At 35.9% G+C, this 72,089-nt stretch overlaps 1 protein-coding gene and 1 long non-coding RNA gene across 5 annotated transcripts; both read right to left on the reverse strand.

Annotated features, from left to right (window-relative positions):
• Positions 1–40,020: 40,020 nt before the first annotated feature.
• Positions 40,021–44,107, reverse strand: LOC149563516 (uncharacterized). The gene is made up of 5 exons (XR_016363559.1): positions 40,910–44,107; positions 40,754–40,819; positions 40,579–40,665; positions 40,414–40,478; positions 40,021–40,327 (listed from the first exon to the last, which is right to left on the reverse strand). It is a non-coding gene; the product is annotated as an uncharacterized LOC149563516 (long non-coding RNA).
• Positions 44,108–50,143: 6,036 nt separating this feature from the next.
• On the reverse strand, positions 50,144–58,383 carry PDE191 (Mitochondrial transcription termination factor family protein). 4 transcript variants are annotated; one of them, XR_016364082.1, is made up of 4 exons: positions 56,956–58,383; positions 50,693–50,783; positions 50,403–50,461; positions 50,144–50,259 (listed from the first exon to the last, which is right to left on the reverse strand). XR_016364082.1 is itself a non-coding variant. In XM_089826742.1 (2 exons), the coding sequence occupies exon 1, from the start codon at positions 57,974–57,976 to the stop codon at positions 56,972–56,974; it is 1,005 nt and encodes a 334-aa protein (XP_089682868.1). In that variant the 5' UTR covers positions 57,977–58,383; the 3' UTR covers positions 50,570–50,783; positions 56,956–56,971. The 4 variants fall into 4 exon arrangements, 1 of the variants encoding a protein (XP_089682868.1); XR_016364080.1 differs by having other exon boundaries at positions 50,144–50,461; XR_016364081.1 differs by having other exon boundaries at positions 50,144–50,461; positions 50,661–50,783.
• Positions 58,384–72,089: the final 13,706 nt, after the last annotated feature.

Here is a 72,089-nt window from a genome sequence, read left to right on the forward strand (position 1 = left end):
TTAGGTAAAAGTTATAAAATTACATATTGAATTTACAGATTTATATATAGTAACAAGTTACACTAGATCAAACAAGTGGTCAAAGTCAATGGATGAATCCATCTCTACCATTTCTAGTGCTTGTGGGGAACGATAGGTGCCAATTGGGTCCAAAACCTATATATCCCATTTGTCCACCCATTCAATCGACTCACGCTCATCCCAATTTTCCTCTACACATGATGGACAAAAGCATGCCATTTTTCATGTGTGGATACTTCATGAACCTACATCAAAGCTTCTAAAAGAGTGCAACTCATTTGATCTTGTCAGTATGCAACAATCCTCATATGGTGCAATGTTAGTATTATCTATTAACCAAAAAAATCTACGAACTGTAGACTTACCTTCCTTACCTGGACCCATTGTAGTGTTACACTACTGGACAATGGATTTTGCATTTATCAATGTTGCTCCATCTTTGTACTTTATTTTTTCACGAGCTAAGGCTCTTTTGATGCATGCACCTTCACCATTGTGCCCTCCCTTTTCATGACCAATCTTTGTGAAATTCCACATTTATTGAATTTTAGACAACATGTGCATCCTGCTCAATAAATAAAACATCCGTGCATTCTTGAATTGAGATGTGCAATTGTCTAACCAAATAATGTGTTGATGATATGGTATGCCCTTGTTAGCCAAATCTCCATAAAGTAGTTGAAAACAACTATGTACAAAATTTGTAGAATGTGATCAATCATCACTGATGTAAAAATGGTATTCCCTCAATATCTTCTTGTCATCCTCTATACATGTAGGTAAATGCATGAACATTATGTGAACAAATATGGAAACCTACTAAGAAGTACAATACTTTGCTTGCACCTCATTTTGTGGTTGTAGTGTGTAGTTCTTTGCAAAGTTTACAACCAAAACAATGTTATTCAGTGAAAATATATCCTTGCACAACATGAATTGAAAATCCAACCATTGAACTCTACGTGTATGGCTTGCATACTCGTAAATAATCTTTTCACGAAAAATCTTCATGAACTCATACACCTGAATCTTTTCAATGACTAAATCACATCTTTTACCCTATTTCCCATCTTTTAAAGCATATATCACTATTTTATATTTTCTGTAATCTACTATTTGATTGTCAATTGCATGTGTACTATCCATATGTTCATAAGTTGATAAAAGCTACAAAGAACCACAAAATAAGCATGTACCATCTAAGCATGACATCTTGTAAAATTGTTGACCGTCCCCTATTTTACATTAAATATTAGATATGAATTCCCTTAAAGATCTAGGTGGCTCATTCATTTCACAATCCTACCAAAACAAACTTAGATTGTAAAAACACACATATATGCCTAAAAAAATTTAAAAGGTTAGAAAATTCAATATGCATCTTACAAAAACAAGTTGTGTGTGTGTGATTCATCTTCACATAAAATCGTTTACTCATCTCAAAAAACTTTGACTTATCTGAATTTGAGGATACATACCAATAAATTTTGCAAAAACTTGTGTTTGAGTTGAGTTCAAAAAAGTTTCACATGTGGATCGTGATTTCGTCTACCAATCCTCCTTTTACAACATCTCTTTGATTAGGGGAAACACATGTGTTATTTGTCCAAAAATCTTCAATTAACAATTTCAAAGCTTCACTAATTTTTTTATCCTCTCATGGTAGTCTACGGCTAAATGTCCATAACTCATTTTTTGTTGGATCTTCTACTCTCTCACACCTTACCATGGCTCTCCTTAGAGTACCTCTACCAATTTTCAATATTTTTCTTTTCTTTCTCATGAGTCAAGATTTCTTTATTTGGATACTCACTATTGTTAATGTAAGTATGTGTCTTGTGATATTACTATCTTTGGTGCATTATTTAGAACACACTTTTTCATATGCACTCATTAAATTTTTTACAATGGTTTTTTCATTTGAATCATCCATCATTCTTAGCTTATGATGTGCCTTGGCAATAAGATGCAAAATATGGAATATCACCTACTTGATATGTTAATATTTTTCCTTCAACATGACATGATGGAGTGTGTACATTGTCAAATGTAGAAATTAGTGTCTCTTCAACATGAGACAATGATATAATTCTAACATTAGAAGATTCTGTAGCTTCACAATTCAATTGTCTTCTTGATTATGAGAGTCTCATTCATTCTATGTCTTTCCAGTTCTTCTTCTTGTTTTTTTCTATTGGTGGTTTGGTGTTCTTCTTCAAAAAACAATTTTTCATTATTGCATTGCAATTTTCTTTGTTCATGAGTAGTTCCATTTTATCTCTTTTAATTGCCAAATCTCTCTCCCTCTCTTCCATTGTTTGAGTTTTTTTGTTTCTTCATTGACATGATGATAATTTTTATATGTCAAATTATCCAAAGATCTAAATTATTTACAATTTGTAAATAACAAATCATTCAAATACATATACAAGTTACAATTATTTCAAATTATACATAATATATATTAAACAATTCATAAAATTATAATGAATTATTCATACATTAAAATTTCTAACCATTTCCAAATAACAATTCATTTAAACATACAAATTTTAATGAATTCACTATATATTAAACAACTTATCAAATTATAATGACATTTGTCTCTATAGTAACAAAGAATATTTAAAAAGAATTGCACTAACCTTTTCTATACAAAGAATGTTAAAAAATCCTTCACATAGTGTATCCAATGATTGGATTTTGTGTTTACTAGCTTCCAATACCATGAAACCCGTGTTATTTGTCAAAATAATAGACTATAAAATAGACAAAAAAGAGAATATGGGTCAGTAGGTGTTGACAATTGGCTATATCTAGATAGGTAAATGTTGTCACTACTGGCAACACATGATATACATGCTTGTAGTAAACCTCAAAAATAAAGATACTTAGCTTTTGGGTACTTAGAAAATTGTCTAAGTATGAAACTAGTTTACAACAGTGTATTATTTTATATGCAACTAGTTTATATGATGTTATTCTTGCGAGAGAAGATAAATGTGAATTGTATACATGTTGATGATGATGTGTATACCCTTAGACATCAGTACATATAGTATTTAAGATTTATAGAATAAAAGAAAAAGGTAAAGGAATTATTTTGTTTACAAAATACTTACTTGACCAATTAGGGACGACATCCTAGATGTTTACTCTAATTTGGAAAGTTTATTTTGGTCTTAGCTGACCTAGCAACAATTTTTGAAAAGACAGGGTTTTTATGCAAAGACATCTTGCGAAATTATGTGCAAGTGATTTTGTGAAGAAATTTGTGAAGATATATGTGAAAGTTGTGAATGCGGAATTTTGTATCATATGTAGAAGTGAATTTCTAATAACCTAATTTTGCGATCTAAGATCGAGCTGAGGTCATAGATTAGATAAAAGAAGGTACAACATCTGTACTTCTATATTCGAGGAACTTAGAGGATAAATTACTTGTTTGGGTAGTGAGCACTTTTTGTAATTGAAAGTACATGTTTGGCTAGTGAGCTCTTCTTGCATCCATTGTACCACAACTCCTAATAGGGTTGGAATCTCCTAATAGGGATTCAAATTCTCTTAATAGGGACTCTTATGTGCAAAATATGTTTATAGACTCCTAATAGGGTCCATCCTCTAATGGGGTAAGTGCACCAAATTGTGGTGCCAAAAGGGGGGTATAAGTGGACAACTTTTTTTGAAATCAACAATTCTTAAATTTTGACAAGAATTTGAGGATAGTTACACTCAAAATTTTAAGATATGACAAAAAAAAAAGTAGTAGCCCTTTGAATCTAGTTTCTAAACTACTGATTTTTTTTAAAATAGTTTAGTTTTAGGTCCTCAAAAAAGAGGGCCATAGAAAGTGGTACTATTTATTCAGAAAAAACATAACACAGTATAAAGTGTGGCCCCCTAAACTTTTAACTTTATTTTTAAATTTTTTTTAATCGCTCTAGTCAAAAGCTACCTAACATTGTGTAGTTTATTCCAAATTTTTTGGGTAATTTTATAATGTGTATTTTTTCTTATGAATTTTAATTGGACACCTCCCAAAAATGTGAAATATCTAGTTCATCCCAGATTTTTTGGGTAATTTTATAATGTTTATTTTTTCTTATGAATTTTTTAATTGGACACATCTCAAAAATGTGAAATATTTGTGTGCTCCTCTAAAAATGATTGAAACTAATCTTAAATCAAAACTTCTTTTTTGTCAAAGTGTGTAGAATGGAGTCTAGTTTTTAAAAAACTAAGTTGAAAATTTTGATGAACGAGCTAAAATCTATGACCCAGTTAGTACATGTTGATTTTTGACAGAAAATGGACATACATTCAAAAGAAATTATAGTTGAAAGGCTTGAAATAGTTCAAATAAAAAATAAATTATATGGTTATATAGCTAACACAAAGACCTACAATGTCATGTAATCTGATTTTATCGATGCTCAACCATTAGGAAATTTGAAGGAGAGCACACAAGAAAAATCAATCATTTTTTTGTATGTTTGCAGCAAAACACGTATCAGACCAGTTTATAGACTCCAAACCTTTGGGTTGGATCCCCAAGGCAAAACCAAGCCTTAGGCTTGGTAGAATGCAAAGCTTTAAATAGCACGTGTATGCTATTTTAAGCTTTTAAAAATTTGGGTCTTAATAGCTTGTGTACGTGCTTTAGTATGCACTCTTGAAGTCTAAACTTCAATAGAGAGGGAAGGAGAGAGGAAAAAAGGGTAGAGAATGAGAGATATTAGAAGATGGGTAGAGAGTAGGAGGTGGGATAGGGAGAGAGGGAGGGAGAAATAGAGAGAGAGAAAGAGAAGGGGATTGAAGAAGGTTGGATAGGGAGAGAGTAGGGGATGAGAGAGAGAGAGAGAGAGAGAGAGAGAGAGTAGAGGGTGGCAGAGAGAGAGAGTAGGGAATGGAAGAGAGAGTGAAAGTAGGGGATGAGGGAGAGAGAGAGAGTAGAGAGGGACAGAGAGAGAGAGAGAGAGTAGGGGGTGGGAGAGAGAGATAGAGAGAGAGACTAGGGGATGGGAGAGAGAGAGAGTGAGAGAGAGAGAGTAGAAAGTGGGAGAGGGAGAGTGAGAGAGGGGATGGGAGAGAGAGGGGGGATGTGTGTGAGAGAGAGAGAGTAGGCAGTGGGAGAGGAGTGGGAGAGCGAGAGAGAGGGGATGAGAGAGAGAGAGAGAGTGAGAGAGAGTAGGGGGTGGGAGAGAGAGAGAGTAGGGGGTGGGAGAATGAGAGAGAGAGAGAGAGAGAGAGAGAGTAGGGGGTGGGAGAATGAGAGAGAGAGAGAGTAGGGGGTGGGAGAATGAGAGAGAGAGAGTAGAAAATGGGAGAGGGAGTGGGAGAGCAAGAGTGAGAGAGAGGAGAGGGGGGATGAGAGTGTGTGTGAGAGAGAGAGTAGGGGATGGGAGAGGAGAGAGAGGAGGATGGATGTGTGTGTGTGTGTGAAAGAGAGAGAGAGAGTAGGGGATAGGAGAGGAGCGAGAGAAAGAGAGAGTAGGGGATGGGAGAGAGAGTGTGAGAGAGAGTAGGTAGTGAGAGAGGGAGTGGGAGAGGGAGAGAGGGAGAGAAGGGGGGATGGGAGTGTGTAAGAGAGAGAGTAGGGGATGTGAGAGAGAGAGAGAGTAAGAATAGGGGATGGGAGAGAGAGAGTAGGGGTGGGAGAGAGATAGAGAGAGAGAGTAGGGGATGTGAGAGAGAAAGTAGGCAGTGGGAGAGGGAGAGCGAGAGAGAGAGAGGGGTTGGGAGAGAGAGTGAGAGTAGGGGGTGGGAGAGAGAGAGTAGGGGATGGGGGAGAGAAAGTGAGAGAGAGTAGGCAGTGGGAGAGGGAGTGGGAGAGCAAGAGTGAGAGAGAGAGGAGAGGGGGATGGGAGTGTGTGTGTGAGAGAGAGTAGGGGATGGGAGAGGGTAGAGAGAAAGAACGAGAGACTAGGACATGGGAGAGAGAGAGTGAGAGAGAGATAGAGTAGGCAGTGGGAGAGAAAGAGAGTAGGGGATGGGAGAGAGAGTATGTGAGTGAGAGAGAGTAGGAAATGGGAGAGGGAGAGAGAGATAGAGAGAGGGGGGAGAGAAAGAGTAGATGGATGGAGTGTGTGTGTGAGAGAGAGAGTAGGGGGTGGGAGAGAGAGTAGGGGATGAGAGAGAGAGAGTAGGGGGTGGGAGAATGAGAGAGAATGGGGGATGGGAGATAGAGAGAGTGAGAGAGAGTAGAGAGGGATAGAGAGAGAGAGAGTAGGTGGTGGGAGAAGGAGATAGAGAGAGAGGGGGGATGGGAGTGTGTGTGAGATAGAGAGAGTAGGGGATGGGAGAGAGAGAGAGTGTGTGTGAAAGAGTAGGTAGTGGGAGAGGGAGAGAGGGAGAGAGAGGAGGGATGGGTGTGTATGTAAGAGAGAGAGTGAGAGAGATAGAGTAGGGGTGGGAGACTGAGAGAGAGAGAGTAGGGGATGAGAGAGAGAGAGAGAGAGTAGGCGGTGGGAGAGGGAGTGGGAGAGGGAGATTGAGAGATGGAGGGGGGATGGGAGTGTGAGAGAGGGAGAGATATAGTAGGGGATGGGAGAGGAGAGAGAGAGGGGGGATGGGAGAGTGTGTGTGTGTGTGTGAGAAAGAGAGAGAGTATCCTAAGAGAGAGTAGGGGACAGGAGAGAGAGAGAGAGTGAGAGAGTAGGCAGTGGGAGAGGGAGATAGGGAGAGAGGGGGGGATGAGAGTATGTGTAAGAGAGAGAGTAGGGGATGGGGGAGAGAGAGAGTAAGGGGTGGCAGAGAGAGAGAGTAGGGGATGGGAAAGAGAGAGAGTGAGAGTAGGAGATGGGAGATAGAGTAGAGAGAGAGAGAGAGAGAGAGAGAGAGAGAGAGAGAGAGAGAGTAGGGGGTGGGAGAGAGAGATAGAGAGAGTAGGGGATGGTAGAGAGAGAGTAGGTAGTGGGAGAGGGAGAGAGAGAGGGGATGGGAGAGAAAGAGAGAGAGAGAGTAGGGGTGGGAGAGAGAGTAGGGGATGGGGGAGACATAGTGAGAGAGAGTAGGCAGTGGGAGAGGGAATGGGAGAGCGAGAGCAAGAGAGAGAGGAGAGGGGGATGATAATGTGTGTGAGAGAGAGAGATAGAGTAGGGGATGGGGGAGAGAGAGAGTAGGTAGTGGGGGAGAGTAGGTAGTGGGGGAGAAAGAGAGTAGGGGGATAGGAGAGAGAGTACAAGTGAGAAAGAGAGAGAGTAGGCGGTGGGAGAGGGAGAGTGAGATAGAGAGAGAGTAGAGAGGGAGGGAGAGTGAGAGAGAGAAAGTAGGAGGTGGGAGAGAGAGATAGAAAGAGAGTAGGGGATGGGGGAGAGAGTGAGAGAGAGTAGGTAGTGGGAGAGGGAGTGGGAGAGCGAGAGTGAGAGAGAGAGGAGAGGGGGGATGGGAGTGTGTGTGTGTGTGTATGAGAGAGAGAGAGTAGGGGATGGGAGAGGGAGTGGGAGAGCGAGAGAGAGAGTGGGGGATGGGAGAGAGAGAGAGTGAGAGAGAGTAGGTAGTGGGAGAGAGAGAAAAAGTAGGGGATGGGAGCGAGAGTGTGTGAGTGAAAGAGAGAGAGTAGGCAGTGCGAGAGGGAGAGAAAGATAGAGACAAATAGGGAGAGAGAGAGCAAGGGGGTGGGAGTGTGTGTGTGTGTGAGAGAGAGAGAGTAGGGCATAGGGCAGAGAGAGAGTGTAAGAGAGAGTAGGGGTGAGAGAATGAGAGTGAGAGTAGGGGATGGAAGATAGAGAGAGAGAGTAGAGAGGAAGAGAGAGAGAGAGTAGGGGGTGGGAGAGCGAGTGGGAGAGCGAGAGTGAGAGAGAGAGGAGAAGGGGGATGGCAGTGTGTGAGAGAGAGAGAGAGAGTAGGGGATGGGAGAGGAGAGAGAGTAGGGGATGGGGGGGAGAGAGAGAGAGAGAGGAGGTAGTGGGGGAGAGAGAGATAGTAGAGGATAGGAGAGAGAGTGTGTGTGATTAAGAGAGAGAGAGAGTAGGTGGTGGGAGAGGGAGTGAGAGATAGAGAGAGGGAGAGAGATTGGGGGGATGGGAGTGTGAGAGAGAGAGTAGGGGTGGGAGAGAGAGAGAGAGAGAGAGAGAGAGAGAGAGAGAGAGTAGGGGATGGGAGGGAGAGTGAGAGAGAGAGGAGGCAGTGGGAGAGGGAGTGGGAGAGGGAGAACGAGAGAGAGAGTAGGGGATGGGAGAGAGAGAGTAGGTGGTGGGAGAGGGAGTGGGAGAGGGAGATAGAGAGAAAGAAGCTCGAGAGAGAGAGAGAGAGAGTAGGGGATAGGAGAGGAGAGAGAGAGAGTAGGGGATGCGAGAGGAGAGAAAGAGTGAGAGAGTAGCCTGGGAGAGAGAGGGTAGGCAGTGGGAGAGGGAGTGGGAGAGAGAGAGAGAGAGAGAGAGAGAGAGAGAGAGAGAGAGAGAGAGAGAGAGAAGGGGGAATGGGAGTGTGTGTGTGAGAGAGAGACTAGGGGATGGGAGAAGAGAGACAGGGGGGATGGGAGTGTGTGTGTGAAAGAGAGGGAGTAGGGGATGGGAGAGGAGAGAGAGAGAGTATATATCCTGAGAGAGAGTAGGGGATGGGAGAGAGAGTGTGTGAGAGAGAGTAGGGGATGGGAGAGGGAGTGGGAGAGGGAGAGGGGGAGAGAGAGAGGGGGATGGGAGTGTGGGTAAGAGAGAGATTAGGGGATGGGAGAGAAAGTGTGAGAGTAGGGGATGGGGGATGGTGGGATAGGGGAAGATTATTTTTCACATAGTGCGTACGCACTATAGTGTGAATGCACTTTATAGTGTGTACATGCTATAGTGTGTATGCACTATATGAAAACACCAAAACATAGTCATAACAAAAGTTTGGGTCCCTATTGATCCATATTCTATTTTTTGTCTATTGTGTATTCTGTTGATCCAACATAAAATAGGGGTTTCATGCTGTTGGAAGTTAGCAAATACTATATTCAATCATTGGATACACTATTTGAATACTTCTTGAACATTCTTTCATTCTATTTGAAGCTAGCAAACACAAAATTCAATCATTAGATACAGTATTTGAAGGCTTTTTGAATATTCTTTCTATAGAATAGGTTAGTGCAGTACTTTTTAAAAATTCTTTGTTATTATGTAGAGACAAATTTGATTATAATTTGACAAGTTGTTTAATATATAGTGAATTCATTAAAATTTGTATGTTTGAATGAATTGTTATTTGGAAATGGTTAGAAATTTGACAAGTTGTTTTATATATATTGTGTATTCATTGAAATAATTATAATTTGAACATTTATTTGAATGATTTGTAATTTACAAATTGTAAGTAATTCAGATGTTTTAATAATTTGACATATAGAAATCGTCATCATGCCAAGGAAGAAACCAAAAACTCAAACAACAAAAGAGAGGGAGAGAGATTTGGCAATTAAAAGAGATAAAATGAAACTACTACATGAACAAAGAAAATTGCAAAGCAATAATAAAGAATTGTCTCTTGAAGAGGAACAAGAACCACTGATACAAAGAAACAAAGAGGAAGAATTGGAAAGCCAAAGAGAATGAATACAACTATTACACTTAAGAAGACAATTGAATTGTGAAGCTACACCATCTCCAATGTTGGAGTCATATCATCATCTCATGTTAAAGAGAGGCTAATATGTACATCTAACAATGTACACACTCCATCATGTTATGTTGAAGGCACAACATCAACATATCAAGTAGATGATATTCCATCTTTTGTATCTTATTGCCAAGGCACATCACCTTTGATTCAAGGTACGCAAAACACTCAACCTTATGTTGATGTTTAAAATGTTGAGGAAATGGAAGAGATTATGACACCTTTTAGAACTTGTTTTAGAAGACCAAAATATTTGATTGATATTGATACTAACATTTTGAAATCAATGCCTTACAAGATTAGCAAGCATACTTGTCAAAGAAAAGTTAATTGTATGTGAAGATTATTCTTTAAAGAATTAAATATTACAGGTCAATGCCAATTATTTGTTGAAACAATGAGGAAATTGAAATTTAAGCCTATCATGAAGATTCTTAGGCTAAGAATAATGGATGATTCAAATGAAAAAAGCATTGTAAAGAATTTAATGAGTGCTTATGACAAAGTGGGTTCTGAATCACACACCAAAGATAATAATATTACAAGATGAGTACTTACATCGACAATAGTAAGTACCCAAATGAAGAAAGCTTGACTCATGAGAAAGACAAGAAAAAAATTAAAAATCGGTAAAGGTACTCTAAGGAGAGTCATGCTAAGCCATGAGAGATTGGAAGATCCAACAAAAAATGAGTCATGGACATTTAGCGGTAGATTACCACAAAAGTATAAAGAAATCAATGAAGCTTTGAAATCATTGATCGAAGATTTTTGAAAAAATAATACGCGTGTTTCTCCTAATAAAAGAGATGTTGTAAGAAGGAGGATTGGTAACCAAAATCGTGACCCACATGGAAAACATTTTTTTGGACTCAACTCAAACACAATTTTTTGCAAACTTTATTGGTATGTATCCTCAAATTTGAATAAGTCAAATTTTTTTTTGAGATGGGTAAACTTTTTTATGTAAAGACAAATCACACATGTACAACTTGTTGTTGTAGGATACATATTGAATTTTCTAACCATTTTGATGTTTTTGAGCATATATGTGTGTTTTTACATTTTAAGTTTGTTTTGTAGGATTGTGACATGAATGAGCAACCTAGATCTTCAAGAGAATTCATATCCAAAATTTTATGTGAAATAGGGGATGACAAACAATTTTACAAGACATCAAGCTTGGATTGTACTTGCTTATTTTGTGGTTCTTTGCAACTTTTATCAAATTGTGAACACATGGATAGTACACATGCAATTGAAAATGAAATAGTAGATTACAAAAAATATAAGATAGTGACATGTGCTCTAAAAAATGGGAAATAGGATAAAAGATGTGATTTAATCATTGAAAAAATTCTAGTGTATGAGTTCATGAAGATTTTTTGTGAAAAGATTATTTATGAGTATGTAAGGCATACACATAGAGCTCGATGGCTGGATTTGCAATTCAAGTTGTGCAAGGATACATTTTCACTGGATACCATTGTTTTGGTTGTAGACTTAATAGAGAATTACACACTACAACCACAAAATGAGGTGCAAGCAAAGTATTATACTTTTCAACAAGTTTCCATATTTGTTCACATAACATTCATGCATTCACCTACAAGTACAGAGGATGACAAGAAGATTTTGAGGGAGTACCATTTTTACATCAGTGATGATTGATCATATTCTATGGAGTTTGTATATGGTTGTTTTCAACTATTTTATGGAGATTTGGCTAATAGGGGCATACCATATCGTCAGCACATTATTTGGTCAAATAATTGTGCATCTCAATTCAAAAATGCACAAATGTTCTATTGTTTGAGCAAGATGCATAGGTTGTCTAGAATTCAATATATGTGAAAATTCATAGAGGCTAGTCATGGAAAGGGAGAGCACGATGGTGCAGGCGCATGCATCAAAAGAGCCTTAGCTCATGAAGAACTAAAGTACAAAGATGGAGCAATATTGACAAATGAAAAATTCATCATCCAATGGTGTAACTCTACAATGGGTCCACGTAAGGAAGGTGATTCTATGGTTCATAGATTTTTTTGGTTGATAGATAATAATAACATTGCACCATATGAAGATTGTTGCACACTAACAGGATCAAGTGAATTGCACTCTTTTAGAAGCTCTAATGTAGGTTCATAGAGTATCCACATACAAAAAATGACATGCTATTGTCCATTATGTGTAGAGGAAAATTGAGATGAGTGTGAGTCGACTGAATGGGTGGACAAATGAGATATATGAGTTTTGGACCCAATTGACACCTATCGTCTCCCATAAGCACTAAAAATGGTAGAGATGGATTTGTCCATTGACTTTGACTGCTTGTTTGATCTAGTGCAACCTGGTAATATATATATCTTTATAATTTCAATATGTAACTTTATAACTTTTACCTAAGTATTTTCTGAAGTAATGACTGCATTTTGTACATTTATCACTATAGGCCATTTTTTTTTACTATTGCACTAGAAGACAATGATGGAGGGACAAATTATTATTTGTGTCATTGTGTCCAAGCCAAACAAAAATTGGATCACTCAGTTATAGATGGTGAAGGTTTAGAGTACCATATCGATGTGGTGGTTGTAACCAACATATGGCTTAGACGATATTTTATGAAGAACCCTAACTTGTGGTTATTTGAGGATTGGCAAACAGAGAGGAAGATTCTTCATTATTTGAACCTTGTTGTTGCATCAAATTTCCACTTGATTGAATATGGTGGAAAACCACATAATAAGACTCTTTGGAAAGTTTGTGAGCCAAACCACGAAGCAATACTTGAGACATTAAAATGTAGAGCAGATCCAGTTGGTTCATTATATTGAATAGATAGAGAGTGAGAGAGTGGTGCAGGGGTACCTTGAATCATAGGGCCCTCACCTTTTCATTTTTGTTGTGTTATGCTCTAAGTGAGCCTTGTAAATAGAATAAGAATCATTGGACCTAGGTGTGGTAGTTAGGGTATTGGATGTCATTTAATGTCTTTAGAAGAGTCACTATTTTAGCCTAAAAATCAAGGCATACCTTGCCATAGGGAAATGAGTAACCTAAGGAATGAGTCACTAGTACATTTGAGACCATTTTTCGACTATTATTGGTCAAAATTTTGACCCAATTTTTGACCAAACTTCGACCAACCCATTGGTCTGAATTTTTCCGATCGAAATTTTGACCAACCTTGTGGTTGGTCGAAAAACCTCCATAGCCATGGTGCAGGTTCTGCCAGGAATTGGTCAAAATTTTGACCAATGAAGGTAGAAAATTTCGACCAATAAAGGTAGAAATTTCGACCAATGATGGAAAAAAATTTCGACCAATAAAGGTAGAAATTTTGACCAATGATGAAAAAATTTTGACCAATAAAGGTAGAAATTTCAACCAATGAAGGTCAAAACTTTCGACCAATGAAGGTAGAAATTTCTACCAACAGGTAGATATAAATTTTTTTTTAGGCATTCTATAAAACAGTCACATGCCTTGCGTATGATATGACATTTTGCATGCATCCTGCACTCTCTCATCCGGCTGATGATGGATTACGGAGAGTGATCTGAAACCATGATGCTAAAAAACACACACAATCAAATCCAAAACGAACTTGCATTACAAATGGATTGTGGAAATCTGATATTGTTAATTTTGCATGCATGTCTACCAGGACAAATATATGTTTAAGTTGTGATTGTCCTAGTAGACATGCATGCAATTTTACCAATATCAAATTTCCACAATCCATTTGTAGTGCAAGTTCATTTTGGATTTGATTGTGTGTTTTTTAGCATCATGGTTTCAGATCACTCTACGTAATCCATCATAAGTTGGATGAGAGAGAGTGCAGGATGCATGCAAAATGTCATATCATACGCAAGGCATGTGAATTGTTTTATAGAATGCCTAAAAAACACCGACAGTAACTAATATGAAAAATATATAATTAGTTATATGATTGAGACAAATCATGTACCAGTGAGTTGGTCAAAATTTTGACCAAAAAAATTTTGACCAATGGGTTGGTCAAATTTGGTCGAAAATTTGATCAATGAAGGTCGAAAAATGAACCCAAATGCACTAGTGCAAGTATGCTCGCCAAGTTGACTCTTTGAGTTCGGTCATCAAGTCACCCCACCAAAGTGCCTCATCAAGGTCAATCTTTAGGTCTGCTCATCGAGCTTGCTCACCAAGTTAGCTCACCATGTCACGTCTCTAAGTGACCTCACTAAGTCAGCTCACCAACTTGCCCCACCAAGTTGCCACTTTAAGCCCACTCACCATGTTAGATTGCCAGGCCGACTCCCCAAGTCAGCTCACCAAGCTGACAATTGAAGTATGCTCACCAAGTCACCCCCACCCAGTCACCTCAACGAGTTGACTCATTAAGTCATCTCAAAAAGTCGACTCACCCAGTGGTTTTACCACCTTACCACATAGAGTTGCTTCTGTAAGCTCGCTCACCATGTAAATTCACTTGGTCGGCACGCCAAGTTGACACTTTAAGTTTTCTCATCGAGTCACCCAACCAAAGTGCCTCATCAAGGTTAGTCTTTAAGTACACTTAGTAGGTCGGCTCACCAAGTCGCTTCGCTAAGTCACCTCACCAAGTGGCCTCGATAAGTCAGCTCACCAACTTGCACCACCAAGTCACCACTTTAAGTTGACTTGCCATATCAGCTTGCCAGGCCGACTCCCATAGTCAACTTGCCAAGCTAACAATTCAAGTACGCTCACCAAGTCAACTCTTTAAATTCGCTCACCAAGTCTGCCCCCTAGGTCAACTCTCCAGGTCAGTGCACCAAGTCACCCCCACCAAGTCACCTCAACGAGTTGACTCTTTAAGTCAGCTCACCAAGTCTACTGTTCAAGTACGCATGCCAGGTCGGCTCGCCAAGCCCACCAAGTCATGTCACCAAGTTGATTGTTTGAGTACACTCACAAAGTTGACTCTTTAAGGTTGGCTCGCCAAGCTAGCCCACCAAGTCGGCTCGCCCACGTGTCCCACAAAGTCCCCAAGTCTACTCACCAAGCTGACAATTCAAGTGCTCTCACCAAGTCGACTCTTTAAGTTTTCTCACCAAGCCCATCCCCTAGGTCAACTCTCCAGGTCAGCTCGCCAAGTCACTCCCACCCAGTCACCTCAATGAGTTGACTCTTTCAGTCAGCTCACCAAGGCATATCGATTGCATAGTATCAACTACAAATCTAAAAGGGAAAACAAAAATAAGATATCAATCTGTGTGTGTGCGCGCGCACACGCAAGCATGCATGCGTGTGCCATGTAAGTATGTTTAAGCACATCAATGGAGATTAATTTTTGTGTGCACATAATTTGTAACATATCCTTAAATACTCCTTTCTATGAGCATTTCTATCTTGATATATGTCGGTATGATTTAAAAATTGAAAGACTCTAGGCACTTTGCAATTCATGTTACCTTAAAAACTCATGAGTATCTTCTTGTTTTCCATATGCAAGGTGATTGCCAATGTTTTTAATTCTAGAAAGTATTCTAATTGGTGAAAAGGCACCATCTCCTCCTCTCACCCTCGAGACAAGAAACTCAAGCTCACACATGAAGCACCAATCTTTCTTCTGACTTGAGCAGACCCAGTAAATAGTATAGGTTATTGTTTTTGCAAGCCACAACTAATATTGCAATGCCTGTGTCTAAGGATAAATCTACTGAGAAATGATAACATACATTTTTGAGAATGCGATCCATGGAGTAGATAGGCTGCAAGAGGTTTTGTGTATATCAAGCATTGAAGCAGCACGTTAGCAAAGCAACTGCCAATAGACTAGTGGAAAGGCAAAGATCATGAATAACAATCTAGCCAGAAACTAATTCTTTACGTTTAAAAATTACAAGACCATCTTTTTACAGGCAAGAAAAAAAGAGCTTCAGAGAGAGAAAAAAAGGTATTAAATTGAAGCTAAAAATAAACAAATAGAATATAATGATGCATGATTAATGAGAATATACATGATGAAGTATCACCCCAGATTGTATTTCCAATTCATCATTTGAATGAGAATATTCAAATTTTAGATCATAAACATGAGGGAAGTAAAACTTTGCTCATGGAACAAAAGCTACTTTGGATCTAATAATGTCAAATTCAATTTCAAGAATACTTGTATAAATATTTGAAGTTTTGACCTCAATTGTGTAGTAGGACTAACCATTTCAATGGTCCTGATTAAGATGGGGAACATGCTTTATTTTGGGAAATCAAAAAACATAAGAATGTACAGGATTGAACATCAACCAACTTGTATTAGACAAAGTGTCATACAAATCATTAGCAATCTATGCATTTCCAAATAGCTAGAATTCAGACACAATCTGTCCTCAAATTATTGCATTGCAGTTGTGTTCAAATGCATTTAATTGGGGAAGTTCTCAATTACAAGTATTCAGATTGGTTCCTTTTAAGTAATGATGTGCATGGCAAATGATTAGGATCAATTGTTAAATAATCAAATGCATAATGCACAGATGATATGAATTGTGCACTACAAAAGCAACATGAATTAAGAAGCCCAACTTTGAATGGCTCCTCTTTTGCTTTAGTACTAAAACTTTTATAAAGTTTTGCCATCATAAAGGTGATTGATAAGGAATTTTTTCAGCTAGAAAAAGTAAGCTTCTTATTTCCATGCCAAAAAATAGCTAAGTATTTAGATAGCATCCAAGAGAATTACTTTGCTCATAACAGACAACATTTTAGAGAACACAAAAGGAGACCAAACATAAATACGTAACTGATCCTTTGCAGCTGTGGTCTTTAACAATTACAACAATAGTTGTGTTCAGCTGGCAACAGTAGACTTCTTGTTGCAGCTGTGTGTCACATAATGTTTCAACTAAATGTTTCAACTAGTATACAGCCAGCCCCACTGAGCTGAAGCAAATGAGTGTCACGAATACATTCTTGATAAGAAAATATAATTATCATAGTACATAGAATGAGGTAATTTACAAAATCATTATAATAATGAATAATAGAATGAAATGCTACTATCTTAATCTAGACTCCAATTTTTATCTAGCAAATGAATAGGAAAGGAGTTTGAATGAGAAGCCACAGTGATTTATTTTCATTTGATTAACTTTGAGAGTTTCGGGTTTTAGGTCGCTTGGTGATATTTGCAAGGTCCAATAATGACAAAAGGGGCTGAGGAATTGGTACATGTAATGATCTGTACATTTTTCTAACATTTTCATGAAGTGACCTGGGATGCTTGCAATGGCTATCAAAACTCAAGAAGCTCTCGTCCATCATGTAAATTTACATGCAACTTATTTGTTCACTGTCACTTGCACCATACTTTTTAGGACTTGGATGGTCAGTATAGTCAAGTGGATGCTCACTTTCTTCTGAATGGCCACTTAATACATGTGGCTTCTTCACTTCCTCATTGATATGCAAAGCTATCCTTCCAGATGACTATGTAGTCCTCTGCATGATCTGTGGAGCTTCTAGATTCATCATCAAGCTTTCTAGCCCTTACTGAATCTATAAATTGAGATGTTTTCTTTCCACCACACATAAAATTCTTAATATCTTGTGGCAAATGAGAAGGTGACAGAGGTCCTGCATCATTTATTGAAGTCTTGCACTCTGAAGAGCTAAAAATATCCTCCTCATCACTAAAAGACATAGGTGGAGATGGTGAAGACTGTATCTTGTTATCCCAAAAAGAGGAATGGGTTTAAGTGGTGAAGAAAAGTGCACGTGTGTGTGAGAATGCTTCTCTTCTAAAGCTACTCTCAAATATGAGTTTCTCTCTCATTCCGAAATAAATTTCAATTGATTTGATACATGAAATGCAGTTACATCATTAACCCTATCTTGTTTGATTCCTGATATTGAACCAGCTTGACAGAATGTATTTTTAGTTCTGGACTGCAAACCTGAATCATTTTGAGACCATTTTCGAGTATTTTCAATTTTCTTACTAACATACTGCAGTTCAGTTGCTTTGCAGTTGGAAGTGGTTGAAATGACTTCTTTGGGATTCAGAACCATTAATGTTTCCTCAAGTTCCTCTTTAGATGAGTGCATAGAAAAACAAACATGCCAAACACCAAACTCGTCTCTTTCTACTCCTTTTAGTACTGATTTTGTTTGTCTTCTAGAAATAAATGGTACATGAATCAAATCAGAACCTATGCCTTCAAGCTTCTCTTCACATGCATACCACTGTGTAGAAGGACGAATAAAAAGTGGCTCTGGTTGACCACTTTTTTCAACCTTGGAAAACTTTTCTTTTGCTCTCAAATATAATTTGGTGAAGCCTTCATAGACGTACACATGAATATTCCAAGAAGGATAATATTGCCATAAAACAAGCATAATAGGAATTGGCTAGGCAACATCACATAAAAAGAAAAGACTGACAAAAATGATTCTGAGATAATGGGACATGAACATTGAAATAAGGGTTCTGCATTGTATTTTTGACGTGGCTTCTAGCTGGATGCAATATACCAATGTTGAAACAGTCATCTACATTGGACGTCTCCTTATAAATTTCCTAGTGAGACACATAATTAATAATATAACAGATATCCCTTTGAATAATCATTACCACATGATAATTCCACCAACAGGCATCATACAAATTGCTAACTAGTAAGATTACCACTACAAATGCACATCGAGACATTGATACACACAATAACCAAATAGTATGAATTAATATGATTACCCTTAGGAAATATTTGTTAAGAATCTAAGTAGCCATGATATTAGTAATATGGGACATTGTGATATCACGATCAGAATTTAACTATGTAATTTTTTTTAGTCAAACTCATTGACCTGTGCTTCATGAGTTAAATCATGATAGCAATATCACAATTTGACTTGCTGTGGAAAATATCTCCTACTTATCAATGTGGAACATGACTCATCATTCCATATTGACTAGATATAAAGCTTCTCAATCTCATTTTGGAGAGGATATGAGATTAGACCTCGGTCCCCTTTTATTCATTAGATCTGTGTATTTGAACAATTAGCCATTTGACTTTAACTGTTGAATATTTACACAAGGAAGAAGTACAGAAAAAGGTCATAGATTCCAAGATATGTTCAGACAAGAGGAGAAATCATGACAAAATTAAAAGAAAATAAATCAATAGAAATCAAAGTCAACTGTTGACAAAGACAGAGAAGAAGATAAGGCACAACACTTGTATAGGATTAGATTATAGACATTTGAATATATCTAGCAATTATATTCAGAAGAATATTCACTATTGGAGATCAAACAACCACCAACTAAAGGAGGTATTCTATCAGCCATAGCTAGAACAATACTATTCATAGCAGTGACGAAAATCAGGAACATTATTAAATATTGCATAAAGAGTGTTGAATCTCTGACATATTACCAAATTGATCTGCAAGATCCCTTCATGTTGATCAATATAGTTGGCATACACATAAGGGTATAAGAATCAATATAAAGGATAGAGATTTAGATGATTACATCAAATTCATACATCCTTCAAATACTTGTTGAGAGTAGACAAGAATTCCTAATATATTCAAAGCCACAGGGACGTTAGATTAGTTGGAAAAGAACCAGTTTCAATGTGGCAGTAATGATGGAGGTATTAGATCAGTCAGAAAAGAATTCCACAATGAGATTAGTAATAAAATAATGGTTCCTTGATTTGTTCTAAGAGTTTCTGATTAAGAGATTATTTTTGATACATCAACCAATCATTATTATAATAAGGTCATAGGAACGATTCCAAGTTAGTAGCATAAGTTAGAAGGTTAGAAAATGCATAGAAACCATAGTTTACAATTTGAATTTTAAACTTGGTATTTTGGAGGGAAACCTTCTAATTTGAATTTTATAAAGGGATAGGTAGTAAAACGAATTGAAGTCAGTTTAGGAGGTTGAAAACTAACTCTTGAATATATTAACATGTGCTGGTATAGCCTGTACCAAAAGATGTATGGACTGTTACAGGAAAGCAATAAAATCTTTTCATTTTTTGTCAAAACTTGTTGTTTTCTGAGTTTCTTTGGCATTGAAATGATTTAGGGATTGATAAGAAGATGTTTTGAAGGGTTCTTTGAAAGTTTTTTTTGCATGATCAATACACTTTGAGGTTCTAAAAAGGATAATACTTTCTGGTTTGCATTGGTTGTCACAGGCATACAACATTTTCTAACTATTTTGTGACTTTTCAAGGATGTTTGGGTCCATCCTATGAATGTTCTAGTCTGATTCTCATAGGATGGATGCCTCTTAACATGTATGATAGGCCACTAACCTTTTCATGACAAGAATGAAGTGAAATTGCAGGTGTACATCGTGGGAGTTGGCTGAAAAGTGCATTGAAGGGCTGTCATAGGTATAGCAGTAGAGAATCTGCCTTAATAAGGGTATGTTTTTATGTTTGCAGGAGGTAGGGCATGTCCCAAATATGGTGTTCCATCTTTGAATAGATTCTCAAAGTGATTGGAAGTGGGAGAACCGTAAAACCCTTGTTTATGCCATTTATTGAGAGGGTTTGTTGGAAAGCGTGCTTAGAAAGGTCAACTTGGAAAAAAGACTGAGGAATCCTTAGTTTGGCATCAAAATACCATACTGTAGAAAGTTTGAGGGACGGGGGATAAGTTTAAAGGGTACTTGCTTTGTAAAAGTGGCTTAAAAGGCCTAATTTTGAGACAAAACTGCCCTATTCCGTACAATCTTTCCAAAAGAATGATATCTAATTTTTTAATATGTTATAAAAATCTGAAAAGGGTATGTAAAAATCATATTTTTTTTCTTGGTGCTTTGTAAAGTTTGGGAGAAAAGTCAAGAAAACAGGGTCTGCTGATCCAAAGAAGAGAGTAGGCTAGTCGAGAGGGGTAACTTGGGTTTGTGCATGAACTTAGTTTTGGGATTGTAAAACCCATTTATACAGGTCATATTGAGTCTGTTGAAACACTTTGTGGGGTTCAAAGAGATAGTTGAAGGTCTATTCCATATTTGTGGTATTTGCCCTTTAAGGTGTCTTAGAACCTAACAGGAACCTTGGGAGTTTGAATCACCTTTTGCATGCCACTCTGCATCACTTTGGTATGATCTTTCAAAGATATCTTTGATTTAAAAGGAATCAAATTGTACAAATGGATTGATGATGCAACAAAGAATCTAGTTTCTCATCATTAACTGGTAGGAGACAAGCATCCTCTACACCAGGTTCTTGTTAATTATCTCTCCAATGCTTCAAAATTTACTCCTTGCAATGGAAAGGTTAAGACTTCACATAGTTTGCAATGGAACATTTAATGAAGATCTGGTCTATATGGAACCCCTTCAAATAGAGGGTGGGCAGAGATGTACATTTTTCTCTTGTTATCGAAAAGATAAAGAGAGTATCAATAAATAGAAAACCTTTGCAAATCCAACTTTGTCTATTGAGGATACTAGCATAGGTATTAGCAACAAAGATAGATAGAAGTTTATTTTACCTTATACTCAGTTTAAAGGAGTAGATTCAGTCGGTGGAATAGGTCTTGGACTTTTGTTTTCTAAAAATATTAGTGGATTATCTAGAGACATAGTTGCAGTTCACTCCGAGGTTGGTAAGTTGAGTAAATTCACATTGATGATGCCTTTTGAGCTTTGTTAATTTGTAACTGAAGATGGAGAGGTAGGGATAATATGATTTTACAAAAGAGATTGATGGGAGAGGATTGGATAACACAATATCTCAAAAAAAAAATGTTGATTATTCACTGGCAACAAGCCAAAGAAGCTGATTGTAGAAAATAAGGAAACTGGAAGAAAGATTCAATCTTGCTTGTGATGACATGGAGAATGGGAAAAAACTAGTTGATCTGTGTCATAATGGGTGTTCATATGACATGATTTTGATTGATAAAGAGATGTCTATTATGAATGGTTTAGAGGTAACTAAGAAGTTGTGGGCTATGGGCTTAAAAATGGCAATTGTGGGAGTAATTGGCCATGCATTGGATAGTGGTAGAAACTAGTTTCTTTCTTCTGGTGTTAATATCTTCTTTATAAAAATCTATCAAGGAATCAACTGGTTATAATTGATGCCTAGAGCTAGTCTATCTTATGACAAATAAGATAGACTACTTCAAAATGTTAAACTGCTTCAGAAATTGGCAAATTTAAAAGGTATACTATATACAAAATGGGCATACCATTTTGGTTGGCAGGTTAAGATCAAATGATTTGTAACTCGGCCAAAACCCAGTTGTCAAAACTGTCATAGTCAAGTCTATGCTAGGATGTGCTTGAGAATTTTCACTAAGATAATTGTCAAAATTCCCTTGGTTCTCCTTTGCTAATGTTAAATTTGTGACCTACATAAAAGCATAGAGATTTTTACACAATTTACAATTAGATTAACTTCATTGATAAGAATCAGAGTGATTTTTTTATTTATGTATGATGCAACATACCATTCCCTCCATTTTAGAAGTAAACCACCACACTGTTGCTTCAGCTTTGTCAATATGCTTCTTTCATGATCATCATTTGCACTTTTATCAAACAGAAGTCTCTGTGCAAGCCTCTTCCTGCAATTTCGACAAATATTAATTATATATCACAACACATAACAAGACAAAGTCCTAAATTTTAAAATAGCATTATATGGATGAAGATTGTCATTCACGTCATGAATTCTAGATGTGTAAAGTTGCATAGCTGCACACAAAGACAGCTTGAAAAGACTCTCTGTGTATGGTCTGCATTAATAAATAGTCACATATACATAGAGATTAATGCATACACAATAAGCTCAACTATCCCAAACTATCTATCAGAGTATGACATATGAATTCAGTGTCTTCCATCCATGAAGGACTATCAATAGAGACATGTTACTAAAAGAAAGAAAATAATACACTATTTTGCAAATATTGATTTGTTCAAAAGAGAATAGAAATACATGTACTTATAAAAGAGGCACACTCATACAACCACAACCCAACCCACATATTGGCCACACTGTTTGACAAGAACCAATACTTAGCGAAACATTTACCAGTTCACTAACAAAAAATAGTAATATACCCATTGGAAAGTTGATTAGTTTCTACACAATATAGTGTGTAATACTGATCAATAAAATGTTTGTATTCTGAAACTTTGTCGGATTAAACTTAAAGATTTTTTTAAAATTGCTACTTGACCTAACAATCCTCTTATTTGTCAAATTGTGGACCTAAAATAAGCTAGCTTAGCTATGATACAATTACTATCATAATGAGCATAGAAGTGAAAATGAATTAGGGCCATTATTTCCTACCTGTTGAAGATTGTTCTTGTTTCTTGGCTTGTTCATAGGCAGCCTTAAAACGAATTAGGGCCATTATTAGCTATATGCATTATAAAAGTTACAAAAAAGGATAATAGTGCAAACTTTATATTACCTGAGCTTCAGCTCGGCAATGTTGCCTATCATGTTCTTTCTTTCTATCATCCCTTTCCTTGCATAGTCACTCATATTTCCTATAATGCTCTTCAATTTTATGTGCATTTGGTTCAACCTGTGTGTACATATCAAATGATTATCATCCACCATATCTAAATGTTTGTTACTATGCATATAGATTGTTCATTACCTTAACTAAAACAATTGCAAATGCCTTGTTACCTTCTTTAAAACAATTGCAATTTCCTCATCATAATCAAGACTTGATGCCAGATGCAAATCCTTGGCAACTTCTTCCCATTTACCAAGCATTGCTCTTGCCAATCCTCATGCTTTATGGCCTTTGGCAGAGTCTAGGTTAATCTATACTTGATAATTCCAAACAATAGTCATTTAAATTTTTTTAAAGCAATTAAAACTAGACTAGTACAAAAAGAAATTGAACCATATATTAAGAATATGGAGTATGTAACCTGGACATACCAAAATAGAACTTGTGTCATATTCTAATAAACATAACTCTACTATTATAAACATTGGATTAGATTGTTTGAAGTAATAAAGGTGAACCAGCTAAATAATGGGCTAATAAAACATGATGTATTGCTAGTGAGAAGCATTAAAAACTATATTAATGGTATGTTAGCCTGCACACCCAGATTCTAGGTCAGTCCAACCATGGAGATTCCCAGGGTCCTATCAAATGGGTTATACCAAACAACCCTTCTATTCTAAAAACCTCAATGGGTGGTCCACATTGACTGTCCAAGCAATCACCTCCTTAGGGAATTGGCATAGCAGATGCCTATGTACCAGCTTTTGGTGCCTTCTACATTAAAGAAACCTATTTTGAAGATATTGGCTAAAACCTTGGTTTGGTTGCCTTCTAGGATTTCTTCCACATCTATGGCATCTTCCGCCACTTTGGTGGTGTTGGTTTAAGTAGCCCCGTGCAAAAGCAGTGTAAAAATCACAACAAACACATTCGGCACTACCCCAATTTTTGAGGTTGTTACACCAAAGCAACCAAACTATGTCTTGTATTGCCACCAGGCATAACTATGAAAATCAGTTACTCTGTGGAATTTGAAATGCTTTTAGCTTGGCAGATTACATGACCTTTTCGTAGATTGATTACCTTGACAATAAATTAGTTTTTTCAATGTTAATTATGTAAAAGCTCTTGTGCCAAATTTTAATTTGACATCTCATTTATTTATTTATTCTGGCTTGACCGTTTAGGCACCAAAAGGTGAAAGGTATAAGGAAACAATACAAAATTATAACAAACACCCTTCTGCACAACAATACAAATATAGTAGAGCAATGAACTTTAAAAGTTAGATGATAAATCAAACATAAGAATAAGAGCAGAGTGTTCCACATATGCTCAATCAAGTACAATAAAGTTTTTACTGAAAGAAAAATATTTTAAACACTAAGGCAAATATCATTTTACCCATGATAATCTTCTAAAGACCCATATGATGCTGATTACTAATTTTATTGTTTAAACATTGCACAATAAATATCTATCATTCCAATAAGTTTGGCATTCACATTGAGGTAGTAATATGATATACTCGTGAAGATATACTAGTAATTGTCCATTTTCTTGTTTTCAACTTTTTCTTTTATTGATATTGTAATTTTTTCCATTTATGGTTGGATTGCTAACTTAGCATAGAAATAGCATGATTTTCTTTTCCATAATTGAATAGAATAAAACAAAAAGTAGCACATTCAGAAAATAACATTATCCTGTAACAACTCGAACAAGTTGTAACAAGTTAAAAATGGCATGTCTAGGATAGGTGTAGTGGTATTGAACAAAGGGTAGCACATTCAGGAAAAAAACCATAATCCTGTGACAACTTAAAAAAGCAAAATCTTACAAAGGTAAAGCAGAAATTAAATTTTACATGCCCATGCAAACACTCTTCAAACCACATGTACTCTGATTAGTTTGGGTCAGTTTTAGCACATGTCCATAGATGGCCATATTTGGATTTGACAATCTGGATATGTATATATACATGTCTGTGTGTGCACATGCGTGGATGTGTGTGTGTGAGAGAGAGAGAGAGAGAGGGAGAGATTAGTTACATTCGAATGAAGGAAAACATTAATATTTAATTAAATTTGAAGATTGATAGATAACTGTCTATCATTTTGATCATCTTTTAATATAAAAAATTTGCTCCTTATTTATATTTTGTAAGTAAAATATCCTGATTTATATGTGGTGGTTTTTGTATTGACCTTCTATATCGTCCAAATTTTATTGTTTCAGATTTTCCCTTTTGATATTTCAACAAAGGTTCTGATTTATGTTACAGTATTTCTCAAGACTACTTACAACCTTATATTATTGGTCTGCCTTTGAAGGGCTGATATCATTAATCTGTGAAAATATCCATCATTTGGATTCATGTATTTGGTCACATATCTATATCTACTATAATATCATATTACTTATGTTTCCATTAACAGTGTTACAGATGAATTCCACAGTCCTAGTGTGATTACCATAGATCAAACCAGGATTACTGTTGTCAAAATAGTTCTAGATTTACAGGTCTACCGCCTATCTATGTTACCCTGCATTTTGGGGATGGGGTAGAGTGGGGACAACAGGATTTGTTTCAGGGATGGGGTAATGGGGGAGCCTATTTCTCAGGGATGGCAAGGGATGGATATTAAATACAATAGGAAAAAAAAAAAATACAAAGTCACCAAAGCGATGCAGTTAAATGTAGAGGTGGTTGAGAGCAAGAAAATAATAGGTACCAAAGGTAAATGTAGTTACATGATATGAAAAATATCTTGGTAGGTTAGAAAAAGTAAATAAATGGGAGTTTGAATAGGTGTATAGATTCTTATAACTAAAACTTGCATCCAAGAAATTGTGCTGTCTATAGAAACTCTGACTATGCTACCAATTTCTTTGCTTACGGTGTAATGTGATAGCAATTCAAAAACTCTCAAAATATTGATTGTACTATTGCTAATACAAATCCATATGTTGTCAAATGCAGTCAACAAAATTGGGAATTTCACATCGTAATACATCAAGGCAGTGCATAAGTGATAAAAGGATATATATAGCTTGATTTGGTACAGGCTGAACATGAAAGTGCCACCTATCAGCAGGTACATTAATATGAGGAAACATAAATAAAAGAGAATATCAGCATTTGTTAAAGTGAATATACCAGTCCGAGCTATGGTTTGATCTCTACTTACATTTTGCATTGAGAAGTCCCCAACACCTAGTCCACTATCTTGAAGCTATTTTATATCAAGTCATTTCTCAGATTTTAAGGGTACTTCTAGGAGTCAACCTATTAACATGCAATTCTACTAATGTACAACAATCTTCCTTGAAGCTTCTCAATAACTTTGTAGGGAAGGAAGCCCTCAAGCTAGTTGGATAGTTTAGACGCAAATGTCAATAGTCCTTGGTTTAGTCCATTTCATTTCATATGATCATCTGAAAATTGTGTCACTCTAAGCTCTCAACTGTTTCCTCTTGATTGATCATTTGATGACTGCTGAATGAGAGCTTTGGGATAAGCTATAGGGATCCATCAAAGCATAAAGGATTTTTTCAGATGATGTAGATGAAGTAGTAGCATTTGCCTTGGGAAACATGCTTGCAAAATGGAAGCATAGATAAGTCATGTGAACTGTTTGATAGGATGCCTGAATGTAATGTGGTCATCAAAACTCATGGTTGCTAGATATGCACAAAATAGATATATTGAGAGAATATATTTGTTTAAGTTGCAACTGCCCTGGTAGACATGCATGCAAAATGTGGAATCCTAGACGAATAGTTCAACTGAATCCTCCTCCTGGAGGAAGGCTACAACAAATACATAGTTCAATTGAATGGTCTATAGATACCATCAGGATCAGTATTTTGACAATCCATCAGGATCCTTTTAAACCACATGCTTATGACTGCATGGCACTTTGCACACAACATGGCAAGGTAATATATAGAATGGTTTGTTGGCATCTATGGGTATCTGAAGAGAAAAAAATTCCCTGATAGAGTTGATGAAAATGCTTATATTAGGATAAGAAAAATCTTTGGTTGCTATCTTGTCTTGTCAAATGTCTTGTATCAGAGATCCTATAATGGTATCCTCCAATGATACTTAACCAAGGGTGAGATACCACTCATTTTTTGAGAGGCTCATCCAAGCCCCACTAGAGGACATAGAGGTGGTAAGGCCCTAGTTCAAAAGGTAATTCATGTGCAATACTATTAGAAAATGACCCCTCATAATTCATGTGCAATATATGTGGTAAGGCTCTAGTTCACTCGTAGTTTAGTTGGTCAGACAGACTGATCCCTCATAATGCAACTATTATGCCAAGAAAGATTTCCCCTGAATTATGTAAATATCATCTCAATCTATTTCAGATTGGTAATTAAGTTGGAATTTGAGCATTCAGTAAAACTTATTATAGATATTATTGAAAATCTACTTTGTAGCTTTGTTTCCACCATAACAATTCATGTAAAGCCAGAATACTGATATTTCAGTAGTTGAAAGTTATGTAGCTATCCAGAATCCAAATATGTTATGTGCAACATCACTTTGCAGACTTGCAATGAGGATCAAACAAAAGAGAAAAAATGGAACTTTCTCAGTAGATGTATTAAGATATATTTGATCTATAGAATTGAGTTCAACATCTTATAATTATGACTATATTCACGTTAAGCCATGACATTGTGATTCTGTACGCTACTGAAAGCTCTCTTGATTTAGCCTTCCCTTGGTCAATAGATGAACATATCAATTGGAAAAATAGCTAAAATGTAATAAGTATTTCATTTTCAATCTTGAAATTCAGATCATTTCTGATTCAAAGTGACCCAAGAAAATTCTTATTGAACCAAACACATTGATATTTTTTTATGTTTAAAATGCTCTTCTATCAATTCAAAAATGAAAAATAGATTTTAGCATTTATTAGATCCCTATGATTGAATCTGTAGTTATCTAGAATGTGGCCAATTAGCCATAACTCATGACAAACATTTATTTAACTGTACTGCGTGGTGTTGGTTATAACCTAAAGATATTTCAGGCATAAACATAATAAACTGCATAATTTTAAGGATTCAAATTTTTATGAGTTCCATGATGCTGAGAATGGCAGGAGCTTGTTAATAACTTGGTTGATATCTACAATTCAAAACTAGCTTCTTTTGTGGAAGGAGCAAGTTTTTTAAGAAATGATTCATCTTTTTTCCAGAGGATTTTAAATATATCCAAGGATCACTACAAAGCTTCTGTGCTGGAAAGTAGTGATTGTCAAGAGAAGTTTCATGCCTGTCTTACAAAAATAAAGGTCATGACAGATTAACAAAGGAAGGCGACCGTATATAGTGGTAGAACCACTACACTTTAAAACAATATGAGATTTTAATAAGAAATACTCCAATGCTACACTTAAAACTAGATCTTAGGTTGTCTGAAATGGTAGTTTGAAGGAAAAATAGGTCATAGATTAGGTCTGTACATCAAACAAACTAGGTTACTTTTTAAAGGAAAAGATAAAATAGAAGTGAGTTAAATAACACAGATTTACATTGCATGCTGAGTAATCCAAATTCAAAAAGGATGAAGAGGAAATATGTGCCTAAATAAAAAAGCAGTCCTAAAAGATCATCAAGAAGGATTTGAGGATGCTACTAAGAAAAATAGTGCGAACACCCACAATTTTGCCAATCTGCACTAGAATTCTTCATCTCAGGTCCACTTGATTATGGAAAACAACTATTAGCTACTCCCTGCCAGAGATCATGTTCACCAATTATTACCAAATTAAAAAAAAGTTTTGATTTTATTAATGAGGGGCCAAAGCAATACAAGTTTTTCTTTCTAAACTAGCATTGTTTTATGAAGTTGAATGGTCGGTTACTAATTTACAGAAACAAGATTAGCACCCTAATTAGAATCATTCTAAGGTGCCATCATGCAGATCCATGTCGTCTAGAATGAAAAGGAAAGCATCAATGGTGCATCCAATTTGTGTTGAGCTAGTTTTGTTATTCACCTAAAAATGAAAGAATGGCACAACCTTGATTGGGAGAAATTTTGTTACTTGTTAGCTGAAAATAAAATCATTTCAGCAGGCAAGGGTGCACGACTTGTTAAATTTTTATGTATTTCTCAAATAGATTATGTGGATTGTCAAGAAAAAGCATCATAGATGAGGTCTGAACATGATACAAACTATGCCACTTTTCAAAGAAAATATTTAAATCACACAGATCAATATTATATGCAAAGCAATCCAGATCCAGAAAAGATGAAGACAAAAGATATGTCTAATTAATTAACACAGACCTAAAAGATACTAATAGAGGATTTGAAGATGATTTTTAGAAAAATGGTGCAAATGCACACAATAAATCTTATAGTCAGGTCTGTTTGAAGTCAAAAAACAACTATCAGCTACTAATTGTTGAAGATAATGTTCACCAATTACTACCACATTGAATCATAGGCTTTTCTTTTATTAATGAAAAAAACACAATTGTTCCTTTCTAAATTAGTATCCTTTCCTAAATTTGGATATCCTATAATTTTTTGTGAAGACAGAGTTAGTGCCCTTATAGGAACCAATGTGAGTTGCCATCATGCAGACCCACTTTGTCTAGAATAAAAGACAAAGCATTTATGTTGCATCCAATTTGTGCTCAACTAGTGAAATACACCTCTACCATGGATGTAAAGCACAACGAGAATGAGAGAAATTGTGTTACCTATTACCTGAAAATAAAACTAGTTGAGGAGGCAAGGGTGCATGAGTTGTTAAAACTTCATGTGCTTCTCAAACAGTTTTTGTGGATAACAAGCAAAGTCTTCACATACCCTCATACATTTTATTATTGAAACACAATCAATATTTTGTTGATAGGGAATGTTTAGTAAAATGAAGTAGAGAAAAAGAAACATAGTTGCAGTAGCACCCTTCTACCAAAAAAACACACCTAGTATACAATAATGGATAAGATCATGGCAACAATAATAATTACTCATTGCTAAAGAATGTGGTATCAAACAGCCCCCAAGACAATTGGGTTCAGGGTGTACTAACATCTCCTAGTAGCTATATATAAGTGTAATTTATTGGTGACATCATTCTTGCCCAAGATATAAAAAAATTAATTAAAAAGATACTAAAGTCACTATTAACTATGGAGAACCGTTCAAATGAAAATCCTGGACATTGCTAAACTTCTGAAATATGCAATCATGTAAACTAGTGGAACTAATGCCATCATTCTCACAACAGACTTAAGACGCCTAGCATGTGATAAGAATATATAGGTTGAGCTAAATAAAATCTAAATTCTAGCCTTTTGTTCTCATGAAAGACTTACCTTGGCCTCCATTTGAACGGTTTAAAGCAGCAGAAACCTCTTGCTTGACAGAGCATTACAACTCCAGCTGCATGTCCATGCAAGTTTCCACCAGATGCTATAAGTCACTCATTCCTTGTTGGAGTCTTGCTATTTCACTGCTTAAATCATTTATGGCTTCCCACTCCTTGTCAACAACTAGAAACATTAGAGGGTCAGATTGCTTAACTAAACAAGCATGCTTGAAACAGAAACACTAAACAAAGATACATGAAGCCATGTGCTTCCCTTGTTAAAAAACATGGGAGATGTTATGTAAATTTCCAGCATGCTTTGCGGATCAGGATGCAAGATTATGGCATTTCGATTTGCAGGAAATGTATCCAAACACTACTGTCTGATCCTTTTTCTTCCCAATTCTGAAAACATAGGGTGTGAAACGCATATGCTTTGCGGATCAGGATGCAAGATTATGGCATTTTGGTTTGCAAGAAATGTATCCAAATCCGATTAATGTCTTCAAAACTCTTGTGAAAATACAAAAAACCCGTAGGCGTGCGAAAGACAAAGAAATGCGTTTTTGAAAAACAAAGAAATGTGTATTTTTTTTGAAGCGCCGTGTTGGTCGAAATTTTGACCAACACGGGGCATCCATGTGCAAAAATTTTTTTTTTTACCTTAACATCTCGACCAATCTAAACTTATTTAGTTGATGGTCGAAAATTTTGGTCAAATTTTTTGGTTAAATGTAGTAGTGAGTCATTAGCTTAGGGAAGGGTCCTTAACATGGAATTGCTAAGGGATAGCCTAAATAACAAGTTAGAAGTGTTAAGAAGAGTAAGCAAGAAAAATTGCAAAAGTTGCTATATAGCAATTCTTAGCATGGAATTGCTAAGGGGTAGCCTAAATAACAAGTTAGAAGTGTTAAGAAGAGCAAGCAAGAAAATTTGTAATTTTGCAAGAAATTGTGGATTTGCCTTTTAAAACTTGAAAGAGGCTGATGCAAACCATAAGGATGAAGGGGAAAGACCTAGGAGGAGATATAAAGACTTTCCAAACCCTAATATGAGAGAATTTAATGTCATTGTGTACGGTCAGCATGCTATAGCATGATATTTGAAGGCAAAATTACTGAGTTTCTGAGTTTTAAGGCATTTTTGACATTGTTTTTGTAGACTGCACTAGTTTCCTTGGTAGATTGGATTGTTTACAACAATTTTTTTTGGGATGTTTGGTTTGATTGTCTTTTTTTTCATAGTTTTAAAAAATTTTCTCTTTTCACCAGTCTGTTGTCCTATTTTCAATAGCTTGTATTAATAATGATGTAACTCACTATCCCATTGTTGGATTTGTACAACCTCTTGGAGATAGTGAGTATACAAAATGTAATATATTGTGGCAAAAGTAGGGCCATTCAAAAAGTTGGCAAGCAATTTCAACCTCTTGCACTAGGCGAACTAGAACATGTCTAGCAAGTGCATCCAATAAAGAAAAGGAATATCATAATCTCCATTACAACAACATTGAAGCTTTGCAATTTTAATAGTTATATTCTTTAGTCCCAAAAATGGACATTATAGATATTGCTCACTAATCCTTTACAATATAAAATGTTTACAAAAAATGGCATGTACTTGAATGAGGACATTATATATTACAGAAATCCCACACCGAAGTAGCTGGCTAGCCGCTCAAAAAATAGTAACTAAATGCAAGTGGGATCATAAAGATACCTTTATAAACTATTATCCCCTTTACTCAAGAAACATCTTGGTCATTGATGCAGTAGTAGGCATCAGAAGTCTTCAAACAACAAGGAATGGTAGAATTTCTCAAATTTCCTCAACACCTAAGGTGAAGGGTCCTAGTGCCAAATACCTATCACAAGTATGGAGATGGGCTTATAGGAAGGTTATCACAACTCGACAAGACAAGCTAACCTAGTCACTAGGTCTACCAAAGTTCTAAGCACCAAAAAATCAAAATGCACTAATGGATTCCCTTAGCCAAAGAGGGATCAAAGCCCAAAAACTAGATACAATGACTAGGGATGGCCTACAATCATTGATATGGCCTATTTAGGTCCTAATCAACATGAATCAATGATTCACTTCATCAAAGACAACTTATAGCATCAAGTTTCTTTGAAAACCAATTAATTGGCTTATAGCCCTCCTAGAATGGGAATGAGGCATACGTTTGAATTCTTCCAAACAACATGGTGACTTAACTATGGATTTGGATACCCTTTTGGGTTTTATAAAACATTCCAAAGCACCCAAGGATGGAGAGGAACAAAGGTTTTTTTTGTTGCAACATTAGATTGGATTCCTAGGCTTAATTAGGTCTCCATTTACTCTACAAGTGTGTTTTCTACAAAAAAGAAACTCAATCCAACTATAGGATATGTCGGGGCCTGTAAAAAAAAACAATAATTCAAGGTTTGAGCCTCTAATGAATCCAACTCAAAGTAGAAGGGACTGTTACAAATGTTGTATGGTGTATTCATGGTGATGCACACCTAGGGTATGGCGGAAAACTCAACTCCTTGCACTTACTGGAAAACAACTTGCAGAATCTGAAAGCACATTGTCACACCTTACATTCTAGCAAAGGACATCAATTTCCCATGGTGGAATGTGTCAAAATGACCTAGCCCTAGAAAAGTGTTGATTTCTAGGTTGAATCCTAGGCAACACGCAAGAAAATTTGATAACTTTCAACCTATGAAGAATTAGAACATGAGATTTGATGAAAAATGAAATAAATAAAACTCTTCAACTTCTAGATCCACTGGCACATTCCCTCTCATCCGTACGGTTCCATACAAGGGTCTAGATTTGTATTGATTTTAATGCCAAATTACATTGTACTTCCTATCATTGGCCTGTAAGGCTTTATAGGACTTCTCTAATGGTTACATGGTTAGTTTAATTTTTTTATCCATTGGAGGAAAGGATTTGAAAGTATTTGACACTTTTTTGCAAAGTTGCTCAAAAGTTGCTAACTTGGTCCAGACCTAAAGTATGTGATCCAACATGGATCTAGTTATTAAAAATAATTAAAAACCTAGAATCCTATTCATTTTTTAGGTGTATTGATCATATTTGGTCTTAGGTACCCACGGGCTCATACTTATGCCTAATCCTAGAACTAGGCCTTACAACTGGATCAATGTGCCAATCTATCCTAAGTGAACTATCTAGGATCCTTAGGTGCCTTCTTTGATGAGTCTAGAGTGGGTGCTCCTGCACCAGTCATCTACTTGATTGGGACATGTTTGGGAACTGAAAATCTCCATTTAAACTCAAGTCTCCATTTAAAGGTGACAATGAGTTTTTTGTTGTTATGTTAAGATCATTAATATATTTCGATGAGAACTTTGAGAGATCATGCCCAGCTTGAGTATCCTGGCTTCCCAAGTCCTGTAAATGTAAGGTCATTGATGAGTAGGCAATTGTAATTGAAATATCTGTGTGCTAGAATGAACTGCATGACTAGATTCTTTGCCTACTAATGAGCCAATTTGAGGCTTCACTTCACATTGCTCTATGGATAATTCTATAGCACTTATTACTTCTCTATCTAAAATTTTGTGTCTGTGTACATGTGTACTCTTTCCTAGTAGCTGTGAGTTTTTTCTCTTCATCCTAAGTAATTAGCATACCCTATATGGCACTAAGATGGATCCATTTGACCTAAATATGTAAAGAGCAAAAATTGCTCAAAAGTTGCAATGTTGCTCAAAAAGTTACTTGAACAACTTTTGCAATTTTTACAAAAAAGTTGCAAATGGAAGTTTGAGAAGATGTAACTATCCATGCTCAGGTATATGAGTATGGGAAACATATTTTAGAGGGTTGGAAGGTTTCTAGAAGATTTGCATTTTTAAGCAACTTTTACAACTTTTGCAATTTTGCACAAAAAATGCAACTTTTGAAAAGTTCACTAGATTTCACTTCTAGGACTTGGAAAAGGTTCCAAACTATTAAAAAACAACTAAAAACACCTAATCCTAGGCTATCTTGACCAAAAACTCAAAAAAACCCAATTTTACCTAATTAGCAACTTTTGCTCATATCTTGCACAAAGTGGCCTAAGCATATATATCTTGCTCATCTCTTTCACCATTTGTCATGGAATCGAACTGTCTATTTTGTTAGCTCTGAGTGGTCGAGTAAACCCTAGCCCCAAGCTCCTCCCATCCTGTTGAGCACTCACATGTTTTCGGGCACGCTGAACCAAATCGTCCCTAAGAGTCACTAAATAACATAGGGCAACGATCTTTGGTAGGACATATCTTGGAGCTCGTGCAAGGTATGGATGTGATTATAGGTGCTCCAAGACCGTGTTGCAGAGACCTATAACAACCTCTCTCAATTTTTGGAGATCTTATTCTTTTTTAATTTTGTGACCCCATCTCAAGTGATGCTGAAACTTGTAGTGTTGCCCAGTACAAAATTGCCAATTGTTGAATCTCCCTTACCGTTTGTCATGGGATCAAACTGTCTATTCCGTTAGCTCTAGGTGGATGGGTAAACCCTACCCCCAAGCTCATCCCATGCCATTGAGCACTAGAATGTTCTCGGGCATGCCGAACCAAATCATCCCAAAGAGTCATTAAGTACCATAGGGCAGAAATCTTTGATGGGGTATACTCGGAGCTCATGCGAGGTATGGATGTGATTCTAAGTGCTCTAGGACCGTGTTACAGAGACCTACAATAACCTATCTCTCTTTTTAGAGATCTTATTCCATTTTGATTTTGGGACCCCATCTTAGGTGATGTTGAAACTTGTGGTGTTGGCCAGTACAAAGTTGCCAACTACTAAATCTCCCTCACCATTTTTCATGGGATCAAACTATTTGTTTTGTTAGCTCTAAGTGGCTGGCTAAACCCTAGCCCCAAGCTCATTTTGTCTCGTTGAGCGCTCAAACATTCTCGGACATGTCGAATCAAAACGTCCATAAGAGTCACTAAATTCCATAGGGTAGCGATCTTCGATGGGGCATATCTTAGAGCTCGTGCAAGGTATGGATGCGATTTTGGGTGCTACAAGACTGTGTTGCGGAGACCTACAATAACCAATCTCCCTTTTTGGAGATTTTATTTCATTTTGATTTTGCAACCCCATCTCGGATGATGCTAAAACTTGTAGTGTTGGCCAGTAAAAAGTTTCCAACTACCAAATATCCCTCACCATTTGACATGAGATTGAACTGTCTATTCCATTAGCTCCAGGTGGATGGGTAAACCCTAGCCCCAAGCTTGTCATGTCCTGTTGAGCGCTCAAACATTCTCAGTCATGCCAAATTGAAACGTCCCTAAGAGTCACTATATGTCATAGGGCACCAATCTTTGACGGAGCATATCTTGGAGCTCATGTGAGGTATGGATGCGATTTTGGGTGCTATAGGACCATGTTGTAGAGACCTACAATAACCTCTCTCACTTTTTGGAGATCTTATTTTGTTTTGATTTTGCGGCCCCATCTCAAGTGATGCTAAAACTTGTAGTGTTAGCCAGTAAAAAGTTGCCAACTGCCAAATCTCCCTCACCTTTCGTCATGGGATCAAACTATATATTCCATTAGCTCTAGTTGGCTAGGTAAACCCTAGCCCCAAGCTCATCCTGTCTCGTTGAGCGCTCGAACGTTCTCGAGCACATCGAACTGAAACATCTGTAAGAATCACTAGATGCCATAGGACAACGATCTTTGACGAGCATATCTTAGAGCTTGTGCGAGGTATGGATGCAATTCTAGGTGCTACAAGATCGTGTTGCAGAGACCTACAATAACCTCTCTCACTTTTTGGAGATCTTATTCTCTTTTGATTTTGCAATCCCATCTCAGGTGATGTTGAAACTTGTAGTGTTAACCAGTATAATGTTGCCAACTGCCGAATCTCCCTCATTGTTCATCATGGGATAGAAATATCTAATCCATTAGCTCTAGTGGTTGGGTAAACCCTAGCCCCAAGCTTGTCCTATCCTGTTGAGCACTTGAACATTCTCGGGCATGCCAAACTAAAATGTCCCTAAGAGTCACTAAGTGCCACGGGGTAACAATCTTTGACGAGGCATATCTTGGAGCTCATGTGAGGTATGGATGTGATTTTGGGTGGTACAAGATAGTATTGTAGAGACCTACAATAACCTCTTTCACTTTTTCGAGATCTTATTCTATTTTGATTTTGCGACCCCATATCGGGTGATGCTAAAACTTTTAGTGTTGGCCAGTACAAAGTTGTCAACGGCCGAATCTCCCTCACCGTCATCATGGGATCAAACTATCTGTTCCGTTAGCTCTAGGTGGTTGCATAAACCTTATCCCCAAGCTCTTCCTATCCTGTTGAATGCTCAAACATTCTCAGGCACGCCGAATCGAATCATCCCTAAGAGTCACTAAGTGCCATAGGGCAGCGATCTTTGACGAGGCATATCTCAGAGTTCATGCAAGGTATGGATGTGATTCTACATGCTATAGGACTGTGTTGCGGAGACCTACAATAACCTTTTTCTCTTTTTGGAGATCTTATTGCATTTTGATTTTGCAACCCCATCTCGGGTGATGTTGAATCTTGTAGTGTTGGCTAGTACAAAGTTGCCAACTGTCAAATCTCCCTCACTACTCATCATGGGATCGAACTGTCTATTATGTTAGCTCCAGGTGGCTGGGTAAACCCTAGCGCCAAGATCATCCCATCTTGTTGAGCACTCAAACATTCTTAGGCACGCCAAACTAAATCATCCCTAAGAGTCACTAAGTACCATAGGGCATCGATCTTTGACAGGGCATTTCTTGGAGCTTGTGCAAGGTATGGATGCAATTCCATGTGCTATAGGACCATGTTGCGGAGACCTACAATAACCTCTCTCACTTTTTGGATATCTTATTCCATTTTTATTTTGCAACTCCATCTCAGATGATGCTGAAACTTGTAGTGTTGGCTAGTACAAAGTTACCAACTGCCAAATCTGCCTCATTGTTCGTCGTGGGATCAAACTATCTATTCTATTAGCTCTAAGTGGCCGAGTAAACCCTAGCCCCAAGCTCCTCCCATCCCGTTGAGTGCTCGAACATTCTTAGGCATGCCAAACCGAATTGTCCCTAAGAGTCACTAAATGTCATAAGGCAGCAATATTTGATAAGGCATATCTCAGAGCTCATGCAAGGTATGGATGTGATTCTAGGTGCTATAAGACCATGTTGCGGAGACCTACAATAACCTCTCTCACTTTTTAGAGATCTTATTCCATTTTGATTTTGTGACCCCATTTCGGATGATGCTGAATCTTGTAGTGTTGGCCAATACAAAGTTGCCAACTATCGAATCTCTCTCACTATTTATCGTGGGATTGAATTGTCTATTCTGTTAGCTCTAAGTAGTTGGGAAAAATCTTGCCCCAAGCTCATCCTATCTCGTTGAGCACTCGAACGTTCTCAGGCATGTCAAACCGAAATGTCCCTAAGAGTCACTAATTGCCATAGGGTAGCAATATTTGATGGAGTGTATCTCAGAGTTTGTGCAAGGTGTGGATGCAATTCTAGGTGCTATAGGATTGTGTTGTGGAGACCTACAATAACCTCTCTTACTTTTTGGAGGTCTTTTTTTGTTTTGATTTTGCAACCCCATCTTGGGTGATGCTGAAACTTGTAGTGTTGGCCAATACAAAGTTGCCAACTACTAAATCTCTCTCAACTTTCATTGTGGGATTGAACTTTATATTTTGTTAGCTTCAGGTGACCAAGTAAACCCTAGCCCCAAGCTCCTTCCATCCCGTTGAGCACTCGAATGTTCTCAGGCACGTCAAACTGAATCATCCTTAAGAGTTAGTAAATGCCATAAGGCAGCGATCTTTAACGGGGCATATCTCAAAGCTCGTGCAAGGTATGGATGTGATTCTGGGTGTTACATGACCGTGTTGTGGAGACCTACAATAACCTCTCTCTCTCTTTTTGGAGATCTTATTTTGTTTTGATTTTGTGACCCCATCTTGGGTGATGCTGAAACTTCTAGTGTTGGCTAGTACAAAGTTGCCAACTACCAAATCTCTCTCACAATTCTTCATGGGATCAAAATTGTTTGTTTTATTAGCTCCAAGTGGTTGGGTAAACCTTAGCCCCAAACTCCTCCCATCCTGTTGAGCACTCAAACATTTTCGGGCACGCCGAACGAAATTCTCCCTAAGAGTTACTAAATGTCATTGGGCAGCAATCTTTGATGGTGGCAATTGGATATGTCATCTCATCCAATGATGAAGACTCATGATAGAAGAAAAAGGGGTGATCATACACTTCATTTTGAAAATGTTATTTTTTAATGGCAATAGGGTAATCCTTGTTTGTAAGGTTAAGGAACTTGAGGTCGCCTATAAACCCAAGTTGCCTTAGTCTTAACGATTTTTCTTTTTTTGTTATTTTTGTTAATAAGTTGACTCAATAAGTTTTTTGAGAGTCATTACACCTTATATAGGTCCTATGTATTACCAAAAACCACTTGGTTAAGTTCTAGGAAGAGTTAGTGCAAAAAATGCATTTTGCAATAAAAGTTGCTAACAACTTTTTAGAAAACCTTAAAATTAACCTTGTAACTAATCAAACCAACTGGTAATCAGTTGGAATGAATGTCAAATGATAAAAAATACCCTCTATGAATTTAGAGGAGGCATAAGGTGTTGGTGATTATTAAGTTTTTTTATATGGCAAGGAATCACTTTTGATGTTAAACTTGTATATAGGATCATTAAGTTATTGTCAAATATCATTACTTCCTGTTCAAAACAACAAAGTCATACTTTGTCAAAATGAAACACCACTTTAGCTGCATGTTATCATTGAATTGAGTTAATGGAAGATGTTAAGGATCTTCTTAGTTGTCTTAATAACCATTTCATGAGTTTGAAACATAATCACTTCCCTTTGTGAAGAGTTGTTCAAAAATCAACAAATTACATGTTGGAAAGAAAATACAATCATAGGATGTTGGAAGATTGTTTTCACTCATAAGATGTTGAAGAATCTCTTGGAAGGATAGAATAGATGACATACTGAAGTTTGTGAGATAATTATTAGGTGTTTTTTTAAGTGTCTAAAGTGTTAGTTTGAAGCAAGAAGATGATTATGATCCATTTCTTAAATTTTCTCATTTTTCCCTTATTGCTTCCCAAGTCTTGAATAGGGAAAGTGATCGAGTAGTTTTGTGAAGTTGGGTAGAAGTTTATTCAATGTTGTAACCAAGTTGGAAAGAGTCTTTGAAGACACTTAGGAAGGTGGGAAAGGTAGTTTTCCTTAAAAATGTTCTTGTTGGGAATCCACTAGCTTTTGATGTGAGCACTCTACATCATTTTAGATGCAATTTACATTAAAATGAAATACATGAAATGTACTTAAAACGTAAATAAGAAAAATAAGATATATATAATAACTAATAATGTCATACATGAATGAACATATAATGTATAATGATAACCAATAATGTCATACATGAACGAACATATAATGTATTATGATAACCAATAATGTCATACATTAACAAACATATAATGTATTATGATAACCAATAATGTCATACATGAACAATCATATCATATATTAACCAATAATGTCATGCATCAAATATATGTCATACATCAAATATAAAATGTCATATATACATCAAATGTATATCAAATATGTCCACTAACATAAAATCCAACATATATGTCCACTAATGCCTATACATGTGTGTCTATCAACTATATCTTCTCTTTCCCACGAGGGGAAGGAAACAAATCCCTAGAGGTCTTCGATCATTGTGTGGAGGGAGATAATGGTGATGATGGGGTCTTCCTCACATGCTCGCTCATCCTCTTGTTTAGGCTCTTTTCTAACTTGAGCTTATACAAACAAAGTAGATATGAATCAATAATTATTATACATTGAAATCAAATATATGTACATGCAAAATTAATTATTTTCTTACCGCCATCAAATAGTCACTCTGTACATCCACCTCAAAAGCTCGTGGACGATCGGTGTAATAAGGCCCTACAACAATTCAATCAATATAATCACTTATAAATAACATTTGAAATTTCGATACTAATTATTATAAACAACAACTAAAATTAAGAAAATTCTTTCCTACCTCGGTCAATGGCTCTGAACTAGCCATCACTACAACAACTCCACAATCGGTGGACTGGTGAAGATGAGGAGTTTTAGACGTCAAGAACTGCATGTCATATAATACAATTTACATGTAACATGAAACATGAAACAAATACAATCAAATGAATTAAATTAACATAAAACAAATGTACCTCTACGAAGCTCGTATCATGCCTAGGCTTAGAGTCCCTTGTGAATGTCGATGGTCTAGTAGAGAACTGATGCACATGGATAATTTTTTTGTCAATCCTTCATATGATTACTTAATAAATATATGTATTAATTTAAATGATTAAATTGATACATACCTCTTGACTCATTGACAAGATGTAAAATGGGGCCGAGGAATCTATACTAAGGCCGTCAACACTCTTACCCTGAATTTTGAACAATGTCAATACATGCTAATTAATTAGTCATTCACTATACATACGAAATGTGATCAAATTAGTTTATTATAATTATAATTTACCTATGTGTCAATGCCAAATGTGTCACTCAGGAACTTATCAGTGACTAGCCCATCATCCATACTATCTCCAACATGACTACCAAATGTGCATAAGGATCCACATGATGTGCACATGTGACCGCGATGCACAGAAGGCTCCTCCTCAATTAATGGACTGGTGTAATGAATGAGAGTTTGCGTCAAAACATTGATAGTCCCTACAATACTGGTCTCTACATGTTCCTTCACAATTAAAGGAATAATCACATGCTCACCCTGTGGCTTGACAATAGGCGCCCTAACTACATTAGAGTCATGACATGTTCCCAACCTCTCAAATGATGACCCCCCACCTCTACCCTGAGATTCTAATATATCAAAATAATTGGGGATCTTCCCAAGGTCAAATTTACAATACAATTTATTTAAGAAATACATTGGAACCTCATGATTATTGCAAGGAGGGCATCAAAGACCATCCACCATCTATCCCAAAAGTTATTTCTAATATCATCATGTATGCACCAATAGATGGGGAACCTTTTAATTGTATGTTTAACAATGTCTTGTTCTCCAGGCTTTTTAAACAATGCACAAATGCTACCTTTTGATATTTCCTTCTTTTTCTTTTTTACATCTTTATATGATAATTTGTTTGCATAATATTTTCTTTGTTCATCCCTCTTAACACGCCAAATATCCAACTGACCGCTAATAGAAACTACATGGGTCATAATAAACTCAAGGGAGGATGCCAATTGTGCTCTCATCGGATTGGTTTGTCCACAAGCTTTCAACCTACCAATGAGTGCTTCTAATTCATTTTTCCCTCTCTCTATTTCATTCAAATTGTTGCCTTGGGTGCCAGAAGGAGGTTTTCCAATCAGTGGAGGTTGCGGAATTTCTTGCTCTTCTTGTGGAGGGTTTTCATTTGGATCTTGTGGAGGGTTTTCATTTTGATTTTGTTGATCCAGTTGGGGATTTGGCTGTTCATTATTCACATTTCCTAATAAGAAACCAATTGCAATCTAAATAAATAAACAATTTTAAAGCAAAACTGAAAAAACCTACAAAACAATGTAAAAACTTACAAAACAATGCAAAAACATATAAAACAATACAAAAATAAGAGTAGAAAACATACTATGTGATCCCGATCTTGATCTTTGGTGACGAGGAGGCATTTTGAGGAGGCGGATGATAAAATTCTTCAACTTTTGTAACTCGCATGTGCACTGTTGATGAGAAAGAATGTGAAAACAAAAAATAATGAAATGGGTCGTGGGTTTGCAACCCATATATAAAAATTTAAAAAAAACTTTTGTGTGTCATGTTTTTGGCACCACAACTTGGTGCACTTACCCAAGATGTATTTCAGCTCCAAAAGTTGTGGATCTGAACTGTTTTTTGAATATTCAACTACGAACCTTGGAATGACGACGAAAGGAATATAACCTAGAAATCTCTCGGTAGAAAGGCATTTAAGGTCTAGGTTGACTTGGAAGGGCGCCCTACAACTAGGTTGATGTAGTCCAATGACTCTACTATGAAATTCTCCAAAAAGCTCCCGAAGAGTAGGCTCTAGATCTATGAGCTCTAATGGGTACCCTACAAATCAACACATAAAATAAGGGTTTTGGGGGTTTTGTTGGAGGAGAGCTTGCCTTGCTCAAGCCCTTGGTTAAGGAATTAACTGTAAATGATAAATTTAAATGTAAAGGAAATAAGATAAATGTAAATATGCACCTTGCTTGCAAAAGCCCTTGCCAATAAGGATTTATCGTGATGTATGTTGTAGATCTTGAATTTGGTATGAAGGATGTAAGATATCTCCACAATCGCAATGGGTCTACCGTAACCACACCATGGAACCATGGATGTAGATGTACGTCAATAAAGAAGATGATGAATTCTTCAATGTAGATCTCATCCCTTGATGGCCAACAAAAGCTAGATCTTGAAGAGAAAATGCCTACAAAGAATCTTTGAATGCTTGAAGAAACTTTCTTTCTTGAATACTTGAATGCCTTGAGTACTTAATGATCTATGAATACTTGATGTGAAAATGAAACCCCCGAGCCTATTTTTATACTAGTTTTCTGGTGGAAAAATAGTTGAAGGGCAACTTAAGACTGACTGTTAAATGGAGAATTAACTGCAAGTCAACTGTTAAGTGAAGAGTTAACTACAAGCCAATCGTTAAGCAAAGAGTTAGTTGTAGGTCGATTGTTAAGCGGAGAGTTAACTGCAGGTCAACCATTATGCAAAGAGTTAGTTGTAGGTTGAATTAAGAGTGTAATGAAACTAATTACACCCTTGAGGCCTTTTGGGCCCTAAGCCCGAAAATCATCAAGAACTAGATCAACCTAGGTCGACTTGGTCTAAGAGATCAGGTCCAAAGTGTCACAAAAAGAAGAGGCAGATACCAAAAGAAATAGGGTGAAAAATGGAAGAGGATATGAGAAAAGGCCATCGAGCATGGGTATATCCATGGTCCTAAGAAGGCATTATGGAGAGGGCGCTCAGGTCGACCTAGTCCGCGAGCTCAAGTCCAGAGTGTCACAAAAAGAAGAGGCAGACACCAAAAGAAATAAGGTGGAAATTGGAAGAAGATATGAGAAAAGGGCATCAAGCATGGGTACATCCATGGTCCTAAGAAGGCATTATAGAGAGGGCGCTAAAAGGTCTTAAAAGGAAAGTGTATCCATTCCAAGACGATACAGTTTCATCTTCAATATGTCCTCTTTTACCTATTAGAAACATATTCTATTACAATAGGATGAAACAAGAATAAATCATTATTTTAATGTGCATTTTATACCTTTTAATATTGAGAGATGGAGATCTAAAGGAAGACACAAAGATCTATTCAGTGCTTGAGTGCACAAACAAAAGATCACTTAAGGGCATGTTGACATGAGGATATACATTTTCCATTGGTAATGATTATTAAGTTTATGCTTGTTTTTCCTTATTTTGATGTAGCAGACAAAGGTTTGCAAGTCAAGGCATGAGATCCTGCATTTCTTTGAGAAAAAAACATTAAAAAAATACTTATATGACTCCCCTAGCTTTGGCGATCCCCTAATATTCCTTCCATAATGTTGGGCATTTAATTCTCTATAAATTATGCAAGTTTTCATGCACTTCTTTTCAATGAGGTAGATTTTTGCTACAATATTTGATGGCTGTAACCCACCCAAAATTTTGAAGTTCAAAATCTAAGAGAGCCTTTGTTTTATGCAAGGTTTCCAATCACAGTTAGAAATAATCTTCTAGGAATTTGAGTTTGTCCAAGAAAGTAGAATGGTAATAATGGATGTTGATAGTAACTTCCAAGTTGAGGGTGAAATACAACATGACCCAAACCATTGCAAGATGCCAATCAAGATCACACAGATATATCACGAACTCATGAAAAACTCATAGTATACTAAATTTCATTTAAGTTTTAATGTAATATCATGGATTGGCATGAATAATTAAGTATTGTGCACAAAGATAAAAGAGACAATATGAAAAGGCAAAGTAAAACATAGATTTATAGATAGGAAGGTTAAAGATGACTATACACTTAATATGTATTGCATTTCCTTTACATGATAAATAGTTTTGTTTTGATTTTTAAATGCATTATAATTTCTTTATAACTGAAATCTAAAATTTGTGACTTTAGTAAATTATTATATAAATAATAGAAATATATTTCTATAATAAAAAAGTTATTTATAAAGTTTAAAAAATTGAAACTAGTTATCCTATATCATCCTGCCTATCTCATAGAATTCTCTTGTCATTCTTAAAAAAATATTAAAAAACCGGATAAACCCCCACTTATTTCACCAAAATTTTATTGATTACAAGTATACTAATATAAATATTTTCATAGAGTTTCAAAGAGAAATTCAATGAACACCCAACAATTGATTATACTTGAAAAATTTATAACGTGCACAATTTCTACCGTACAAAAAAAATTAAATTCTTTTCAAACAACGACATCCAGTTCCATTCAATTATCTCAAAAGTTTTTGTTGTTCGGCTCTACTTTACACTACCTATGCAGAATAGCGTTAAGAAGTTTGGGCATGAATAATTGTAAAGCACCAAATGTCATGATTATAGAATTAAGACTAAAAAATATCAATCTAAAGTGAACATTCAGGATTTGACAATATTTAGCAATCGAAACTCATTTATTCAACAATTTTTATTTTGAAGTACGATTGCAGGCAACGATACCATATAGTATGCAATTTACCCGTCATTAAACTCAAAAATAAAATTTTGTTCGTGACAAGAAATATACCAAAAATGGCAACAAGATATTTAGTTCCTGCCTACTTATGCATTCGTGTCATTCTAATATCACACTAACACTAACCAATCAAATTAAAGAATTTAAAAGATTATATGAAATTTCAAATGTTTAAATCTTTTTCTAATTTTTCATTATTTTATAAATCACATTTTTCATTCATCCCATTGATGTATTATTTTTGGTGGGGGAGAAAATTAATTTTCTTCAACAAAAATACAAATATTTTCTAACAACTTCATCTTGCATTAATTACAACTTTATCTTTGTGACAAGTTGATAAGATTTTATTTTGACTATTTGCTTTATTAAGAAAAATAACTATATTTAATTCTCTCTCTCTCTCTCTCTCTCTCTCTCACACACACACACAAAAAAAAAAAAAAAAACTTATGTTGGTATCACTCTATCTTACTATTTTATCTTTTTTCCTCATATATTATCTATCATTTTTTCTTCTGCATATATATTTATGTTGTTATTGTTCTATACTGCTATTTATCTTTATCTAATGATTAAAAATAGTGACTTCCATTTGATAATCAAAATGAGAATAATACATAGTTGGGGACTTTGGCCTCTTATTATTGGGCTTAAATGCCCAAACATATAATAATATAACACGAAAATTTAACGACAAACTATGAGCCATTCTTTCAAATCACAACTGCATTTCTAAGACGAGAATTTAACAACTAAATATGAGCCATCCTATTAGATCACAAGTACATTTCTACGCAAAAATTAATGCATTCACAATGTTAATTTAGAACTATTTAACCTTATTCTCACTCATCTACACCTCTACAACCATTATGTGTTAGGCAAAAACTATGACGCATTGCATCTCTTGTCGAATATATGTAAACAAAATTTATGGAACCCAAATGTGCATCTTGAAAGACCTTTTTGCATTAAAACTTTTATGTGCCAACCAACATTAAATCCTGAATCGATTTAAGCACCTTATCCAGAAAAAAAGAAGAAGAAGAAAAAGATAAAAAAGATGTTTGGTATGTAGGGATAAAAACGTCAAATAAACTTGTATAATGGAAGCAGTACATATATATTCTAGATAACAATGCAAGGCCACATGGCATATACCATAGAGAGTGTATTTGATGATTATGGCACTTCGATAAAATCCCACGATCAAATCTGACTCAAGATGGAAATAATTTGCTTGGAATAGTTTGCAAAATCCCATAATTGATGATTTTTTTAATATATGGTATCTAGATTGTATTGTTCAAATTGTTGGACTAATTACATTAAATTAGATTAAATAAATAAATTACTTCAATATTTAGTTGTTGGGAAGTTATCCCCGTAAGTAGTTTTTTGTATCCAATGAAAATCTGAATCTATAATATCAATCATTTCTATACTTTAGCACTTTCCTTTGGTATCAGAGTGGGTTGATCGATGGAGCGAAGAGTGATGTTAATGGATTTTGGATAACCAGACCCTAACTTCTATGGATTTTATTCAAGAGAGGTTTGAGATTTATTGTGCAGATATTATAATGTTATGTTGTCCATGAATATGCCGTGACTTTTTTTATCAAGAATAAAATAGGGATCAGTTGCAAATTACATGCATCACTCAATTTTCAATTACTTATTTGTTCTACAGTATTGTTTGCTAAACAATGGATAAATTAACTACAATTCCCAAATTTGAAGGGCCTGAGTTTTACACATGGAAAATTAAGATACAATTGCTTTTGATTGAAAAAGATCTATGGGACATTGTTAATGGAACTATTCAGAAACCCCAAGATACAGATGAAATAACAAAGTGGATGGTTAAAGATCATAGGGCCTCTATATTGATTGGACTTGGTCTATCAAATGCATATTTGCACCATATTGATCTTTCAAAGACTTCAAAAGCAATATAGGATGGGCTTAACGTCTTGTTTGGTTCACAGGCTTCTAGTGCAAAAATGTCCATAAAACAAAAGTTGTTTAGGTTGAAGATGAATGAAGGTGATAAAATTGTTCAACATATAAGTACTTTTCGTTCACTTCTTAATCAACTTGGAGGTGTGAACTCTAAAGTTGATGATGATGCCAAAGCAATCCTACTTAGTACAATGCCTTCAAGCTTTGATCATATTGTTTTCACTTTGAACAAAATGAATCCTAGCCTAGAAACTATAATTTCTTCTTTAATTGGTGAAGGTAGTAGAGCTCATAAGAGTCATAATTTTACTAAGGATTGTACTTTATTTGCTAGAAAGAAATCTAGTGTTCTTGGCAGAAGAGAACTAAAATGTTTTTATTGTCAGCAAAATGAACATGTATAGATGAATTGTTTTCAGTGGGCCAAAGATCTTATCCATGGGAAGTTGAAGAAAAATACAGTTTTTATTGTCAGCAAAATGAATTGTTTTCAGCAGGCCAAATATCTTATCGATGGGAAGTTGAAGAAAAATACAGTCTTTGTTGCAATTGAAGGTGAGACACACTTCTGTGATTTTGCAACACATACAAAAAATGACAATGTGATAGTCCACCTGAAATTGATACAAGATTTGTGTGTTAAAGAATAACAAATAAGTAAATAGGAGGTTGGAGGCAATAGAGGCTAGAGGATTTTTATCATCTCAAGCTAGCTTCTCGCTTAGAGATGAATACTACATGAGAAGCACCTATTTGTGTCTTTGAAGAGGAGAGGGGGACTTGGCAACATGATTGTCCTTCCATAGAGCGATGGGGGGCAGAATTTGAAGAAGATTTGTTGAGCACTTAAGGTGGTGTTAGAGACACTCGAAGGAGATGTCGACTTTCAGAGGAAAGGCATCCATGTGCAAACATATCAGTGATGATTTTTTCTATGGCACCGGAGGAGGCATTAGACACACTCCAAGGAGATGTGAAATTTTGAAAGAACTATGTCTCATTGTGCAAGGGAGGTGGGAACAATCTTATTATGAGGACAACTTCAGGATTTGCAGTCTAAAGTTGGGATATGAAATCTACTTATGAGGGCAACTTCAGGATTTGAGGATTTGCAATTTGAAGTTGCATAGAGAAAATCTATTTCAATAAACAAAGATTGGAGAAAGCATTTCATCAGTTTTCAGAGGAAGAATATTGGTGAAGCAGCTTCATCAAAGTTTCTAGGGTTGGGTTAAAATCTTTACAACTTTCTCTCAACTTTCACTTTTGTTGGATTAATGTAATATGGGGAGAATGTTAGACTTATTACATTAAATTAGGTTAGTTTGTAAGATTAGATTAAATAAATAAATTAGTTCAATATTTAATTGCTGGGAAGTTATTCCCATAAGTAGTTTTTAAAGGGAAAATAAGGCTATATAAAGCTATTCAGATATCAATGTGATTAATTCAGTTTGTATCCGAATGTATCCAATGAAAGTCTGAATCTATATTATCAATCATTTCTATACTTTAGTACTTTCACAAATGTATCTTTCTTACTCAGCTAAATAAGAGAGCAGCTTTTTTATTAATTATCCATGAATTGTATCCCAAAGTTATTTGCGGTGCATGATAGCATAAAAATTTGTGAGAATACAGACGATAGAAATGTACGAGACAGTATCTCTATATGACTTGATCTAATGAACCAACTGCTGTATGGTATAAACCTAGCAGTATATTTAAGTTATTAACATAAAGGTTGATGAGAGATGACAAAATATGTAACTAATAAAGAGACTATAATGAGTGTACCTTGTTGACTAAAGTTGTGTTGCAGACAGATTTATCCAGGGCCATTTCTGTTCCTATAAACTGGAAAACTTGTCCCAATATGTCAATCTCCATCTAGATGATTAAACACACCACTATTTGGGGAGACCACTAATGAATAGAGTGTAGAGAGAGAATAGCATAGAGCTGTATGACAGACAACTCCTTGAGTGTTATAAGGGATTCCTAGCAAGAAGAGACAGTGACCTTGCAAGCATTGTAAAAAAATCCGGTCCTTAAGAAGTATATAGCATAGAGCAGAAGGTCAGAGCATACAATCAGGAAACAAATAACTTGGTTTGAAACGGTATACAAGATATCCTTTTATACCATTCCCCAACATAGATTGGACAAATTCTCACTGTCAGTTCTGTCTTAATGATCAGATTTGACTGCTTCTGCCAGCATAAGTTATAGAGTGGAAACACGAGAGGTAAATATAACATGGGGAGAGTGCAATGTGGGGGATTGAAGAATCCTGAAATCTGATCACCTCCTTGCTTCAGAAGGTGATGCAGACAAGAGAGTGATAGCATAGAAATCATAAGTGTTCATGAAAGAGCGTATACATGATACATGCTACAACTTATATTACATCTGCATTTAGTCCTTAATATTAGTATGCAGCTAAAACAATAATTCAATTTCAACTGTCATAAACAAATAGTCTAAGTTGCCTGTCCTCATAAAAGGGATGGGACAGGTTTCGGGTTAGGGTTGGCAGCACCGCATGTTGTAACCCCTTGGGTAGTCGTATGGATTTGTGTATCTATGGGGGATGGTCTGCGTTTAGGGTTCATGCCAACAACACATTTTTTCCTCTTGGGTAAAGGTATGGGTTTGTATGCATGCACATATACATACATGTATATTCAGTCTATTTATCTACTGGCACCAGGTATAGATTTGGGGTTCAGGTCTCCAGCACAACAATTTTTTCCTGTGGATAGGGGTATGGGTTTGTGTTTGTGTAAACGATACTACTCTACAAAGCTATAAATGAAATGTAGGTTTAAATCTTCACATTGTATCATATGACATAAAAGCAATATGAACAAAATGTTCAAAATTAAAATGTAATTTCCAAATCCAACATTTTTTGGATCTCTGAATCAACACTCTATCATGGAAACTTTGACTCTCTCCTGACCAGTCATGATCCCTCAACTGATTTACCAGGAAAGGAAATATCATAATGATTTCAAAAACATATTACACTTCTTTTAAGTTCAAAATGAAGCATATTGGCATCAACTAATACTAGGCATGTGGAGTAAAACTGAGATCAGAAAAGTGAAAAAACTAGTAACCTTCTATTACAGTGCTCTGCACATTTCCAAATAAATGTAATTTGGCATGAGAAGATTTCCTGCAAACATTAGATGGGTTACTCTTTCAGGAAGTAATAAAGAAAGAAAAAAAGAAAATGAAGATTTCGCCCTTCAAACATGACCCCGCAATAAAACAACTCATGGAATAATAGAAAATAGGTAAGTAATTATTAAATAACATGGATAAATAATGCCATCTTAAGATCAATGCACTAAAATAATTAACAATACATGGACCTTTATTTGGGTTTGCCCAGGGCCTGCCCTACCTGGGGTGCCTAGGGCAGAATCTCAGCGAACATCAGGCAATACCAGACCTATATTAGACCAGGATCAGTATGAGGGCAATACTGCAAAACCCTGCAACACAGACGATAATAATAGAGCTTTAAGGAATGATACAGGTAAGTACAAACTGATATCAATAAAAGAGGTCTTTGGACCCATTGAATTTTAAAACTACTGAGAAGCCCTGCAATCTATCACCCGATTTCATGATAGAAATCTACTGCAAGGGATAAGCAAGTTTGTTTTGAACTGTTTGGTATTTAGTCATTAACCAACTAAGAATTCTCTCTTCCCAGAATATCAAATTAAAACATGTTATACCAAAAGATCATCCAATAAAGTAAAGTCATTTGAACAATATGCTCTAATAAACTAAGAGACATATTAGTGAGGGCTCAAATAATGGCCTCACATTCAAATTACATAAAAAACTAACAATAACAAATTTTGCCTTCTTGATTGGCATGGGTTTTACGTAGCTAATCAGCTTCAAATGTGTGTTTGGGTGTGTGCATATGTGTGTTTAAATATATGTCTTATAAGTGAAGACACTTTAAGTTTGCAAATTCCTTGAGAGCTCCACAATTAAAGCAATTAAGTTATTTCTGATATTATGGGGAGCATACATGAAGAGGGTAACAGATGGAGAATAACTGCAGCCGTGCTAATAACTAGCCACAATAGCCTCCCCTGAAGCAGTACTTGAAACAAAAGGAATTCCTTATGGGAAGCTATATTGAGGAAACAAGGTTTGTGATTTCATCCTTAAATATCAAAACAATAATGAATGTAAGAATTATATCGTCCTAAAAAATTAGCATCCATAATTGTAGGCTCTTGGATCTATTAGACCCAATTTTGGTAATTTCGAGGTCTGAATGTCTGTTATGCTTGATACAAGCAATCTGCACTTTCTCCCTCAACATCCAATCACACTCCCCTAGATCTCGGCAGTTTCTGAGCTACTTTCCCAGAGGACGAATCAACTTTGTCCCTAGGTACAAGTCGACTGGCAGACTTGTACCTAGGATTTTGGGCCCAGATTTGACCCAAGGCCTGATGGTGGGGTTTTCTTCCAAGATCCAGATTTATGGTCGGCTTGGATTTAATTTGAATCCCGAAATGAGTATAAAAGGACATCAACTCCTCTCATTTTGACATAACAATACAAGAGCTCAATACATGATCCGGTGGAAGCTATTCATGATCTCAAGCAAGTGCAAGCATTCAAGTTGTGCAATTGAGGATTTGGATTCAAGATTTGAAGGCAAGCACCCAATCTAAGGTCTCCATTTCTTCAAGATCCATTCAAGCAAAGGCAAACCTCTCTCATTGATGCAAATTTCCCTCCCATGATGGCGTAGTAGAGGATTTCTCAATCAAGCAAGAAGATCCATACATTCATTTTTCTTCTCTCTACTTCTCCATTGAAGTTATCAAGCATATCTACATTCAAGATTTGAGATCAGTAATTGTAGATCCATACATTTGTGAAGGCAGCCTTGATTCTACACTACATTCCAAGATCAACACATAACATACAAGCATCTTCATGAATTTGGGCGATTCCTACATCTGTTCATGAGGATTTTTCATGTAAGGTGAATCCAACATTATCTTGTTTACATTCCTTTATGAAAATTCAATTTCAAGAAGGTTGATTCCTACACAAAGTTTTGACCAAGACAAACCCCTTTCTACAACCTTTTTCTCCTTTTTGTGTGTAGGAATAGGTGGCGGAGTTTAGATCCAGAAGGTGCAAACACAGTCGCAGGTTCTTGGAAATACTCATCAGTTTCGAACCAATATACTTTTGTGCTTCTCTTGCTCTTCATCCTGATGATGGATCACGTAGTGTGATTCGAAACGTTGATGGTAAAATCTGAACACAATCGAATCCAGAAACATACTAGTACAATTGGGAACAAGTCGAGCTGTCAACTTGTCCATGGAATCTCGACTTGTTCTTGCATTTTTTGACTAAAATTGGCACAACAGACAACTATAGGTTCCAGAAACCCAGATGTGAAGTTACAACAAATTCCAACATTCCAGAGACTGTGATATTGCTATCAGGATTTAACTATGTGATTTTTGAGTCAAACTCATTGACCCATGTTTCATGAGTAGTGATTCAACATGAATCCATCTCTCATGAGAATAAATGGAACACTTAACACTCATTGGATCTAGGTGATGCTCACAGGGGTGAAGCACCGGGACTTCCCGGGAGGTCACTCATCCCAGTACTACTCCAGCCTGAGCGTGCTTAACTATAGAGTTTCCTCCATGGTTAAACCCAAAGCTTGCAACCCCATTTGCAAAACCTTCACCAAGTTTGACTCAAAAATCACACGGTTAAATCCTGATAGCAATATCACAATTTGACTTGCTATGGAAATTATCTCCTACTTATCAATTGATGAGCTTAAGGGGCTTTCTAATGAATGGTTCATAAGGCACAACACTTGGTGAAGGTTTTGCAAATGGGGTTGCAAGCTTTGGGTTTAACCATGGAGGAAACTTTGTAGTTAAACGCGCTTAGGCTGGAGTAGTACTGGGATGGGTGACCTCCCGGGAAGTCTCGGTGCTTCACCTCTATGAGCATCACCTAGATCCAATGAGTGTTAAGTGTTCCATTTATTCTCATGAGAGATGGATTCATGTTGAATCACTACTCATGAAACATGGGTCAATGAGTTTGACTCAAAAATCACACAGTTAAACCCTAATAGCAATATCACAATTTGACTTGTTGTGGAAATTATCTCCTACTTATCAATTGATGAGCTTAAGGGGCTTTCTAATGAATGGTTCATAAGGCACAACACTTGGTGAAGGTTTTGCAAATGGGGTTGCAAGCTTTGGTTTAACCATGGAGGAAACTCTGTAGTTAAGCACGCTTAGGCTGGAGTAGTACTGGGATGGGTGACCTCCCGGGAAGTCCCGGTGCTTCACCCCTGTGAGCATCACCTAGATCCAATGAGTGTTAAGTGTTCCATTTATTCTCATGAGAGATGGATTCATGTTGAATCACTACTCATGAAACATGGGTCAATGAGTTTGACTCAAAAATCACAAAGTTAAATCCTGATAGCAATATCACAATTTGACTTGCTGTGGAAATTATCTCCTACTTATCAATTGATGAGCTTAAGGGGCTTTCTAATGAATGGTTCATAAGGCACAACACTTGGTGAAGGTTTTGCAAATGGGGTTGCAAGCTTTGGGTTTAACCATGGAAGAAACTCTGTAGCTAAGCGCGCTCAGGCTGGAGTAGTACTGGGTGGGTGACTTCCCGGGAAGTCCCGGTGCTTCACCCCTGTGAGCATCACCTAGATCCAATGAGTGTTAAGTGTTCCATTTATTCTCATGAGAGATGGATTCATGTTGAATCGCTACTCATGAAACATGGGTCAATGAGTTTGACTCAAAAATCACACAGTTAAATCTTGATAGCAATATCACAATTTGACTTGCTGTGGAAATTGTCTCCTACTTATCAATTCCAGAGACTGTCAAATTCAGATCGAAAGTTCAAGTCTCCTCATCTAGTTTTAAGGTGCACATTTCTTCCTCTTTCCTTGCATCTACTTCCATAGATCAGATTTACTAGCAATTACATCATTATATCATTTCTCATCACACATTATAGTATTATACTATCAACTATCAAGGGAATACACAATGAATTTGGGATCTTGTATCCTCTACACTGCCTATCCCATTTTCATATTATACAATAATAAAATCAATAGAACTCAGGAAACCAGAACTGCAATGGTGATGTCTAGAAGAGAGCACTCTCCTGCATGATGATGAAGACTGTCAGTGGAGCAAAAGGCATGTGCTACTAAAGCCTCCAAAAATTACCCTGCTTCAGTTCCAAATTCTTCTACTCCAATTACTCCTGGTTATGTGAAGCTGTATGGTTTCCAGGGTTCATCTGTAGGGCCTTGGTCCTCTCATTCTTTTGGTGTGGTGGATATGGATACAGGTGTGCAAACCAAACAAAGTCATTGGAAGCAATTTGTGCTCGGCTTGTTCTGGTTTCCGTGAATGGTACACTTTCTTTGGATACTGCTTTGCATGTTTAAGATTTTAAATCATTCTTAGAGGGTTTGGAGGTGAAATCTTCTCTAAAGATTCCTCTTTTAGAGCTTGGGCATGAGTTTGTAGGGGAAGCTGCAGAGAAGGATTTATTTGTAGATTTCATCAATTTTGGTCTACTTTGTGAGATTTGCATTCTTATATGTTTAAAAATTGCAAGCCCTTCTCCATAGATGCAGTTATTATTTATCTGAGAAGACTATCTAATAATAGCCTCTGAGTTGGAAGCTGATAGAGGGTTTATTCTTGCACAAGGTCCCTGATTCTAGGATGATGCTTTATGGTTTCAAGATCTTAATCTGTTAACTGAATCCTTTTTGTATTACCTAATCTCCCTTTGCACTTTTGGCTTCCATCTTATTTCAACTCTTTTGGTTAGTTTTTTTCTCTTCTGAAATGGCAGATTATTCTCATTCAACTTAGAAACGTGGGATAAGGTGGAGAACCCAATCTGGAAAAAGACACTGGATTTTAGAGGTTGGAGTTTTGCTACTGAAATTCTTTCAGTTTTGAGGCATCAAGAGGATATGTGCTTAAGAAAGGAAGCGTAAAACCTCTTGAAAGGCACTTTGGTGGAGGATTTCAAAAGATAGTTAAAACTTGAAAATTCCCGTCTTGCTTCTCTGAAAGATGCCATAGGGTGGCATCTAAAATAAATCATTTCCCCTTTGACATGGGTCCTTCGGAGGTTAAATATATATCTCTTCAGAATACTGATCTGTGAGGTCTGAAGTGTGTTTCTGTTTCAGTGATTGTTCAGAACTTGTACTGTCAGTCTATTTCTAGGGAGCTGGAAAAGGGATTGGTACCCTTTCTTTCTGTTTGCTTTCTAGAGATGGAGATACTGTTGCCCCTTCTCATGCCTCTGAGGAGGAATTCGGATCATCTATTGTGGGTGATGCAGCTGTAGCAGCTTCCCCGGAGGAGGATGTTTAGTCAACAGATTCTTATAGGAAATCTAGAAAAGAAAAGCTTCCTCTCAGATAGTTATAAGGTCAGACAAGAAAAACAGGTTGGCAAGCATGTTAGTGCTAAAGATTTTTTGTTTATAGATGTGCTTTGTTCTGGGCTGTTTTCCATATCATCTGTGGTTTTATGTTTTTGATGTAGCATCTTCTATGCCTTTGGGGCATGTGTTGGAGTCCAGGACTATTTATAATAGTTTTTAACAATGGACATGCCCCCCTCTAAGACCCCAACCCAAATTATCGAGACTCGAGAGAACTTCCGTTGCTTGAATGCAACTACTGCAGCAAGACTAAGCAGCTATTTGAGATGAAAATAGAACACACAGATCCTAGCTGAATGATTGCAAAATAATGAACATAGTAAAAGACCAAACTTTACTAACAAACAGATTTGGTGAGCATGTTAAAGATAAGGTAATGTCCGTGTTAGAAAAGGATGCAATAATTTATAAATCTTCCAAAATGCACACTATGTTTCTCAAATTCTAGGTTCGTTTCATAAAGGGAAGGTAGGATAAGATAGCTTGTTTTGGTCCTTGATGGACAAAGATTTAGTTCAGGGATGAAGCTCCACATTTGTGGCCTCACTTGATTTGAGCCGGACTAAATATTTCCAAGAGATCGATCAAACCAAAACATATTGCAATTTGTGTTTCCAATATTGGATACAGTTTACAAATGCTTTGATTGTATAAGGTCTACAAGACAGCTTGGAAAAATAGGTTTGCAGGCTGTCTGGCAGTTAGTCATAAATATCTTGAGATTAAATAGCGTGCAATATAAGATTGCTCCACACTAAATTTCATCAATGTAAAATGTAAGTGTTCCGAATTTCTCACCATAAAACTGCAAAACATCAGGGAATGTCAATCCTACTGCATAATATTGTTTGTTCTATAATTTATTAACATGTCTTTGGAAGATCATCAAAACATATCGCTGCAAATATCTTCGAATCAGTGTTGTATCTGCTTGAAATTAATTTTGAAATGCAATAATTGAGAGCAAATATAAATTGATCATTGTGCAATTGACTCCAAAACATAAATACACCATTGAAAACTCACAGGGCTCTTTTTTATAAAAATTGTGCAAGAAACCGCATAGAAATACTAGGTTAGACAGTGTAACTCGCAATCAACAAAAGTTCAATTCAACAATCTTGCCTGTTTGATTACGAAATCAGAATTTACTCCTTTCTTGTATTCCAAACTTGAGGACAAATTTCTTGTGGCTGCAAGATAACATGTCCGCTAGACTACATTGGATGTCCTTCTGTTTCAGTTGCTTGTACCGGAACTCAATTCTTTTCTTCAAACCATGGCGGAAATAATCAGGGTACTCTGCCACTTCGTCAATCCCTCTGCTCATAATATCCACCAAAAAGCTGACCTTAGGCTGCAGTGAAGTCTTAATGCTTTTAGTCAAAACAGGAGGAAACCCAGATATAATCCTACATATCTGACCGTCACCGAAGCGTGAACTCCTCAAAAAATCCACGTTAGGTTTCAATGCTTTCTCTACATCCCTACACAACATCTCAGGAAAATGAACTGCAATCCCCCTCAACTCTTCTTTGTTGAGACCCAATTTCCTCAAGAACTCCACTGTGGGTTTTAGCCTGCCTTCCACACTGTACCCCATAATATGGGGGCTCCTAACCAGGACTTTACCAAGGTCACCCTCATCCTTACTCAATCCTAAGCTGAGAAAGAACTCTACAACAGGTTGAAGCTTCTTCTCAATGCTGTAGCTCATTAACCTGGGATTAACCAAAATTAACCTGCCCATCTGTTTCTCTCTCACCCCCAAAGCCTGGAAAAATGCAATTAAGGGACATAGTTTCTCTTCGACACTGTGAGAAAGTATAAGTGGGAATCTCATTATAGCCAGTGCAATATCATTGGGCTTAGTCCCCAAGGTTGTAAGGCATTGAACCATGGGTTGGACCTTCTCATAGAGACCTAAAATCAAGAGCTTGGGACATTTACACACCATTGAGGGGAGTTTCCTGGATGGTATGCCGATCTCTTGTAGATAATTCCAGTTGGGTTTTGCCCTTTCCTCCACACTGGCGAGTTCAAGCTTTCTACACTTTGTTATCATTTTAGATATTGTTGTATCGTCTAATCCTTTTTCCTTTAGAAATTCAACTACATTCTGACCTTTAATGCTGCACACTGCCATTGCTAGTATATCAGAAGCAGGACTCTTGTTGAACCCGACCCTTTACTTAGGATCCAAATAGATTGTATTCAAAATTGTCAAGTGCCCTTGGAAGTGAAACTTGCTTCTGTCTGCATCTGAACTCCCTTATCTTGTTGGGTTTACCTGATAGAGCTCCCCTCGAAATTAAATCCGTCAAGTAACTATTGAAGATAACATTACCGACGACTGAGATTAACCACCAAATCAGAGAAGAAGATAAGCTTTCAAATTAAGATTTGTTTATACTCCACGAGACATCTAAGTCATTCTCCGAACAGGAGCGACATCATGCTAGCTGGAAGTAGGGTTTTGATTTGGCTTCGTCTGCGTATCATTGTTTCTGCCACTTTCTTACCCTCGGTCAGTCTTACATCACTATAGTTTGGATAAGAAATTTTAGCATTTTTGGCTTTTAAATCCCCTTTCTTCAAATGGTCATAAGTCATTTCATCGCCCATATGGGGTAATTGCTGCTTTCTCTCCGCCCACTAAATTCGAAATGTCAAATTTCAAAATAAGAAATTACAATTTGTAAAAGCTAGAAGGAAGATCTTGGAAATGGATTTTATTATTTATATTATTTTATTTGTTTATGGGAATGTATGTAAATGGCTTAAAAATTGTATCTTGGTTATTTTGTGAGAAGAATGCATTTTTATAGTTGTGTCCACTTTACTTAGATCTTGTAAAAGCCAATATAGAAACTCTTCAAATATTATTGAAAGGATTTTTTTATCTTCTATTTTGATATTGACAAGTTCACCAAGTCTATTTTTTAGCATGGTCTCTAGTATATATGACCCTCTTTACTTTACTTTGTGCTTGTGATATTTAGATTTTGTTGCCTTTGAGGAGTACTCTCCTTGAGTCTAGTTTGAGTTGAGCTCTCTAGTCTTCTCTTAGCACTCTAACTCCTCTTAGATCATGTAGCAACATCTTTAGGGTAAGTCAAATTAACTTTAGCAAGGGTATTATTTTTCTACTCAGCATACAAATAGGGTATGCATCTAGGTTGATTTATCCAAGGACCTTAAATAATCTATTGAAGCATAAGTTAGGCCTTCATCCAATTAGTCATGTATCTTAATATGTCAAATGTGTGTTATTGTTTATAGTCTGTGAACCACAAAATCTTAGATTATGTTTTATTTGTTTAGAAACTCAAGCTCCACCCGCCCCCTCTACTAGCTCTAAGTGGGCTTTTCACTCAAAAAAGTGAGGATGATGGACCATCATATGAAAATAAAATGTTTGTACTCTCAAATCTAAAGGAGCCAGTCCATATTATTAGACTATTGGACCACAAATTCTATGTAAGGTCACTCCTCGTGTGTACTTGTTAAATATGAATTTCTCTGTTAAATCTATGGTAGGAGATTAGAATGGATATAAAGTAATGTTCTATGTTGTGAATGTCCTAATGAAATTGAGAGTAGTTGATACATCCAAGTTTTAATACACTACTACATTATCTCGACTGTTTAAACATTAAAATTTCACTAACGATGATACGAGGCATTTTCACCTGATGATAAGGGTGTAGATTTTGGTACCTCAATGATTAGGTTTTATGCTTTTAGCTAGTTCAATATTCCTTAATTGGTGATGTTTACGATGTTAGGTATATGCGTGCCTAACGATGATTATTCTAGTATTTTAATCTAAATCAATGAATAAGTTATGTTATATTGATTATGTGATTTCTGATGATTAGATGTGAGTAGAAATAAATTAAATAGTTAATTATATGAAAGATTCATGTTTTGAATTATGTAACTATCCAGATAAGTTTTGAATATATGCATGTAATTTTCTTGAGCTATTGATGTGTGCAATGAGTGTGCATGATATTTTAGCCAGGAAATCTAATGGAGAATCAGAACTGAACCCTATGTACTATTTGTGAAAACCAGGGTTGAGTCTAACGAAAGATGCAAACCCCGTTGTTCGTATTTTATTTGTATCATGGATTGAATGAACGTATCATTTTGTAATCTTTAAATGTTAATGTTTTGTAACAGTGATTTTATAGTGTCGCTTGACACTCATGAATTGTATATGCATTCCAACATGATAGTTAGGGTTAACCAAGTAACCTAAAGATCTAAGTTGGATTAGGTTAGTTACCTTTTTGCTAATCAGTTAGTAATCGAGATTAACTACCCTAATCAAGATTAGTGAGTAATCTGCAATTTTGAAGTTTGTTAGAAAGTCCTAAAATTTTCAAGCTTTTGTTAGCTCCCTAATTAGTCTTAAAGGCCAAAAATCATGAAATCTAAGTACCTAAGGGGTATGGGTATGGGTATGGTTTAGGGGCATTTTCCACCCCCCTAGCCCCTTTTGTTGACTTTTATGGTCACTCAAAAACCCCATTTTTTCTTTATTGCGAAAATTGAATGTTTTCATCATGAGTTGGATAATTTTAACTCCACCTTAAGATTAGCCTATGTCTAGTTGAGTTAGAAGACTGTAGAACTTTTAGGCTAGTGGGGTATTCATTACATTTTTAAGGTGGTTGAGTTTAGGATCTTATTTAAAGGAAAATTTGAGAGGTTTTGAGTCTTCACCCAACCTCTAGTTTTAGAGAGCAATTCAGGATTGAAGGAGAAGGAGAGGAAAGCAAGCTCATCTCAAATTTGTTCAATTGCCATAACCTTATTGTGAAAGTAGGAATCCCTCAGCTCATGTTGTTCATGTTTTGTTCATGCTTAAGTTTTTATGTTTGCATATGTATGTTTGTGCGTGTGTTGAATATGCTTGTGAGGGATTGAAATGGGTTTTTCTTAAATGTTTTTCTTTTGTATTTTACTTTGAATTTCGAAGAGATTGTATGGGTTGTATTGGCATTACTCACCCTCGAATAGGGCAAAAGTGGCCATGTATGGGAGGAGGTCTTTAGTTGGACTCCGATAGTGTAGAGTCTCTTCTTAGGACAAGAAGAGGGAGAGAGGGTAGGGTGTTATGGGCCCCTACTCGTCAGCACAAACTACGTTTAGAGTTTTGAAATGTAAGAATGGAAGAATGAAAGTTCTTGAGTTTATAGCCCCAAAAGGGCACCTATTATGGTGTGGTGTCTAACATCTCCTATTGGAAAAATCTAACTTTTCCCTAGTCTGGTTCAATGTCGAACTTGTTGTGAAAACTTGGATGGGAGTGAAAGTTTTGAATTTGTCTTCATGTTGATTTTGGTTGTCTCTCGGTCAATTTTCGTTCTCTCCATGATCACTATGATGTGTTGCAGAAATTGGTAATGGTTTCCCCTGTTGTGGAGCCAAGAAGGAAATTCAGAATTGTTATTGAAATTCAGTTATATTGGGAGATTTCTCCTCAGGATTGAAATCCTGTGTAAAAATGTTATTTTAACTTATTGTGGAAATGGCAATGATGTCAGGTTTTCTTCCTGGTTCTTTCCTAGCGGAGCCTTTGAATCAGGTGGTTCAATAGAAAAAAATAATTGAGTAATATTCTTGCACATGAGCCTTATAGTTTTTGTATATGTTACAAAAAAAGTCAGATGTGATGATGTTTACCTTACTGCGGCATTTGTATGTCTCATAATCATATTCATTTGATTTGGTCTAGTTTGATAAAATGATGATGTACAACTATGCAATTTAAGATTCAAAGTATGTTAAAGAAAATTCGATGCTTGATTGAGACTTCGATTTGTTTTTGTGATTATAAGGAGATATAATAATCTTACATTATGTTTTAAATGAATATCTAAACTTGATGATTATAATTGACATTAAAAAATAAAATAAAACCTTCCCCATTGGTTAAATAGATATGTTTTGTAAAATTCTAACACCTAGAAGAAAGCAATTATCATCCCCTTAAACTTGAAAATATAAACTTTATTCAAAAATCTGTACTTAGAAAAATATAGACTTGAAAAAAAATACCTTCCCAAGAGCAAAAATGCTCACTGGATTTTGTATGGGAAGAAAATTAATCATTCCCTTTTTTTTTAACAGAGAATCTTAAGATTCTTCAAATATCCCTTTTGAATTTATTTAGATATTATTTACTTTAAATAAAAAAAAGAAAACTATATATATATATATATATTGATTTATTTATTTATTTTTATTTTTTAAAATTTTATTTATTTATTTATTTCTAAAAATCCTATTCTATTTATCCCAACCACTAAACTTTTTAACATTACTATCTCTCCCCTAAGCACAAACCTTTTTGACTTGATTTTGCATTAAATGTTTTTTTGATTTGAAATTTTAGGGGGTGGTCTGACATGTCAGTAGTACTAGTGGATGGTATTCAGGGGCAAGTTTTATGCAAAGTCTGACATAAAATTAAACACTTTTCTCATTCCTCCCTAGAAGCCTGCGAAATTGCTCTGCCCAACAAACATATTTGTTTGGCTTGGGACCACGTATACGATAGTGGAGAGGGTCTTTTCTTGCTGGGTCAGCATACCAGCACTTTGGGAAGCGCTTGAAAGGTAGGTGGGAGTCACTTGGTGGATGGGATAGGTGTGTAGGGTTAGGATGGGTAGAGTTTAGGGGTTAGGTTAGTAATGTTAAGGGGTTAATAAAGTATAGTTAGTAGTAAAGTTGTTAGTTAGTTTTACTAATTTAGAATTTATGTTAGGTTAGTAAGTTTTGTTGAATAGAGTTTTTAAAGTTAGTTTGTAGTATAAGTTAAATTTAGTGTTATTTTACAAATTTTAAATTATTATAGTAAGTGCTAGAATTATAATTAATGTTAGATGTTAGTTTTTGTTTATTATTTTATTTAGTTAGTGTAGTTTGGTATATGTGTTATCTAGTTAGTTTGATTTTAAATATTTTTATATTAGTATAGTTAAGCGTTTTATTTAATTTATAAAATTTAATAAGTTAACTTAGTAGATAATGAGAGATTAGTGAATGTTAGGGGAAAAAGGTGATGTAGTTTAGTATATGTTATTTTAGATTTTGTTGATTAAGTGTAGTTAGATTTTTATTTTTATTTGTTAAGTAATGAAAATTAGTATATTTTAAAGTTAGATAGTTAGTGTACTTTATTCTAAGTAATTTTAAATTAGTAATAGAATATGATAGTAATAAGTGTAAAGTTTGATGTTAAGTTGTTGTGAAAGATTATAAAGTTATGTTAGTCAGTTTATTTAATTTTAAAGTAATTAGATTTGTATTTATTTATATTGTTATCCAAATAATTTAAATGTATTATTCATTAATATTTTAAAAGTAAATAAAGGTAACAATGTGTTTAATCTTTTAATAAATTGAATTTGGAATGTTTAAATTAATTAATCGATTTAAAAATGAATGTTCAAATTTAACGACCTATTCCTACACGATGAGTATAAAACTTTATTGATTATTTAATTATAGTTTTGATTGAAAAGATGTTTTGCTTATGTTAGATTTAATAGAGTTTAGTTAATTTCATGCTAGGTGTTATTTTAGTTAGTCAATTCTATGATTGTGATATTTCTAAATAATTAGAGTTATATTATTTAAATTGTTATTAATATTATGATTTAATAACGTTATAATGTTTATGTTAATACTATTTAAAGTAGTGGTAAATTAGGTTTCCTAATAGGAATGGTATACTAGTGTTTTGTGGGAGTAATATTTTAAAAGTAATAATGTGTTGGATCTTTTAATTAATTGAATTTGGAATGTTTAAATTAAATAATCGACTTAACAATGAATGTTCAAATTTAATGACCTATTCCTACACAATAAGTATAAATCTTAAATGGAATGTCAGGCCATTATTAGGAGAACCCGTATCTATCTCATATTATACCTATGCTTTAACTTGTAAAACAAACTTATCAAACTTAGTGGATTCAAATTAATTTAAAAAAAAAATTGTGTGTTTTTGCCCTGTATTTTTGGGAATGACATTTTGGTATCAGAGCCCAGTTTTGTAATACTTGGGAAATAATGGGTCCATGATAAGTGTGGACATTTAAATTCTATTATATGAAGCAGGGGTTTTCCCCTTGCAAAAAATTAATAAGTAAATGTATTCTTTCTAAACTGTGACATTGATAATTAGACCTAAGTAGAACTTTAAAACAGTATTAACAAATGTAAATGGTTAACCATATCAGATAAACTCATCTTAATGACTAGAAACAACTGATTAGATGCAAGAATGTTATATGTATATTAAAGTATATTATAATCTCATTAAGAATTTGAAATTTTATCAAATGCGAGCACCTTGAGGGAAAACTAAATTAAGAATCCTAAAACATCTTTAAATCATGTGAGCGGAAACAATCAAATAACCTAGAAGTCAAAGAGAAAGTATTTCTCAACATATTTAGTAGAAGTTAGATTTTGTCTGACCTGATCACTCATGGAAGCATTGTAGTTTATATCAAGTACGAAGGTGATTTGGTAAGCTAGTATTGTTTTAAACTTTTCAAAAATGAGTAAAAGAAACCTACGATCTTCATAATCTAATTTTGTACCTTTGGATTAAAATATTGAATAGATATAATGAATGGTGAGTAAATAGGAAGGTAACACTTGAAGAGTATATCACGTTACCAAGTTACTAAGATACCTCTAACTTATTAAGAATTTAATATATATTGTTCAATAATCCTCAGAAAGCAAATGAAAGCTAAATTGGAATTTGCAAGTAACATTTGGAAACCTCGAACGATAGGATTACTAATGCAAGAAGCTATTCAACAAGCGATATAGCTAGGAACACATAAAGAAAGGGAGTATTTCAATCTACTATGAGGAATAGAACCCTAATCAGAGAATAAATCTAATTAAAATATGGTGGTAAGAACACAATTAATGGCAAGGAGTATGTAACATATAGTATTGAACTGGTAAGATAGAAAATGCAAACTTCTAAGTTAGGGTTATGTGAGTCTTTTTGTGTTAGCAAGTTGTTTGTATAAGCACGAGTAATACCAAATTTTAACTATCAAGCAAATACTTGTAGACTCTGGATTGAAATGATTAGATCAATTATAACCCTACAAATTAGAGAAAGTAAAGTTGCGATGAGGTCATCAACCTAACATGAACTAAAGGTTCAGGTATCAGAGTTAAGAAATAAGCGGATTATAAGCCACGAGGCATGATAAGGACAATGATGATGACCAATATCATCAGCAAGGAGATAGTTGTAAGAATGAATGAGTAAACATTGATGACATCCTAATACTGGTTTTACACCTAAGTAATTGCAAACCTACAACCTAAGGATGAATTCATATGTCACTTATGACTAGAAAAGAATGAAATATGGAATTATTGATAAGAATAGTAGCATTCAATGTATTCTCAGATGATAATTAGAACTTGCATAAACAATGGAATAAATAGAATAGTGAGATATATATGTATACATGATCATACCAAATTTTGGCAAGATTGATAACATAACATCAGCCGGTATATTATGGTGAATTTGACCTAAGAAAGATTATGGGTATATGCCCTAATATGTAACTATAGTGAATTGAGGATAAGAAATTTGGTTTTGTAATTGCAAATCAGAGTATAACTCTATTGACACTGAGGCCCCCACATGTTAGAGTCTTTGAAAAGAAGCCAATATAACAAGAAGAGGATTGATGGAGACTCATTTTGGTATCCTCACATTTGCACTTTTGAGTGAGTTCTAATTAAGGCAACCACCTTCGTACAACAAACCCTAATCATAGGCCAATGTCGATGAAGATGAGTATGTAGTTAGTATGTGGGAATCAATCATAGGTTGAGCGACATGGTCTTTAGGCCACCATCTAATTTCAATTCAAGATCCCTGCAATGTTATTGGTGGACTTAAAATTTCTCATTTCTTTTAGAGACCTTGGTATGACCGCATTATGTTAGTAATGTAAATTTTGTAAGTAATTGGATTTACCTCCTTATTTGTCTGATTTCATATTTTGATATTTTAAAGTTATTTCCTTTTTGCCAACAATGTGAGGTGGGGCTATTTAGCCAACTGTGTTATTGATGATGATATTTCATCTCTAGGCCATGTCTTTATTTCTTGATTAAAATTTTCCTATTGTGGCCACTCTTTATTTCTTTTGTTTCAGACTTTTGTATTGGATGTTTCATCTTTGATGTTGAATTTAATTTTTTCAAGGCTCTTTCTTTTGAATTTTGTTGGCAAAGTGACATATGATGGGCCTACCAGAGGGATTCCTGACAATTAAGTGGATGCATAACACTAGGGTATGGGGTTATTAGCAAGAGTATCCATGCCCCACCCTTTCGCAAGACTTCAAGAATAGGACCAGTGAATATTTGTTGACTATTATGAGTAATGAAATGGCACTCAAGCTTACAACTAGATAAGATTACAAGTTAACCTAATGGATTTTTAGATGTAAAAGGTGTAGGTGTATTGATGGACTGTTTAGTATCCTATCAAGAAATTAGTATGTCATAGAAACTCTAAAAGAAAAGTGATTAACCTTGAACAAAGATCCACTTTGCATTATAAGAAACCTCATTTAAGGGAGGCTCGTACAACTATTACTCGATGAGTGGGTATGTGGAATTCAGAATACCTTATTTTATTATTATTATTAGATACTTTAAAAGTATTTTATACTAGATTAGAATGTTGTTTATATGTGACCGATATGTTTTAAGTAGTACTTGACCCTAGAAAATGTAACCATGTTAGAGTTTTGGATTGAACTTTTCTTTTAGTAAGAATAACTAGGTAAATATGTTATCACCCCTGAGTATGTATATCAATTATTAATCACCTTTTTATAGGAGTAAAATTAGATACAAGTTTAGACAAGGTCTATCTTGGAATGAACATTTTAGTTGTGCGACTTCCAAGAGGAAGTCAAAGGCTAGTGGGGGAGGATATAAGTGTATCACCTATTATCTAGTAGTGAAAATTGAATACTAATCTATTAAAGTATTCACATAACTAAATAAAGCTAACACTTAAGATAAGACTTTAATGGTTATCACCACAAAAGAAAGCAAACCAAGAATGGTATGCTCATTATGGTATAACCCATAATGAATTAGATATGTCCCTAATAAGTAGAGATGTGTGCTCGCGATTATACTCAAGCTTCAAGTGGATGGATGGTGTGCATGGGGGATGGTTTCAGCAATGGAGGTATGGAGGGATTTCAGCATTATAATAGTATTTTGGTAGTTTTCAAGCTCTCAAAATAGTATTATAACATTGCATGAAAGGTGGATGATCGTAGTGAAGGGAGAGGGTTTCATTTATAGGCCAAGGGGTAGAGCGATGGATGGTTAGGATGCAAGGATGACAAAGTAGTGAGGGAGGGTCAAGATGCACTCAAAAGGGAGCACATGGATTGTGCTTGCTTAGAGCCAATAGGGAAGTGACACTTGTCACAAGGAGGATGTCTGTGAGAGGATAGGATAAGGGTTGGTCAAGGGAGTAAAGAGGGAGGTTGAGTATGTAAGAGGCATGTATGAGTCATAAAGTGGGATGTAAGAGTCATAAATGTTGGAGGGTGAGGGGAGGAGATATTTTGACTTTAGCTTGGGTTAGCAAGTCTTAACCCTTGCTTAAAGTTGTGCACATATTTAGGAGGGGGATTAGGATTAGCTTAGAAAGGGGGTTAGGGTTTAAGTGGTTTAGCTTTGATGGGATGGGTTAGTTAGATGCTAAGTGAGGTTAGTATGGGTGAATGGGTTGGATTAGGGGTTAGGATAGGGTTTAGGGATGCTTCAAGGGTTTGGATATTTTATTAAATGATTTATTTAATAAAATAGGGATATGGGATTAAATTAAATAGATTTGAGAATTTATTTAATTTAATAGAGGAATAGGATTTTAATTGATAATTTGATTTTGGGTTATTATTTGATTTTATTAATTGGACTATAGTTAATTAAATTAATTAATTAACTAGGAGATGATGATTAATTAATTAGATAGTAAAAATTTAATCAATAATGTCCTAGGAGATGACTAAATATGATTACCTATTGATGTAATCAGATTTAGGTGTCTATATTTTTCCCCTCTTTGACATAGTGTTGGAACAACATTATTTCAAAGAAGTTCAAATATAAACAACATGAAGAAGACTGCTTAAAGTAACATGGTTGCCCTATTTTTGAGTAGAAGAGGAGAGAATGGACTGCATGAGGCCCCCTCAAGAAGGTGGCGGGGATAGAAGGCGAGGCCTGACAGCTTCTTGAAAAGTACAAGAATCCAGGGCAAGTGGGAGGATGAAGAGTAGCTAAGAGAGGGGGTTTAAGGAAGCTCATACTCTCACTATGGGAGAATGATACAAAGGAAAACCTTGTGTATAAGGATAAGCGATGGGTAAGAACACTAGTTATAGGGGGAGGGGGGAGGGTGATTGGTTGTTTTGAAATTGAGCCTAGGGAAGTGATTGGGAAGATGGTAGGGTTGGGGAGATTATGATTCTAGGATTATGATTGGTGATGACTAAAATTATGATTGATGTAGAAGCTATGATTATGATTGATGTAGGAGCTATGATTATGATTGATGTAGGAGCTATGATTATGATTGATGCAGGATTGGATACCATGGGATTGATAGATTGGCTGGATCATGATGGCAATATTGATTAGATGGGATGCTTGGATAGGATGGAATGTTTGGATAAGATGGGATGCTTAGTTAGGATGGGATGTGTTGATAGGATGGGATGTTCGGATAGGATGGGATGTTCGGATAGGATGGGATGTTTAAGATGCTTGGATAGGATGGGATGGTTTGAGATGCTTGGATAGGATGGGATGTTTGGGATGCTTGGATTGGATGGGATGCTTGGATAGGATGGGATGCTTTGATAGGATGGGAGTGTGAAGTGATCCATTAAAGCTTGAGCATGGGGGTGTTCCAAAGGGGAGCACCACCATGTAGGTAAGCAATTATTTTGATATAGGAATAATGGGATATGCCATGGTTACTAAGAACATCAAGACCTTTATACCAATATTACATGGGACCGATGTGAAACAAAAACACAAGGATTGCCCCAACATCACACATGAATCTTGGAAGAATCAGAGTGAAAATGATACTAGGTAACCCACAAGAAAAGGATATTTCCCAAATACACCATATAACCACAAGTGATCACATGTTTGTAATATGCAAGGGTCATATCCGACTGACGCACAAGCAAAAAAGAAGAGGAAAAAGACTTGATCAAGACCTTGCACTCAAATTGCCCCATTCATAGCACACCATGATATAAAAGATTGTGGCGACCTGGAGGAGGGAACAATTTGAATTGCTTGGAAGAGATACTGTAAGAACCAAACCTGAAATCCCAAAAAGAAAATAAATTGAAAAAAAATGTAAATCCATAAAAAAATTAACCATTTGCCAAAGAGATCGGTAGGACTGGATACTAACAGACCAAGATTAGACAAGAGGAAGGATGCATCATGTAAGGTTTTATCAGTAATATCAAGGACCAAGATGAGTCAAGCAATTAGAACTTTTTAGGACAACATTTTGATGACAAAGGATCTCGTACGAGGATTTGCTAAAGCACCTAACCAAGATAATTGCAACGTGTGATCAAGCATGAACTGACGCAAAGAGATGAGAGATATACAATGGTACCAAGTGAAGGATTAACATGCAAGGAATATACAGATGACATATCAAAGGATGTACAAGGGATTACCAGACAAAAGCTTAGCATGATAGAATAGCAGCAGGGAAGATAAAGATGAGAAGATAGCAAATAAAAGGATTGGAATGAGGAGATAGAGGGAAAGCGTAGGATGAGAAGATAAAGGGGATGAAAAGATTAGGATGTGAAGATAGTGCATAAAAAGCTCAAGAGGAGGTGATAGTGGATAAAAAGCTCAAGATAGGGAGATAGTGGATTAAAAGTGTAGGATGAGAGATAGCAAAATGAAAAGTGTAGGATGAGAGATAGTGGAATGAAAAGTGCAGGATGAGGAGATAGAGGGGATGAAAAGCTCAAGATCAGAAGATAGTGGAAGAAAAGCTCAAGATGAGGAGATAAAGGGGATGAAAAGCTCAAAATGAGAATATAGTTTATGAAAAGCTTAAGATAAGGAGATAAAGGGGATGAAAAGCTCAAGATGAGAAGATAGTTTGTGAAAAGCTTAAGATAATGGGAGTAAAAAGCTCAGGATGAGGAGATAGCGGGTGTAAAAAGCTCAGTATGAGGAGATAGTGGGTCGAGGTGGAGGATCTGAGGGAGAGGGCTAGATTATATCAGGGGAGGTACCATGTAGTGGTCCCAATAGACCAAATAGAGCACTATAGGTGACTGACATGGTCATGGAAAATTGGGACCCACATAGGGATGCATGGGGTGAGGAGAGTGGATGGAACATAGGGGGCTCATAGAGGATAGGCGGGTCTTAGCATACAGGGTACAATCATAGGACATGACAGAGCTAGAGGCGAGACATAGGGATGACAGGAGGAGGGATGAGGTGTAATGCCCACCAAGGGATCCAAAAGAAATAACCAAAAGTTTGACTAAAATTGATAGCATTTTTTTTTTTTTTTTTAAAAGAAAGTATAACATACACATCAATCACAAAGTAGCGGAAGCAATAACATACATAACAAGTTGCATTCCTTAAAGATCCCATGACGTTGAATCACATTTAAAATCTAATCTAAAACTAAGTCCATCATTTAATACATCCATATGAAAGAATAATGAAAAGTCCGATGACCATAAAATATACACTTGTTCTGAATGCCTCTTGGAAAATTAATTCGGAATGCTCATTCATCCACTGTACATGTCATAGGGTATGAAAGGCTTAAAAGAATATACATAAACAAGATAAATATACATCATCCTCTTCGGATCCATGATACACGTGCAATAAATAAATGAAACCATTCATCATACATAATAAATCCATACATCAAGAGATATAAATCCATCATAAAATGATACACATCCAACATATAATATATCCATCTATCATAATGATCCATGAACAAAATGAAGGTATATGCCAACAGTAATACTCCAGCCATGGTGTCTCAGACGGATCTCAATGGTAAGAGTAAAAAGCACTACCACCCGACCACGTGGAACCTAAATGGTCCACTCCCACTACGCTGAGGAGATAGTCTCAAGTCCCAAATAGGATAACAAAACATATAACATAAATACTCTCTAAGTCCAGGAAATCCTATAAGTATGCTAACTCAAAGGTTCCTAAAATAGATCGACATCTAAACCCAGAGGCACCACAAAGACACGTAGGTATCTATTATGTAAGCAGGAAAGTGTCATCGCACAAATCACGTTCAGAGTTACCCAAGCATTCCCTTAGGACTCCCGGGTCCCTAGTGATTCCTGCAGCCACTAGTATCCTCTCGCACTGACAAGGCATACTACGGAATGCAAGGTCATAACCAAGCGTTGTCTCTACTCCCATCCTAGTCTATAATAGCACTCATGGCATGGGTGAGAACATACAATTATCTCTTATTAGGTTCATTTAAGTTAGTATTAAGTGTAAATTTATCACTTATTAAACAACTTACAATGGGTTACCCCCAGGACCACTTAGGGTCCCCGGCCCCCATTGCAAGCCACTTCCTGACACTGCATAAAGATAATCCTACCCTAAGCTCATGGAATCACAAATCACATAATCATAGCAAAATCACCTCAGTCCTATACAAGTGACTGGAAAGCATCATAAAGACAATCATAGTAATCACATCAGTTCTCTACGAGCAACTGGGAAGCAACAAGATAAATCAAATTATTCATCGGCTCTCAACAAGCAACCGACAATAATCCAACAATAATGATCAATGACTCATAATGGTTATTCAGGTATCTCATAGCATACATTCCGCTATTTCACCAAGACACTGAAACATAATAATCAATAGAACAAATATACTCATCATAAACATACCATCGCATACATGGTTGAGCAATAATGATCAAGATCGAGTCAACATGATACCACACTCACAAAACCCCCAAGCCTCTGGTAGACGTCCTATAACTGGTCAACACTCTAGTCAACCCCAAAAAATCCCAAACATATAAAGTATAAGGAGAAACAAGGTACAAGCACATGTTTTCAGTTTTAAGTTGAATGTGGGG

This window comes from Cupressus sempervirens, chromosome 4 (genome assembly GCF_028749045.1).
Source record: "Cupressus sempervirens isolate cs-2001-9-10 chromosome 4, ASM2874904v1, whole genome shotgun sequence".
Taxonomy (NCBI): Eukaryota; Viridiplantae; Streptophyta; class Pinopsida; order Cupressales; family Cupressaceae; genus Cupressus; species Cupressus sempervirens.

Coding starts and splice junctions, on each gene's coding strand:
- PDE191 (XM_089826742.1), bottom strand. CDS start 57,976: ATGGCAGTGTGCAGCATTAAAGGTCAGAATGTAGTTGAATTTCTAAAG.